This window comes from Phyllobates terribilis, unplaced genomic scaffold (genome assembly GCF_046119375.1).
Source record: "Phyllobates terribilis strain yellow unplaced genomic scaffold, ASM4611937v1 Scaffold_2__4_contigs__length_985480577, whole genome shotgun sequence".
Classification (NCBI taxonomy): Eukaryota; Metazoa; Chordata; class Amphibia; order Anura; family Dendrobatidae; genus Phyllobates; species Phyllobates terribilis.
The window spans coordinates 454,184,663-454,256,751 of NW_027362762.1; the positions used below are offsets into that span (position 1 = coordinate 454,184,663).

Below are 72,089 nucleotides of genomic sequence, written 5' to 3' on the forward strand. Positions count from 1 at the left end.
TTTATCTACAGATGTAGTGACGATTTTGACTTTATGGGTGTCTTCCAGAAGCAACTGCCGTTGTAGTGACCGGTACGTTGTAGTGACCAGTATGTTGTGCCCAGCTCCTGCTTCTGGAGACATGCACCTATAAATTAGGCGGACTCTCATCACTACAGAAATGCCAAACATGTGGATGCTATATGTGTTTTCAGCACACTGTTAAGCTCCGAAGCGAGGGGGCAGTTGGAGTTGGGAGCGCAGAATATTTATATAGTTTATTTTTTTTTTTTGGCACTTTTACACAATAAAATCTATTTTATAGATAAAATAATTTTTGCATCGCTGTATTCTGAGATATATATATATATATATATATTTTTTTTTTGCGTTGATGGAGCTGTATGTTTTTGTTTTTTGTTTTTTTTGCGGGACAAGATACAAACAGAAGCGGATGGGCCCTGTTGATTAGTAGTATGTGCTTTTTCTTCCTGACAGAACCCATATCAGCTGATCTTTTTATTTTCTGTTCAAAAAATGTACACAAAACGGACAACAGACACACACTATAATAATACAAAGGGTCTCTACTCCGTTTGTGTCAGTTATGCAATGGGTCTGCTTTGGACAATTTTTATTGCTCCTAAAAATGGAAAAAACAATGTCAAAATGCTGGTTCTGCAGTGTCCCTCCCAATGGATGGGACTCCAATCTTGATTGGGGCAGAGGTGCATATGCTCAGTCTATATATAATAGATGAGTGGTTCTTGATTTCTCCAGCAGTTTCATAGTCGGTGAATGGACCAGAGACTGAGCATGTGTCCTCCACTCAATTCAAGTTGAAGACTGGTCCTCGGGTTCCAGAACCCCATTCTTGGGATCGCTGTAGGTCCCAACGGTAAGATCCCCCCAGTGATCAATAAGATATCACCGATGCTTTATTATTTTGTAAATAACTCTTTAACCATAAAGTATTAGTAAGGTCCGTTGGAGGGTGAAAGGGGTTTGTCTTGGCTGACCACACAGAATTATAGTAAAGAAATGGCTCTGGTGGAACCAGCAGCATGAGAAGAGCGCCGCCTATGTACATTTCATGAGCAAGAACTGCGTGCCCGGCTTCTATGCCGACTTTGACCCTCAATTCACTGCTGAGTTTTGACCTGAATGTATGGGCTGAGCTGTTAGAGGCAGGCGAGACCAGAACTGGATGGTGGATTCGGGCTCTCCTCATTGTACTGTATATGTACTGCCAGCATCCACTACAACGTCCAGCAAGTCCTGACACCTGTAATCAATGGGAGGGTGAATGTACTCCTATCTACTGTGCATATATTGTCCTTCACCGTAATGCTGATGACAGGTGTTTTCCAGCATCATATGACTGCAGGCAGGTTGCTCCAACCTGTTTATTTCCATTGTTCAGAATAGGAAGTCATGTGAGACCAGGCTTGTCAAGAAATGCATTTTAACTCCTTCATTGCCTGGTTTTAGGGCTGGAGCACCTTTTTATAAAAGTGGAGAGTGAGAACAACTACTCCTGCTGCATTCCAGGTATCCCATAAACTACACTCCTCAACATTGAAATTACAACACCAAGAAGGAAAAGTTGTGAAATTATGGAAATCACCGGATCAATAAGTTATTAATGTTTGATGAGAAATGATTTGCCACACTGAATGCACTTGGGCACACAAATTAACATGATTCGCTGCTGGCAGTTCTCTTTGCAATTACCGACCAATAATGTCCCTGATGTGCTCAAATGGGAAGACAAGTCCAGAGACGCTGCAGGCCATGGTGGCACGCTTGGGTCACACAGGCTGCTCACAGCATGAGAAACATGTGGTCTGGTTTTGTCATATTGAAAAATGGCTCCAGGGGCACATTAAAGAAATGGTAGTATAAATGGTTCCATGAACAGTGGAGTAACTAGAGTTTGATGGGTCCCCACTGCATATGTGCCCTTCATCCTGGTGTATATGTCCTTCATCCTGGTATATGGCTTAGTATATGTCCCTCGTTCTGCTGCTGTTCTTTAATGTATAGAAGAAAATAAACCATTATACTCACCAGGGGCATACATAGACATCATGGGGCTCCAAAGAAGAAGTATAATGCACCCCCCTAGTCATCCCCTATAGTATAACGCATCCCATAGTCCTCCATATAATATACTGCACAGCCCATAGTCATCTATATATAGTATAATGCATTCTCCACAGTTCTCCATATAGTACATGGATGTCAAACTTAAACACACAGAGGGCAAAATGAAAAACTTGGACAAAGTCGCGGGCCAACCAGTATACAGAATAATGGGCCCCACATAATCCTCCATATAGAATAATGGCCCCACATATGGGTGGCGGTTCTGGTGTCGGAGGCCAAATATAGCCATGCTGCGGGCTAGATTTGGCCCACGGGCTGGAGTTTGACATGTCTGATATAATATAATACACAGCCCATATCTTTCATATACTATAATGCACAGCCCATAGTTCACCATACAATATAATGCACAGCCCATAGTTATCCATAAAGTATAATGCACCCCCATAATCATCCATAAAGTATAATGCACTCCCATAATCATCCATAAAGTATAATGCACTCCCATAATCATCCATACAGTAGTATAGCCACTGATTTACAAAATAATAAATAAATACTCACCTTCCCATCTCTCCCTCACCATTCGCGTCCTTTTGTGAAGCTGGCAACTGACTTCGGCATGCGACGAGAGCGTGTGACGTCACTGCCATGCACCCCATCATCTGCATGCCGACATCAGCTGCTGGCCTCTGATTGGCCAGCAGCGTGTATTGTCGCACACGTACCCGATGGGTCTGTGCGCTGCAATATACCTCAACTGGATTTATGTCCATGGACGCACATCCAATTGAAGTTTCTGCTGGCGTCGTCAGGGCCCGTTGCAGCAGCGACCGCTGTGACCATGGTCGTTACGCCCCTGTCCACGGCCAAATCAATCTAACGCTGAGCTATTAGTGTACCTGGAATGTAGACTATAGGAATTTGGCTACTGTATCTTATGTCAACCCACACCATAAACCCAGGAGTAGGACCGATGTGACTTTCCCTCATGAAGTCATCTTCATGGCTTTGCCCAAGTGGTCTGCAGACCAATCTCTGGCTACCATTTCATGCAAAATAAAAGCAAGACTCAGTGCTAAAGAGGATAGCCCTCCATTCTAGCCATTAAGAGCGGTGGTGTGAGGTCAGTGGTACACCTTTACATGGACGTCTGGTTCGTAGCTCAATGTCGTGCAAATGTCTTCTGATGTTTTGTGTAGACATTGTTTGCCGCCATAAGCAGAGCCATACTGTCCATATAGGCAGAACATGTGGCTGCTATGGTGCCCGTGAGCTGGGAGGGGCCTATGCTCTCTGCCTTTTGTCACAATTTCAATTGCATCTGAATCCTCAAGATACAGGTTCCATTGAATAGAATGGTGCTGCAAGGAGCCGTCAGCTCCCTACACTGTACCATGCAGTTTGTGCATCTGAGATTCAGCACAGACTCACTGTAGCGCCATTGCTGGCACCCCTGCATGGTGTCCCATTCTCCCTCCATGGAGGGACGCCAGCTTACTCACCGCCCTGGTCCTCGGCGCGGTCCCCCGACGTGCTCCTGCCTCCTGTCACTTCCTGGTGTGCATGCCGCACTGTGTCTTGGCGAAGTGTGTAGTGCGTGCGCCCCCTGTACTTAAAGGGGCACCGTGCGCACATGATAAATACCCCCAGTAAACAACTGGGAGTCATTTAGTTAATGTGTGCTCATCTGCAAGGTGTCTCCCAGCCAATAGCTGGGAGACATCTTGTATAAAAGGCACCCTCCCCAATAGGCATTTGCATGAGCAACCTCTATAGTTTTGTTAGGTGGTTTGGTGTGCAACGCGGCTAGGCGATTCATATTTAACGGTTAGTCGAGTAAAATAGATTTATTTTTTATCAGTATTTGACATCACAAACGATGATCAATAAGAGTTTTTGTTGATCTTCTTTACTATTCTTTGGTCTGCTTTTATAAACAAGCTGAATTATTGTCCAGACTAGATCCAGCACCAATCATAAAGGACTCTTTACAGATTGCTAGTTCAAGACATGGATGTCACTAGAACCAGAGACTTCATCTATTGCCTATGAAATCGTACAATGTTACAACCCTGTGGCAAAAGCTGAGAAATCATCTTCCCTGCAACTTAAAGGAAACCTTGATGTCTACTGCACCCTAGTTCTACATGCCAACAGGATCATTAAAGGTCATCGGGTTTTCCCCCAACTGGACTGCACTGTATGCGGATGTAACAAAAGGTCTTGTGTTATGTAGAGCGCATTGGACATATATACAGCCTACTAGAATAATGTACTGTTATGCTCAAAAGTTTACATACCCCGGCAGAATTTTTGCTTTCTTGGCCTTGTTTCAGAGAATATGAATGATAACAAAAAAACCCTTTCTCCACTCATGGTTACTGGTTGGGTGAAGCCATTTTATTGTCAAACTACTGTGTTTTCTCTTTTTAAATCTTAATGACAACCAAAAACATCCAAATGACCCTCATCAAAAGTTCACATACCCCAGTTCTTAATACCGTGTATTGCCCCCTCTAACATCAATGTCACCTTGAAGTCTTTTGTGGTAGATGTGGATGAGGTTCTTTATTTTCTCAGATGGTAAAGCTGCCCATTCTTCTTGGCAAAAAGCCTCCAGTTCCTGTAAATTCCTGGGCTGTCTAGCATGAACTGCACACTTGAGATATCCCCAGAGTGACTCAATAATATTGAGGTCAGGAGACTGAGATGGCAACTCCAGAACCTTCAGTTTGTTCGGCTGTAGCCTATTACAGGTCGACTTGGCCTTATGTTTTCGATCCTTGTCATGTTGGAACGTCCAAGTACGTCCCATGCACAGTAGTTGTTGATAACGTGCTGCATTCATCTTTCCTTCAACTTCTACCAAGTTTCCTGTGCCTTTGTAGCTCACACATCCCCAAAACATCAGCCATCCACCTCCGTGCTTTACTGTAGGAATGGTGTTCCTTTCATCATAGGCCTTGTTGACCTTTCTCCAAATGTAACATTTATGGTTGTCGCCAAAAAGTTTAATTTTGGTCTCCTCACTCCAAATTACCTTGTTCCAGAAGTTTTGAGACTTGTCTCTGTGCTGTTTGGCGTATTGTAGGCAAGATACTTTGTGGCATTTGCACAGTAATGGCTTTTTTCTGGCAACTCGACCATGTAGCCCATTTTTCTTCAAGTGCCTCCTTATTGTGCATCTTGAAACAGCCACACCGCTAGTTTTCAGAGAGTCCTGAATTTCAGCTGATGTTATTTGTGGGTTTTTCTTTGCATCCCAAACAATTTTCCTGGCAGTTGTGGCTGAACTGTTTGTAGGTCTACCTGACCGTGGTTTGGTTTTTAAAGCGCCTCTGATTTTCCATTTGTTAATCACAGTTTGAACACTGCTGACTGTCATTATCAATTCCTCGGATATTTTTTTTTATCCCTTTCCTGTCTTATACAGTTCAACTACCTTTTCCTGTAGATCCGTTGACAATTCTTTTGCTTTCCCCATGACTCACAATCCAGAAACGTCAGTGGTTGGATGAAAGATGCAAGAGTCTGTCGGGATCCCAGAAAGTCACTCAGCTTTTATGCACACACACTGATTACAAGCAAACAGATCACAGGTGAGGATGTTACCTTTAGTAGCCATTCAAACCCATTTGTGTCAAATTCTGTGCATGTTATCAGGCCCAAATCACCAAGGTATGTGAACTTTTGATCAGGGTCATTTGGATGTTTTTGGTTGTCAACAAGATTTAAAAAGAGAAAACTCAGTAGTTTGACAATAAATGGCTTCACCCAACTAATAACCATGAGTGGAGAAAAAGCTTTTTTGTTATCATTCATATTCTCTGAAACAAGGCCAAGAAAGCAAAAATTCTGCCGGGGTATGTAAACTTTTAAGCACAACTGTATAAGAGGGTGTACCGGTGCTGGCGGTACTGTATATGGGGAAACCATGTTGACAGGTTGGCTTTAAGCTCCAATTGCTATATAATTTTAACGTAAAGCATGAATCTGAGCCTGCGCTATCAAAATCTACGAGGACTAGTCTGGAGGGCGACTATTCCCCAAGACTAATAATTCTTCTATCTTTGAAGCCACTCCGGACATTCTGCCTTCCTGGGAATGTGCAATGAAGCTTGGTGCATGCTTTCGGCCACAACCCCACTATCAGTATTTGGTCAGTATTTTTTCTCAGGAGTGGGAGCCAAAACCAGGAGTGGGTGATAAATGCAGAATTGGTGACTTGTTTCTATTATACCTTTTCTCTGATTGTTCCACTCTTGGTTTTGGCTCCCACTCCCGAGAAAAAATACTGACCGAGCACTGACCGAATACTGATAGTGGGGCCATGTCCTTCATCAGGTTGTTGCAATCCCTATGGTTTTCCTCTGGGTCCGCCTTTATAACTTCATATTTCTGTATATAATGGTCTTACATGCATTTCCTCTTGAAACCCAATAAAGACAGAATAAAAAAAATGTCACTTCAAGTGTGAACACTGCCCTATTCTCCTCCTCACACTGAGCGCAGTCTTGACAGTGGTGTAGATAGAGAAATGAAAGCAGTGTGGTGATGGGAATGGGCGGAGCATCAAACCTTCTCAGAGGCGTGCCTACAGCTGCCAGCCCCGCCCCTACACGAGCACGAGATTTTTATTGGGTGGCAAAACAGCACAGGGCGGGGCTGACAAGAGCTTTGTGCAATGTACTGAGTGTCTCTTCCGCTCTCATGACAGAAGGACCAGTGCCGTCGTCATGGCGGCTGCCTGCAGTTTGGCAACTGTTCTCCTGTGCATAGTAGCCGTCCACACAAGGTCTCCCACCCGATATGAGCCCACCTGGGACTCGCTGGATAAGCGCCCCCTGCCGTGCTGGTTTGACGAGGCTAAGTTCGGCATCTTCCTGCACTGGGGAGTGTTCTCGGTGCCCTCTTTTGGTAGTGAGTGGTTCTGGTGGAACTGGCAGCACGAGAAGAGCGCCCCCTATGTGGAGTTCATGAACAAGAACTACCCGCCCGGCTTCTCCTACGCCGACTTCGCCCCGCAATTCACCGCAGAGTTCTTTGATCCGGACGCTTGGGCTGAGCTGTTCGAGGCGGCCGGGGCTCGGTAAGTGTATGTGCACTGTGCAGCCACTACAACTCCCAGCATGTCCTGTCAGCGGTGATCAAGGCAAGTGTGTTACCTACCTAGGTCATATGAGTGCGGCCAAAGAAAGTCATGTGATCAGGCTCGCCTTCAAGCCTCTTAACTCCTTCACTGCCTGGTGTCAGGTCTGGAGCACCTTTTATGACATGGCAGCTGCTCCCTTTCCTGGACTCCCATAGAATAGACTGTGTGTGCCCCTCCTATTATTGGGATCCTGTGATCTGATTGGGCCCCCGCTTGTATATACAATAACATTGATATGATTGTAGCGCTCACCGCTTATATAACAAAGTGATCAAACTTTATTTTTAGTTTTTCTTTTCCCCTTTTTCTTGTATATTAATCAGTCTGAGATCAGCATGACCTGTAGGTGGGGATCCAGAGAAAAGCTGCATGGCCGTAATCAGATCACCAGCGACATAGCACGCGTGTGTTATGCTCCAGGGTTACACAATAAAATGAGAACTATTTTATTGGAAGGAGCGGGAAGAAAGGTTATCTTTATTGAATAAAGTGCGGGGATGACTCATGGAGCTTCACAATAGTATAACGCTCCTTATGGGGTAAAAACTCCTGCCCCTATAATAAATTCTACCTTGCTGCGTCAGATCCAACTTATGGTTGATGTAGGGTGGATTACAATAGACGTCCCAGAACCTGGAATTGTTGTTACCCTTCTCCCTAGTGCCGACATCAGCAGGAAGTTATTGACAAAAATCTAACCCTGTATTCTTTATGAAAGGGCAGATAATAAATTCACAAAAACTAGTTCTAGAAACAAGTGTCAACTGTATCTTAGGTTATTTAAAGTAAAAAAAAAAATGTAATTGTTTCCTGCAATGACGTACATCCATGTGACCACAATAGCCAATCACTGACCTCAGTGGTCATGTGCTGGGTATTCAAATGCTGTTGATTGGCTACAGCAGTCATGTGAGTGGATGTGACATCACTGCACGGGAGCAGTGGGATTGAATAGGTAAGTAATAGTTAACATGTTTTCTTACGATTAGCTGTTTTAATTTTTGTAATGTGAACTGGCATCTACATGTCGTCTCTCGCTAGGTACGTTGTGCTCACCACAAAGCACCATGAAGGCTTCACTAACTGGGGGTCTCCTGTATCCTGGAACTGGAATGCTGTGGACACTGGACCCCATCGAGATCTTGTAGGGGATCTTGGAAATGCACTGAAAAAAAGGTTTGTACGTCCAAAGTGCTGTCGTATCACAGTTGTCCTGCCACCTATGAGCCGTACCCGTAACACTAGAACCCCCAGTAATGTTGGTGTCTTTGTTTTCCAGAAAGTTGCGCTATGGACTATATCATTCATTACTGGAGTGGTTTCATCCTCTTTATTTAGCGGACAAGAAAAGTGGCTTCAAAACACAGTATTTTGTGCTAGCAAAGACTATGCCAGAACTGTATGATCTGGTAACAAGGTAAATCTAAGCAGTTGTCTTACTGTGTGCAGCATGGTAATGTATCACTCATTGAGTGCCCACATAAGTGAGAACTTACCACTCCCTCAGTGTAGGGTAAAGTACAGTAAGCAATGTAAACCCTTCATGCCCATATTACAGCACATTAAATAAAATTAAGTATTAGTTCCTTTGTGTTTTAAAAAAAAAATAAAAATAAAATTGTTGCACAAAATTGTAGTAAAACCCAATGTAAATTGGGTATTACCGCAATCGTACAGACTCCCAGAATAAAGTTCACCTGTCAATTATACTGCATGATGAATGGCATAAAAATGTAAAACAACCCAAGATTTGTTTTCTGATCATGCTCTCTACCAAAGAAATCGTATATACCCCCAAAAAATGTTTTCTAAAAGTGATTTTATTCTGATAAAAAAGTAGTAGTATTTATTGTTTTAAAGGCGTAAATTTTATCAAATAATTAAACCCTGTTCATGGCAAGAAAATTGCTGGTTTCTTTTGTATTTTCCTACTTCCAAAAACTGTAATAAAAAGTGATGAAAAGATTTGTATGTACTACACACTGGTACCAATGAAAACTACAGCTTGTCCTGCAAAAAATAAGCCCCCACGCAGTTCCTTCAATGAAAATATGTTCAACTTATGGCTCTTGGAACATGACGACACACAGACAAATCTATCTCCTAGATATTAAATTATATCTATCGCTTTAATCGTAATGACCCGTAGAATGGATTTAACACTTTATTTATGCAGGACATTGAATTGTGCAAAATGTAGAACCTGTCCGGTCAGTATTCCCCATCTAAGTAAAGGCAGAGCAGGCGAAGGGTAATAATTGTCATCCATATAATGTCTGTGTCATAGGTAACACTTGGGTGAAAGGAGAAATCCAGATTGTAATGGCACTGAGCAGTCAGTTCTCCAATCATGGCAATACTTGACGTCCTGCTGAGCCTGTGAATGTGCTGCGCGGGATATCAATCAACTGAACATGAGCGCTCCGTGCTGGACCTCATGCTGATGACTTGAACGGTGCGTGGTACAGTGCTATTATATTGTTGTTTTTTCCATTCTTTGCATAGTGCTACCTATGACATGGACATGATCTGGATAAGTGTGCAGTCAGACGGCCGTATTACACACACGACTATCGCATCGCAATGCTCGGACTGGCCGTTGGTTCTCCTGACCAGAGCATGACAGCCTGTATTTCTATGCAGCTGTCACGCTGTAGTCAGCAGAGCTGATGGCCAGTCCGAGCATTGCGATGCGATAGTCGTGTGTGTAATACGGCCGTCTGACTGCACACTTACAGCTTAAACCCTTAGCCTGAAAAATAGAAAATCCAAATCTGACAAGTTCCTTTTAACACAATGGCAGTATTTCTGGTCTGTTTTTTTTTTTTCTATTTTCTTTCCCAATAAAAGTTAATAGAAGTTAGGTAATACGTTATATGTACCCTAAAATGGTGCCACTGACAATTACAACTCCTACTTCAAAAAACAAGCTCTCAAGTGGCCATGTCAACAAAAAAAAAGTATGTCCTGGAGTGCAACAGTAAGGCCACGTTCACACGTTCAGTACTTGGTCGTATTTTACATGAGTATTTGTAAGCCAAAACCAGGAGTGGAACAATTAGAGGAAAAGTATAATAGAAACTCGTCACCACTTCTGTATGTATCACCCACTCCTGGTTTTGGCTTACAAATACTGAGGTAAAAAACTGACCAAATACTGAACGTGTGAACGTGGCTGAAAAAAAAGCATCTTCCTAACATCCAGTCTTGAAAGGGTAAAAGAACATTTTTAAGAAATATAGCAAAACTTAACCTCCCAATGTTCGGTGTGTTTGGACTTTGTTCCCCTGTACATCTCAGCAGTTTTTGCCTGCTGGATCTATTTGCCATTAACCTAATTATTTTGTATTCTGTCTTATTTTTCAGGTATGAGCCTGATTTGCTTTGGTCTGATGGGGACTGGGAGTCACCAGCTACTTACTGGAACTCCACGGATTTCTTAGCCTGGTTGTACAATGACAGCCCTATTAAGGTATACTTGTAATGTTGATTAATGTTTTAGGGGCATCTCTGGCATATTCTGTGAAACTCATTCCGGCTACAGTGATAGTCATGTACTTGACCTCTTCATGACATGGCAATTTTCCATTTTTCATTTTCCTTTTTTCCCTCCCCTTCTTCCAAGAGCCATTCCATTTTTATTTTTTTCGGTCCATATAGCTGTATGAGGGCATGTTGGAAAATGGGGAAAAAAATTCCAAGTGCGATGAAATTGCAAAAGAAAAAGTGCAATTCCACAATTTTTTTTATTTTTTTTTATTTGCCATGATCACTATATGGTAAAACTGACCGGGCAATCTGATTTCTCCAGGTCAGTATGAGTATGCAGATACCAAACTTGTATAGGTTTTTTATTATTATTATTATTATTATTATTTAAATTGAGAAAAAACAAATTCAAAAACTTATAAAAAAAAAAAAATTAATTGAATAATTTTGCTTTTGTTGCCATTTTATGAGACCAGTAACATTTTCATTTTTCAGAATATGGGTCTCTGAGCCCTTTTTTTTCCTCCCTGAGATGACATTTTTACTTATATCATTTTGGGGTAAATACATTGTTTTGATCTCCTCTTATTGCAATATTGTGGCAGCCAAAAAACGTAATTTTGGCATTTTGATTATTTTTTTTTTCATTATTGTTACGCCGTTTACCGATCAGATTAATTTATTTTAGATTTTGATATATTGGATTTTTACGAGCGCAGCGATACCCAATATGTGTGTGTTTTATTTTTAATGAGGCAAAAGGGGGGTTGATTTGAACTTTTGTGTGTTTTTATATTTTTCCTATTTTTTACAAATTTTTTTTTTTCCACTTCTTACTGTATTTAATAGTCCGCTTAGGGGACTTGAAGCTGTGATTGTCTGATCGCTTTTTCTATACATATCAGTGAATCAGCACTGCTATGTATAGAGAAAATCATGATCTCATATGAACACCAGCCACGGGCTGGCTTTCACAGGAGGATCTTAAAGGGAACGTGTCACCAGTTTGGTCATATATGAACTAAAACTATGACTTTATTCAGCATCTGTGCTGCATTCCATAAATGTTAATACAACCCAATGACTCCCCCTGTTAACCTCCCAAAAACCTTTTTAAGTTGTCCGGTGCGCTGTGTGGTAATCGAGCCGGTCCGATGAGCGTAGTTTCAGGCCTCTCCATCCGTCTTCCCCGGCTGCTGCTCCTCGCCGTCCTCTGTTAATTGACGTGGAGGATGCCTCGCGTCATCCACATTGCCAGGCGAAATCTTGCGCCTGCTCACAAAAATCGCAGCCTATGCCCTATGCTATGACTACTGCATAGGGCATAGGTTGCGCAGTTATGTTTTCGATTTCTGTGCGCAGGCACAAGATTTCACTCAGCAATGTGGATGACGCCTCGGCGCGAGGCTTCATCCACGTCGATTAAAGGACTGTGAGCAGCAGCCGGGGAGCGGGATGGAGAGGCCTGAAACCATGCCCATCGGACCGGATCGACCCGATTATCATACAGCGCAGGGCAACTTTAAAAAGGTTTTTGGGCGGTAGGCACGGGGAGTGAGGGTGTTGTATGAGTATTTATGGAATGCAGCGCAGGCTCTGAATAAAGTCATAGTTATAGTCCATATATGACAAAACTGGTGACAGGTTCCCTTTAACGATGGGCAAAGGGGCCATGAGCAGACCCCCGACTGTCATGTCAACCATATGCCGTGAAGGGGTTAATGTGCACTTTCACATATTGGTAAAATTTACACATAGTATTCAAGTACATTTCTGATTGAAACTGACAATTGTGTCCCAAGTACTAGATCATTCTGTGCTATTGAGGCAGTCTGGGGGCCTCTAAGGCTGCGTGCCCACGATCAGGAAGAGCAGTGTTTTGGACTCAGCTCACCTGCGCTGAGTCCAAAACGCTGCATGCTACAGTGTAAGCACAGTGGATTGGATTTATAGAAATCCCATGCCCACTGTGCTTGTTTTTGACGCTGTGTAAACTCACTCGCGGTACGGGTTTACGAGCCGCAGCATGTCAATTTCTGTAGCGAAGACGCTACAGATTTTGACCTATTGAATGTCATTACATGCAGTGGATCCACATGTACTGACAAAACAAGTGTGGCATTAGAGCACAGCGCTTTTAGATGCAGCAAAAGTACCTTGTGTCCAATGCGCTGCTACTCCTGATTGTGGGAACGTACCCTAACAGATCATTTGCTCACAAAGATGGCCACAAACTGGACCTCATCTTCACCCGCCTCTGTTCCCTATCTAACCTCTCTAGCTCACCTTTCCTTCTTTCTGACCACAACCTACTCACATTCTCTTCCCTCTCCTCTCCAGGTGCACAAGCCCCACTCCACAAACTTGCACACCCTTGCAGAAATCTCAAACACCTTGACCTACACTCACTCTCTGAATCCCTTCTTCCTCTCGCAGGCACAAGTTCATTACACAATGCAAATGCTGCTGCCACTTTATATAACACCACAACAGCTGCAGCTCTCACTTCGGTCGCCCCCCCCACACATACCACAGCTCACCCACTCAGCCGGCAACCCTGGCACACCAACCTGACTAAAGAGCTGCGAAAGGCCTCCAGGGTTGTTGAGCGGAAATGGAAAAGGTCCCACTCCAACGAGCACTTCTTTGCATTCAAACAGTCCCTCACTACCTTCAAGTCCACGCTCACTACAGCAAAACAAACATACTTCTCATCTCTCCTATCCTCCCTGTCTCACAACCCTAAACAGCTATTCAGTACTTTCAATTCTCTCCTCCGTCCCTCAGCACCTCCTCCCTCTCCTCTCATCTCAGCCGAAGACTTTGCCTCATTCTTCAAGCAGGAGATTGACACCATCAGACAAAGCTTTTGCCTGAAGTCCCCACAGCCCCTCCTCATAACTACTCAACCATCCCCCTCCAAACCCCACTTCTCCACCATTACAGAAGATCAAGCCTCCTCTTTACTCTCCAAATCACACCGCCCCACCTGTGAACTTGACCCAATCCCGTCCCACCTCATCCCTAACCTCACCACAGTCTTCCTCCCAACCCTAACCCACCTTTTCAACCTGTCACTAACAACTGGTGTCTTCCCCTCATGCTTCAAACATACCTCGATCACACCCATCCTCAAAAAAACCTCCCTTGATCCATCCTCTGTCTGGCTATCGCCCCATATCACTTCTTCTCCCTTGCACCTCAAAACTACTGGAACAACAAGTCCATTCTGAGCTGTCCTCCCACCTCTCCTCCTGCTCCCTCTTTGACTGCCTCCAATCTGGCTTCCGACCACATCACACCACTGAAACTGCCCTGACTAAAGTCACCAGCGACCTACTAACTGCCAAATCCAAGCGACACTACTCTGTCCTTCTCCTCCTGGACCTGTCCTCTGCCTTTGACACAGTGGACCATACCCTCTTCCTACAGACTCTTTCTTCTCTTGGCATCAAAGACTTGGCCCTATCTTGGATCTTCTCATACTTAACAGACAGGACATTCAGTGTCTCCCGCTCACACACCACCTCCTCATCCCTCCCCCCCTATCTGTCGGTGTCAAACCCCCCCAACTGACCTATCCATCAAAGTTAATGGCTGCCCACTCCTCTTGCCAGTCCTGCAAGCCCGCTGCCTCGGGGTAACCCTGGACTCTAACCTCTCCTTTAAACCACATATCCAAACCCTTTCCACTTCCTGCCGACTCCAGCTCAAAAATATTTTACCGTATCCGCACATTCCTCAACCACGAATCTGCAAAAACACTAGTGCATGCCCTCATCATCTCCTGCCTCGACTACTGCAACCTCCTGCTCTGTGGCCTCCCTTCTACCACTCTCGCACCCCTCCAATCTATCCTGAACTCTGCTGCCCAACTAATCCACATGTCCCCCCGCTATTTCCCGGCCTCTCCTCTCTGTCAATCCCTTCACTGGTTCCCCATTGCCCAGAGACTCCAGTTCAAAACCCTAACCCTGGCATACAAAGCCATCCACAACTTGTCTTTCCCATGTAAAGCGCCATGGAATGAATGGCGCTATAATAATAATTTACTGTAATAAATTCATGCTGTTGCATATAAGGAGCCTCCAGAAACTAAGAGCACTAGATGGTGTTTATAGTGCCTTGAAAAAGTATTCATACCCTGTGAACTTTTCCACTTTTTTTTACATTACATGAACAAACTTAAATGTATTTTATTTAGATTTTATATGACTTACCAACACAAAGTTGCAAGTATTTGTGAAATGTAAAGGAAATTATACATGGCTTTCTGATTTTAAATCTGAAAATTGTGACATGCATTTGTATTGAGCCCCCTGAAGGTTGGTATCCCTAAATAAAATCCCGAGGGACCAATTTCCCCCAGAAGTCACATAATTAGTAAATTGAGTCCATCTGTGTGTAATTTCTCAGTATAGCTACAGCTGTTCTGTGAAAGCCTCAGAGGTTTGTTTGAGAACATCAGGGTTCAAACGGCATCATAAAAACCAAGGAACACACCAGACAGATGAGGGATAAAGTTGTGGAGAAGAGTAAAGCAGGGTTAGGTTATTAAAAAAAAGAAAATGGCCAGAGCTCTGAACATCTCAGGGAGCACAGTTCAATCCATCCTTCAAAAATGGAAGGAGTATTGCACAGCTGCAAAACTACAAAGACCTAGCCGTCCACCTAAGCTGAGTTGCTGTTCAGATGCTCTCCATCCAATCTCAGTGAGCCAGAGCTAGTTTGCAAAGAAGAATGGACAAAAATGTCAGCCTCTAGATGTGCAAAGCTGGAAGAGACATACCCAACAAGACTTGCAGCACCAATTGCATTGAAAGGTGGCCTTACATGGGGGCTGAACCCAAATGCATGTCCTAATTTTCAGGTTTATATTTTTATAATAATTTGCACTTCACAAATACTTGCTACTTTGTGCTGGTATGTCACATAAAATCCCGATAAAATACATTTGCATTTGTGGGTGTAACGTGAAGAAATGTGGAAAAGTTCACGGGGTATGAATACTTTTTAAAACTGCTGAACGTAATGGCCACCTGTGTTCTCAGGGACGATGGAGGTTACAGAAGCTGAAACTAAAGCAATCAGTCATTTTATTGTATATAGTGGCAATATGCAATACATTTCTCGAGTGGAAAAACCCATATAAAAGTGTTGTCCCATCATCAGCAATGAAAACACAGCTACCCAGCTTCCTGCTTGTTGCGGGACGATACACTCCTGTTTGACAGGTCGGACCACAAGCATTGTTGCGCTCCTGGCTCAAACTGTGCACTCTAGTGCTGCTAGATGTGGCCCTGAAGCTGGCTGGGATTGGGAGTGCTCCAGTGATCCGGCCAGCTTCAGAGCGCTACTGGAAAGGCCCTGTAGGCATTGCATATGTATTAGACAAGGCAACTTGATGTAACAAAAAATAATTACTTTTTTTTTTTATCAGGGGAGGGGAGATGACTTTTAATAGACAGTAAATTGAAAACTTGCTTGTTTTCGTAAAAACAATCCAATTATACCCATCAATGAAGCTGGGAATAACCTTTTTAAGGTTCACTAATAAAAAATCACTGGTTTCTGCCTTGTTTGTCTTAAAAACCCCAAATAACATCTGCTTGATTTTTGATTTTGTCATCTGCTAGGAGAGATTAGAGCAAATATAATTTTTTTTTTTTATACATGTATTTTAAATTTTCTTTTAGGACAAAGTTCTGGTCAATGATCGTTGGGGAAGTGACTGTTCTTGTCGTCATGGCGGTTACTATAACTGTGCTGATAAATACACTCCATCTACGCTACCAGACCATAAGTGGGAGAAATGTACTTCTATAGACCACAACTCTTGGGGCTACAGACGCAATATGCAAGTGAATCAACTGATGGATGAAGGAAATATAATTTCGGTGAGTAAAAACAAGTGTCCGGGAGCAAAGCTTGCCGCATAGGCCCCAATGTTTCTTACTGTTCTGACTCTGGGGCTGTGGAGGTGCTCTGATGATGATCGTGAGTTATTGCACAAGGCAGATTTATAAAATGTGATGGAAATGATATTTACTTTTCCTTACAGAAGAGAGAAGGAGCCGTACCCAGCAGCATATCTGGGGCAATGGTTCACAACAGTTATTGCTTAAAGGGGGTTGTCCAGTACTTTGGCATATTTTTAAATGTATTTTTAATGATAAATAGAAGCTTCTTTCTAATTAATTACCTCCTGGTGCTGTTTCTGCCTGTGAGCGGCGCTATCGATGGCCGCTCTCAGGCATCACGTGACCCCCGGCTGCAGCCGGCTCTGACTTCTGCTGACGTCACGACCAGTCCAGGCTGCAGCCGAGGGTCCATCTTCCGCGTTCCACCGGTGGCAGCTGGGTTGTGGGCGGGGACTCGAGCATGTCACTCGAGCACCCGCGATACTTGGTGCATACCGGAGTACCCGATGCAAACTCAAGTAGCGAACACTTTCGCTCAAGACTAATGACAACTTATTCAATATGACGACCTAATTTTATCAATTTCTGTGTCGTTCCTCTGCGTTGAAAATGTTGATAAAATTCTTGAGGGGTCTAGTTTCCAAAAGGGTGTGGGGAGTTTCCACTGTTTAGGTACATCAGGGGCTCTCCAAACGCAACATGGCGTCCACTAATTATTCAAGCTAATTTTTACATTCAAAAAGTCAAATGGTGCTCCTTCCCTTCCAAGCCCTGCTGTGCGCCCAAACAGTGGTTTTCCCCCACATATTGGGTATCGGCGTGCTCAGGAGAAATTGCACAACAAATTTTGTGGTCCATTTTTTCCTGTTAACCTTGCAAAAATAAAAAAATTGGGGTCTAAATTAACATTTTTGTGAAGAGAAAAAAAAATTTCTTTTTTTTTTCTACCACATTCTAAAATTTCCTGTGAAGCACCTGAAGGCTTAATAAACTTATTGAATGTGGTTTTGAGCACCTTGAGGGGTGAAGTTTTTAGAATGGTGTAAATTTTGGGTATTTTCGGTCATAAAAGCCCCTCAGTCACTTCAAATGTGATGTGGTCCCTAAAAAAATGGTTTTGTAAATTTTGAGTGGGAGGTCAACTTGTCCTATCAGCGAACCACCTATCCATCAGCTACAACAATCCCAGACGGAGCCTAACTAACTCTCTGGAAGCCATGCCGGATGCCTCAATCCATAACGCCCACAATTTGTAGAATTTTGTAATGACACATGGGTTAGCACACACTCCCTTCTCCAGAGTTAATCTCCAGTTTCTTATCAATAAATTCTTGTGCGATCGGACCCTTCTCATCTATCCAGTGTTGTGCTAACAGCTTCCTTGCCATATAAAGTATCCTTGTCACTGCCGTCTTTCTCGGCCATTCATTCTGTAAGTCCTCCACATAGCCCAGAATACACACCAATAGCATGAGGGAAATATTTAGACAATGTCTGTTCTGTGTTACTACCTCTCAAAATCTCTTTAGACCTGGACAGGTCCACAACATGTTGATCAAATTTGCATATTGTGATTTGATTCTAAGATATAGGAAGACACCCCTCAGCCTTATATCATAGCGTAAATGAGGCGTTCTATATACTCGATGAAGTAAGAACAGACCTGACAATCTGTGCCTCACTCAGTGAAAAGCAAGGAACAGTCTCAAAAAATATCTCCATTATCCCTCTTCAATGGGCCCTATGTCCTCTTCCCATTTTTCTTTACTTTGTACTAGATATTTTGATGGCATTAAATCTAGCTGACCATGCTGGAAATGTAGTGTATTATACTATCTGGGGACAGTCTGTCCGTCATCTCTAGCGACACTGACTGATCAGAGTGATGCAGCTGTAAAAACTTATAGAAGTCATTGTAAGGTATTTCAATTTCTTCCTGCAGCTGAGAGAGGGACTAAACTATGTCACCGGTAAAGATTTGTGACAATCTCTTTATTTCTATCTGTTTCCACCAATCCGAGCCCTCCTAGGCTATGTTCACATGTCTAGCAGACAACTTTTTAGTCCATTTTTAGATAACTGATCTCTGCCGGATCTGTTTTTTTTTTTTTTTCAACATTGAAGTTTATCAAAAAAACGATTCGTTAATTGCCCATCCATTTTTCTTTGATTTGTAATTGATCCGTTTTTTTCATACTGGATCCATTGCTGCTGGATCCGTTCTAATTGATCACTACTGGACATGTGAACATAGCCTAAGTGGTATAGGTTAGGAAACCATGGAGTTTCCCAAAGAGAATTATATACCTTGTGGAATTTTAGCAGCCATTAGATCTAACTGTACTAAATTGTTTTCCAAAAGCAATCCAAGTACCACTGTAAAAGGGAACACTCTGGTCCGTTCTGGATTTGCTTGTGTTCGGCATTTTAGGAAACGTGACTTTGAAGTGACGTGACTGTAAATTAAATCTGACTTTCATGTAAAAACTTGACAGCATTGATATCTAATATGAGTGATGGCTTTTTATCTGTCTTCTGTACTTCCATTCATGCTTTTTTTGATATCTTTCAGGAATTAGTGGAGACTGTGAGCTTTGGAGGAAATTATCTTTTAAATGTGGGACCCAGCAAAGAAGGCTTGATCATGCCAATTTTCCAAGAGAGACTTCGAAATGTTGGGAAATGGTTGAGCATTAATGGAGAGGCAATTTATGCTACTAAACCCTGGAGAGTGCAGAAAGAAAACACTACGGTCAATGTCTGGCAAGTACTGGCATTTTTAAAATAGAAGTGGAGGATTGCGAGAGTGTGATCCAAATGTGACATATGTGTAACACTTATTGTCCTTCTTTTTCAGGTTCACTGCTAAAGATTCAGTTGTTTATGCCACTTTCTTAAAATGGCCTGAGGGTAATATTCTAAAACTACAGTCTCCTAAGTCCACCCCGAGCGCTAATGTGAGTATCTTAAATGGAAGTTGGAAATATTGATAAGCCTAGAGCACCAATCTTTCCAACAAATGTGTAGACAAAGGCAATAGAGTCCTAACACACGTGTTTCTGCCATTAATATGATGTAAACAGGGCCTAAATATTAATTTACACAGATCAACTGGCGGTACTAAACTACGCCAATCAGTAAACCTTTACTGATCGGCGGTCATTTAATGGTCTTTACATAGGAAGACTGAAGTAAACTATTTGCACTGAGCAATCTGTAATAGATCGCTTAGCGCACATTGGCTGCCATGGTTCTCAGCAGTGCGAGTCCTGTTTTATACAGGAAGATATGCAACTGAGAACAATGATTTTTTTTTTGCGCTGCAGAAAAGATAATTTTACCCAATGAATGAGCATCATTGTACTGTCCCTCGAGAGCGCTTCAGGGGTTTTTACTTGAACCTTTTTGTTGTACCCAAGAAAGACAGCGGGACCGGCCCATCCTGTACCTATAAGTGCAGAGCAAAATGTCCTCTGTGGACATCATCCAGAACACCTATGTTTCCATAATCTGTCTCCCCCGTACATCTCCGAATTAATCTCCCAATACTTACCCCCATGTATTCTCTGGTTCTCACAAGACCTTCTTCTCCCCTCCTCTCTCATATGTTCCTCACAGAACCGCCACCAAGCTTTTTTTCCTCTGCAATTCAGTGTCTCAACTCCTTTTGTCTCTTTATCACCGATCACTAATGTCCTACTTCTCCATGTGCCATGCCGACCTCATCTGAATTAGGGAAGTGAAAGGAAATCGGGTAGCTCGTTTTTAAAATCTAGCTTAAGAACAATGGGTGGTTAAGGTTGCTAAGCCCTGGAGGGGGCCACACCCTCCAATACACACCTGGTCTATGTTGGATGGCTTTTGCTCTTTTTGATTAAAAAAAGGTAACGGAGTACCTTATGTTTTTAACCTGTATTGGAGTTCATGTATTCATTAATCGCAGTGTGCTGATGCATCATGTATGTACCATATATGTTTGTATATTGATCACATAGATTATTTGTGCACCTGTACATTAGTCTAATACTTAAGGGGTGCAGGCCCTATTTTTTGTCTTTTAAATGTATTATATTGATAGATTTCTCTGCCTGTAGGTGACCATGTTAGGTCTTACTGGGACGTTGCCCTGGAAAAATGACCCAAAATTTGGTCTACTTGTGCAGCTACCAACCATCCCTCCTGGAGTCTTCCCTGTGGAATACGGCTGGAGTCTGAAATTAGAAGGTGTAAACTAAAGTCAATAAGAAGACGGAGAAAGGGTCAAGAAAATAAATCTGTTTGAAGTTTCATTCAATTCACATTAAAGTTACAAATATAAATTTGATAATCTTCCTGTTGGTGAAGATCCTACTGTGTGTGCTGATCTGAGAATATGTTGAATAGGTCAGGGTTGGCACTTCACAGTTCTGTGTGTTTTTATAATGTTGGGGGTCTTCAGATCTAGGGGTTCTCTTTTTTTCATCTGTCAGGTGATTAAGTCTAAAATACTTCAGGGCCCTGTCTTCTAAGCAGGATCTGGTTTTTGACCGGTGCCACCTACTGTAGGTGTCATATATGCATTCTGCCTTGCATTGCTGTGTAATCTGGTTTAGGCTTTGTTTAGAATTTCAGACCGAATGTGAATTGCACTATACAACCAGTTTAGATTTCCTAGCTTTTATTGCTAATTGCAATTATTTTGCACATCTGTCAACATAACATTATAGTGCCTTATAATGTAACAGAATGTTGCCGTGAGAATTTTGAGCACATCTGAATAGTGACTGTGATTAGGCTGCCCCCCATGGTTATGAATCAGTAATCCAGTACATAGCTTTCATACCTGAATACTTTTAGACCGTATTGTAATTATCTACAGTGTGTTAGGTAATTGGCTTGGAAACTCTAGAGCAGGGATGTCAAACTTCAATACACAGAGGGCCAAAATTAAAAACTTGGACAAAATTGCGGGCCTACTTTGATATTTATTTAAAAAAATGTGTACAATTTTAAGTTTTTCCTTATCCTCTAATATGGAAACAAACTTAAAGGGGTTGTCCCACAAACAAAGTACATTTTAATTAATAAATCTTTAGAGACAGACCACATGACCGGAACATTGGGTATTTCCTTGAGGGCAGGGGCGTACATAGAAATCATAGTGCCCCATAGCAGAAGTTCTAGTTGGGCCCTTAAACCCTCCAAAAAAAACAAAACTGCAACAATCTTAATATTTGGTGGGGTCACAGAAGAGCATATCTCACAACTTTACAGCCCATGCAAAGTAATTTTCCTCCTATTAAAGCCCCTAGAATGCCCTTTACCCCCATAAAGTATGATGCCAACAAAAGTGCCTACCAAACACAGATACCCCCAGAGTGAATTCATCCACAATACACTCCACATGCACGGTATGATGACCCTACCGTATCCTCTACCACCCACTTGACTCCCCTAGCAAAGTATGGTGACCCCATACAGCAAAATGGGCCCCACATAGTGTTCCATTCAGAATAATGGCCCCACATAATCCTCCATATGGCGTCGTGGGCCAAATATAATTGGTTCGCGGGCCAAATCTGGCACTCAGGGTCGAGTTTGAACACTTATGCTCTAGAGATTGCATGTTCTCAGCAAGCAGTCTGTTGTAAAACCGGACTAGATCTAATTAGCGGAAAAGGAAACAATTTTTCTGATGCAAACTGGTTTGTGGGGATGCAGCCTTGTGTAATAGATGGACACACTTTTACCTTTTGGACAGTAACTGTAGGAAAGAATGTGGTAATTGCTTTTCTTTAATTCATTTGATTTTGTTTACAGAGTTTTTTTTTTATTTTTTGTAATCAAATTCCTAGACCTTTTTATAATGTGTTTTCTTCAATTATGCTTTATTTATTTGCAATTCTTATTAAATGATTTACTCTCTTTTGTACTTGATCTTCCTTGCATAATTTGTCATACTGAATAAGTAGTTGGCATCGCCATATTCGTACTGACCCAAAGAATAAAGTTAATATTTTCCCCTTCTCCCATGACAACACCACCTGAGAGAGGGTATCCGCCCACCAAGGACAGGAACCTACTGAATAAAAAGGCGGTACCTCTCTACCGCATCAGTTTTTGGTTCCTGTCCTTGATGGGAGCCTCTCTAGGTAGTGCCTCGCCTACCTGATAGTGGGGCCTGGAGCGTGGATCCCGGGATCGATGCGGCCTGGAGGCCGTGAAGACGCAGCAGATGGGACCTCTGTTCTCAGCCCCATCTTGCTGGTGCCTGGGTCTGCGTGCGGGGGGGTTGCCTTCCGGGGTCCTATCCCGCGTGCGCCTGGCCCTGCGGCCGGGGCTGCGCATGCACGGAGGTCCATGGCTGGGCGCGCCGGCAGGCAGGCCTTCCGGGTCTGCGCACGTGCAGGTCGCGTCACGCCCTGTGACGTAGCGCGCTGGAAGTCTGGGCTGCGCGGGGTCGCTTCGCGCCCTGGCACGAGTGCGCCAGAAGCCCGGGTCTGCGCATGCGCGGGGTGCGATCACCAGAACGCATCCCCGTTTGCAAGCGCGCCAGGAGCCGCTGGGTCTGCGCACCGCAGGAGGGATCCTGCGGCGTAGCACGCCAGCTGGCTAAGATAATATATATATAAAAAAAAATAATAACAGTAAAAAGGAAAAAAAAAATAGAGGGCGAGAGCTCGCTGCCGCCGGAAGGGGAGGGGCCCAAAGGAGGTGGAGCCCCCATATGCTTTAAAAAGATGGGGAGCAGTCAAGATGGCGGTGTCTGCATCCCCGTCATCGTGAGTGAGGAGCCGCAGTCACCTGGGCAGCAGCTGTCACAGCCGCAGAAGGAGGAACAGCAGCAGCCACAGGCGTCTAAACAGCGTAAAACAGCTCAAGCAAAATGTGAGACAACCGGAGCAACGGGAGTCTTCCCATCATCAGAGCCATAGCAGTGGGGTTCGTACGAGTGCCGGCAGAACTGGTCAGAAGAAATCTCGAGAGTCCACCTCTGCCAGATGGGAGCGTTCACGTGAACGGCAACCACCACCTCCGGTACCCTAGTCTGAACGGCAGTGTGGTGAGTGATCTTCGTGGAAGTTCACCTTAGTAATGTGCTCTTATCTGTTTTTTCTCTTTTTTTTTTCTCTTTTAGTTTCTTTCTGGTTGGTAGGAACCTAAAAAGAGTAGTTCTAAGAATAAAGAGTGTGCGTTATGTTAAGTTAGCCTTCCCAAGTCCTACGCTAAGAACTTGTGCTCTGGATGTATCCAGAAAACTATAGCAGAGGAGTCCCCTAGCTTTTCTATGGATTTAAAAACCTTAATCCAGACGGAGGTCAGGGATTCCTTAAAGAACTTGACCTCACGTAAGAGGAGAAAGCAGAAACAGGTTACCTCGGACTCAGAAGAATCAGTAGAGTCCCATATCGCAAGGGAATCTCCTTCCCCCTCTGACCTCTCGTCATCGTCTTCATCAGAGTCTTCGGATGATGATTGTCAGTTGACAATACTGAAAGGTTAGTCAAGGCTATTAGTGTAACCATGGGTATTGCCGATGCCAAGGCTCCCAGAACAGTTCAGGATGTCATGTTCGGGGGCTTAGATCAGAAGAAGAGATGCACATTCCCAGTTAACGAGAGGATCAAGTCTCTTATATACAGGTAGTGGAAAAAAACAGAGGGAGGGCCAGCTGCCTTCTTCTTCTAAGCGGAGGTACCCTTTTGAAGAGGAGGACGCAGCTAAGTGGGACAAAACCCATCTCGAAGTCCTTGAAAGATCCACACTGCCTTTTGAGGATTTGAGGGCCCTCAAAGATTCGCTCGATAAAAATGCGGAGTCTTTTCTAAAACAGGCCTGGGAGTCCTCAGCAGGGCCTCCGAAACCGGCAGTTGCGGCCACCTGCACCGCCAGGTCTATGATGATCTGGCTACATCAGTTAGAGGACCAGAGCTCCTTTCGGAAGAAGAAATAAAATCGGAGCAAATTTTCCAGAGACCAAAGTAGTTTGAGAGACAGGAAGCCGAATAACAGAGGCTTCATGTTCGGGGGTCCATCCTCCGAGAATAAAAAAGCACCTAAGTGACGGGCCTCCCCAGGTAGGAGGAAGGCTGTCCCACTTCCTTCCCGCCTGGGAAAAGATCTCGTCCAGCGCCTGGATTTTAGGGATAATCAGGAAGGGGCTGAAGCTGGAGTTCAAAACCATTCCCAGGGACACCGTCAGGATTTCAGCCTCCAGAGGCCTAAGAGAACAGATGGCCCTGCAGCAGGAAGTACTCACTCTGGTTGTGAAGGGGGTTCTAGTAGAAACACCAGTACCCGAGCAAGGGAGAGGGTTTTACTCAACTCTCTTCCTAATAAAGAAACCAGATGGCTCCTTCAGAACCATTGTCAACTTGAAGAAGCTGAACGACCATTTAATTTACAGGCCATTCAAGATGGAGTCAATAAAATCTGCCATAAAGATGGTGTTTCCAGAGTGTTACATGTGCGTCCTCGATTTGAAGGACGCTTACTACCACGTCCCAATCTTTCCTGCATACCAACAGTTTCTGAGGGTAGCTGTACAGTTCGACAAGCACATAAATCATTTTCAGTTGGCAGCTCTTCCCTTTGGCATCTCCATGGCTCCAAGGGTTTTCACAAAGATTATCCTGGAAGTCACGGCACATCTAAGGGAGAAGGATATCCTAGTCATCCCTTAGCTGGACGATTTTTTAGTGATGGGTTGATCAAAACAACTCTGTACACTGGCTCTGGCGGAAGTCATGGCCAGTCTAAATGGCCTGAGATGGATTTTAAATTTTAGAAAAATCTAGACTAGAACCAAAAAAGGTTCAGTCCTTTTTGGGTCTCATTTTAAACTCTGAAAACCAGACTTGTCTTCTGCCAGAGGACAAGAAATTGAAGATCAGTTCCCTCATCTCACACGTAATCAGCAATCCATCCATGACCCTGAGAAATGCAATGTCTCTATTGGGTACGATGACATCTTGTATCCCAGCAGTACAGTGGGCCCAGTTTCATTCCAGACATCTACAGCAGGAGATCCTGACAGCAGACAGACGGCTCAGAGGTCACCTGGATGGAAGAATATCCCTTTCAAGTTTGGTAATCAACTCGCTGGATTGGTGGATGAATCCAGTAAATCTATCTCTGGGGGTTCCTTGGGCTTTCCAGGTGTCAGATACGATTACGACAGACGCAAGCGCAGAAGGCTGGGGAGCTCACCTGAGAGATCATTCAATACAGAGCCTCTGGTCAGACAGCGAGACGGGTCTCTCCTCCAACATGAGGGAGCTGTTGGCTGTCAGAAACGCGTTAGTAGAGTTCAGTTCTCTACTTCGGGGTCAACACATCCGGATAATGTCCGACAACCGAACAACAGTCGCCTATATCAATTGTCAGGGGGGAACAAGATCCCTTCCTCTGATGTTTAGTGACAGATCAGATCCTTCATTTTGCGGAGAGTCATCTATTCACGCTCTCGGCGCTGCATATAAGAGGCGAAGAGAACGTAAGAGCCGATTTTTTTCTAAGTCGGCACATCTTGAAACAAGGAGAATGGGAATTGAATCCAGCGATATTCCAGCTGATTGTCGGCCGATGGGGACAACCTCAGATAGATCTGTTTGCAAACAAACGCAATCGGAAAACCAAAATCTTTTGCTCCCTGAATCCAAAGGAGAAGCCTTTTGCGGTGGACGCCCTGCAAATTCCCTGGAACTTTACCCTGGCCTATGTCTTTCCCTCTCTAATGCTGATTCCTACTATCCTGAGGAAGATCCGAGAAGAACAGGCGAGGGTTATATTGATCGCCCCGTTTTGGCCCAAGAGACCATGGTTCACTTGGATGAAGAGAATGTCCCAAGCGGAACCATGGGTCCTTCCGGACACCCCAGATCTCCTCAGGCAGGGCCCAGTCTTCCATCCCCAGAGATTGGGCATGCATTTGACGGCCTGGATTTTGAAAGGTCACTACTAACACAGGAGGGGTTTTTCTCCAGGTCTAGTTGCTACTCTACTGGCGAGTAGGAAGCTGGTGACTATTAAGATCTATGGCAGAACCTGGGCTAAATTTCTGTCTACCTCGGGTCAGTCCGCCAAAGGGAGGATTCCTATTGGGGCCATCTTGGAGTTCCTTCAGAAGGGCTTAAGCATGGGGTTAGCCACCAGTACCCTTGAGGTACAAGTATCAGCTCTGGGGGCACTATATAATTGAGACTTGGCAGCAAATAGGTGGATCATCAGATTCATTAAAGCTTGCAGTAGATCTAGACCCATTTCTACTCATAGGATGCCTCCTTGAGCCCTTAGAGAAGGTTTTGGAGAAAGTTCTCACCTTGAAAACAGTCATGCTGGTAGCTCTAACGTCAACTCGTAGGGTTAGTGATCTGCACGCGCTGTCAGTAAACCATCCGTTCACTCAAGTGTGTATGGATAGAGTAACCTTAGGCTGGATCTGGTCTTATCTTCCAAAAGTAGCCTCCAAATTCCATAGGACACAAGTAATTACTCTCCCTTCCTTCTATCCTGATCCTAGAGATTGAGGAATAAAGGTTTCACACTTTAGTTGTAAAGAGGGTATTAGTCCAGTATTTGGAGGTGACAAAGGCCTGGAGCAAAAGTGATGCCTTATTCATCTCATTTCATTGGGCTAGGAAAGGGCTTAAGGTTACAAGGGGGACCATAGCTAGGTGGGTCAGGGACACCATTGGTTTAGCGTACTCTTCTAGCAATCTGCCACTTCCAGAGAACCCCACCTACAACAGGGGCATCCCGGCCGAGACCTCTATTCCGGTGACTGTGTCACCTTCACCCGTGACAAGGGAGAGCGTGGGTGGTATGCCCTCCAAGTCTACAAGGTGGCGAAGGAGAGAAAGGACATGCCCCCGCAGAACAAAGCTGAAGACCCGGCTGGGTCAGTCGGTAAGAATCAGGAGTTCCCCCCGGGGGAACCCCACTATTGAACTACGTGTTGTGGAGACTGTATATAGTTACCTGGAAAGGTATGGCAGAGACACTGCAAGTTAATAGAGTTTGTGTGTGTTACCCAGTTACCCGGTAAGGGTATAGAGACAGTGAGGTAGAGGACGGTGATCTCCCTAAAAAACTTTTACTTGTATATAATTGCACTTCTTAAAGCGCCCCTTATTGGTTTTATGTAACAACGAATGACCTCAGAACAAAAACCCATTTGGCGTGGCCGAAGACGTGGTCCAACACCTGGATCACCTATGCCCTGCAGCCACGCCCAGGGCCTACGTTGAGGGTTTTCGGACGGGTCCCTCATGCACATGTTTGCAAGATTGCACCTTGATAAAGAAAATGGACACCCGGTTACAGATCGCTCTGTAACCTGTTGACAAATGTTTTATATGAAAAATGTTTTATGAGAAAAATGTTTAATATGTGAAGAAAAATGTTATTTAAAAATTCTTATAATGTTTTGATAAAAACGTAACCAGTAACGTTCAAGAAAAAAGTGCCTCCCATAAAGGGAAGAAAAGTTGTTTATTATCTTATATGTGAATGCATTCTAAAAATTTGCATGTCTGTTTTTACTCTGTTCCAGCCCACGGATGTGCTGTGTTTTACCAAGGGGGTATGTGGCGCCCCTGCAGGTTCAGTCACCACTGAGGTACTGCATCTCACCCAGAGGTGTGGTATCTCACTCTCAGGTAAGGATGGAGTACTGCCCGGGACCCTAACACCTGCATTCAACACACCACTCCAGGCCAGCAGGGGGGGGGGCAAGATGTCTCTGGTTCTTGCTGAGCCCCTTCCCTTGGCTGGAGTGGAGGGGAACCAAGATAGGGGGAACTATGTAGTGGGTGTGGGTGAGGAAGTAGATCAGGGGCGCACATGAAAGAAGCTGTATAAAAAGGGGAGCCATCTTGTAAGGACAAGCCAGTCAGAGGAGGAAAGTGAGGGGAGCAGAGGCTCTGTAGGAGCTCTGCTCCAGAGTGGGCCTAGGGAGAGGCCCAGGACTGAGAGAGAGGGAAGAGGAGAGGGAGCAGGAGAAAGGCTCCAGGAACAGAAGAAGGGATCCTAGGGGTACGGGAAGTGCTGGAGGCCACCCGTACGCCCGAATCTGCCAGGCGGTGGAGGGATCAAGCCGCAGAGGGGACCGGCCCCTTAACTAGTGGAGAACTACAAGGCTCAGCTAGGAACCGGAGGCTGCTGTACTTGCAAGGTGCAGTGGCCACATCCGCAATTATATCGCCAAGAAGGTGGCCACAGAGGGTCCAGGGGACTGCAGGCCGCCCGACAAGACCCGAGGCTACCGGATTGGGACACTGATTGTGAGGCGCAGGGCAGGAGGGTGAGAACCAGCGCTGGAAGACGACTGAGAAAGGCACACAGAAGGGGTCCCGTTAAGTGCTCCTGAATTATCTGAGGGATTGCTGAACCCCTGCTTGGTGAACGCAGCGCGACGTGGGAGGCTGTACCTGTACAGTGCAGCCTGAAGAACTTAAGAACTGTGAGTAAACATGGAAGACTGCACCCCATTGTCTCTGTGATTATTGCCTGCGCCATCACCCGCTGCACTACAACGCCCAGGATAACCCATAACATCTACACTGCCCTGGAGCTGAGTTCTACCTGTGGAGAGCCACACTATCCCTGCTGCAGTAACATCAGCTCCAGAGGACCTGCTCCGCAGCGGCGGCTCCCTTTAGCCGGATACCACAGGGGGCGTCACAAACTCTATATAAAAACTTTATCAATCCCCTGTAAATATTCCCCTATTGAATGACTGCCCTGGGTCACGGACCGGGTCACCGCCACTGTGACATTTCCCCAAATGACGACCGGCCCGGCACCGAGTACCCCACAGCCCAGGAGGCGCGTCATATACATCAGGGAAAGCTCTAGACTAGAAATGAGCAGATTATTTGTAATTAAAATTTGCCGGCTTTGCAGAACTTTTCCTAAGGAGTATAGCAATATTGAAGAACTCTAATTGCCCAGAAAATACAAATATAACACTCTGATGACTCCTAGGTGTATATTGAACCCATTTTGAGCTCTGTAATGGAAACAGTCCAAGTGACGTCAACCCATCTGGCTAAGTGAAAATGGAAGGTAACTGGTGATAACAGCAGCCTAATTAATCACACACTGCAGTTTCAGACTTTTGGGGGCATATGCCGGTTTTCCTGGTTTTTATGCACAGATGGTGCAAACGGAAGAGGCCATGGCTTTTCCACACACAGAGTGCAAATGTTACTCTATTTGGGAAATATCAACAGCTTTTGTTTTTTTGTAAATGAAGAAGTGACAATCAATCAAAAAATGATCTCTTAATTATTGAGGTGTTCTCTTTTAAATGTGAGGAAGTAATGGCTACTCAACTACCAGTGAAAATATTGTCCCTTTTTAGAACCTGCAACAGGTTTGCTATGCACAAAATGATTAAGGAATTAAAAAAGGCTTTCTATCAAGCTGTGCAAAAATTATGCCTTTTATTAGAGAGCAGTAGTAGGCTAGAGGAAAAGCAATAACTTGTCGCCACCCGTTGCAAAAATTAGACCTACTTTGGTGGCCCGGAGATGTTTCCTGTACTGTGGCAGCAGAAGAACCTCATGGCAGGGAATTAGAACTAAGCAGTCAAGGAGATGTGTGGCAGTGTAGGGCCAACAACCGCAGCCACAACCGCAAACTTATGAGCTAGCACTATAAAACACAATGGGCAGCCAGGAGATGAGTGTCTATGCAGGGGCAGCAGCAGAAGCTAATAGAGAATTAGGATGGGGCAGGCAAGATGTGTGGCTATTTATGACCAGCAGCAGTAGCCACTGGAGCAGTAGTACTACAGTATAGATGACGTGATGGACAAGAAGTAGATGCTCTGCTGAGTGCGGAACATCGATGCTGGCAGCAACATTATGATGTAGAAGACAGACAATGGACAGGCAGGCAGATGGAATGGCTGATTTAATCATTGGCATCAGCCGTAGGTGATGAAAAATGATTTTGATGATCCATGCCCAATTTTGACAAATGTCAGGTTTTCCTCTCTTGCTTGGTATAAACTGGTCCTCTTGGGTGTGACAAAGCCACTGGCTGCATTGAACAACTTGTCTGACATTACACTAGAAGATAGACATTGCAATACGTCCATAGCAAACTGGACCGGTTCTTGCCACTGATCCAATTTGTTCACCAAGAATTTCATGGCATCAAGGCTCAAGTGATCTGACTGAGAAAGAACACATTCTCAGAACAACAGAACCTGACTGTTCAGCTGGTGCGACTCTGAAGTGCGACCTGTTGTTGTAATGACAGAAAGAACATCTGGTCCATCATGTCAAATATGTAGCTGTTGATGCTGTAATCTCGGCTACTTGTTGTTACCTTAATGCTTGCACTGGTGGGAGACCATTGTGTCTGCAGAAATTACCGCGTGCAACAGGCTTCTGCTCAGCCAAAGCTTTGCAGAATAGGTAGCACAACATATCGTGGTAATAAGCCAATTTGGACTCCCTTTCGGAAGCTGGAAAAAAATCCCCCATTTTGCTTTTATAGCATGGGTAACATGAACTGTGAGTGTCCCTAACAAACACCAGATGGCAATAAATAGGTGCAAGTTGCTGTTATTTTTCCATTCCCTCTTGCATTCTAATTAGTGATTTTCCCTAGATAAATATGAAGGGGATGATATCATTGATTCCATATGTGTCTCTACTGAAAAATGTCACCTCTTTGAAGGGCTGTCAATGTCATATCGCAAAGTAACCCAAGCTCCAGTTTGTTTGCTGCATTATGTAGACAATTTTTTTTCCCCAAAGCCGGGAAGATGTGCTTTGCCATATAAGATTGTTTGAAATGAGCTAACACTTTCCTGGCGATAACCACCGCTATCCCCTAAGCAGGTACCGTGTCCTTTAACCTTTTTTTCTACTTTTTTTAGCCGTCATTGACCGAATTGAAATTCCGCTGTGTATAACATTAAGTGTTATGGTGGGGGAGTAGGTGGACTGAGCAGAACATTGACCCATCTTGTGTAGTTGTTAGAGGCTACATCATGCAGCTGTGATTAAGATGAGTGGTGTAATCAATATTCCATTATACCCTTCGCTTCTACCCCACCAATATGCTTACCAGAGGCAAAGGAGGCCAAGTGTGACCTGTGATTGGTACTAGCACTGCCAAGACGATTGCTGCCAGCACTACAGGTGGAGGAACTGCTGCTAGCGGCTCACACATTTTCTTCATAAGTACCATAAGTACAGGGCCATATTTGGAGTTCATGCTGCCGTAGGCACTTTAAGTGATCATGCCCCACTGATAAGTCAGACTAAGGCCTCATTCACACATCAGCATTTTTTGATCAGTATTTGAATGTGAAAACCAGGAGTATCTCCAAAGCACAGAACTGGTGTCAGTCTTTTATTTATATATTTCCTCGGTAAGTTCTACTCCTGGCTTTGGCATAGAAACACTGATGAAAAATACTGACGTGTGAATGAGGCCCATGGTCACACAACCGTTTCTTTCTCATCCAAGAAAATGGGTCCGATTATGTTGATCAAACTTTGATCAGAGTTTGATCCGAGTGCGATCAGATTTTCTCAGATGTGGAGAATAAAAAAAAATTCTCCATCTTCTCCATTCTGCCATCACTTTTTCCATGAACCTATAGACATGAAAGGCTCAGTGCGATATGAGAATCGGAGGCATATTGTGCATGCTGCAATTTATTTCCTTGGACTGACTTGGTCCAAAGAAAAAAATCCGTCGTGTAAACAGCCCCATAGAATAACATGGGGAGTCGTGCTATCCGTCAAAACGATTGACAGCACTAGTACGATTTTTACGGTCGTGTGCACGAGCCCTAAGGGTACTGTCTATTTTACGCAGATCCGCTCTGGAACCAGCCTGAAAAAGCACTAAATAAATGTAAAACAGAATGAAAATATGCATATACAATGCTATTCTATGTGGACTGGACGATCATGTTAATGATCGTTCTGTGCACATGAAAGTAAGGTCACATCCAATCTTAACAGGCTATTAATCGACTGACGATCGGCTTCATATAGCAAATCACCTTAGATCTAGGTACCTTATGGATCCTGACTCCATGATGCCTTTTCAGAGCCACAACTTGTCTCTGCAAACTTCCCTCTTCTCTGAAGTTCTGCAGTACATCCCAACACTGTTCCCTTAAAAATAACAGGGTAATTATAATGTCGCCTAAATAAAATTAACCACCTACTCTGTGCCCTAAACAAGCCTTACGTCATGTCCCTGAAAATAACAACTGCTCCTCACTGTGCTCCTTGCACAAAAAATGACCCCCACATTGTTTCTCTCATGGTACATGGCTTCCACACTATCCTTTCCTATAAAATATTCCCCCCACCACACTGCCAGCCCTATGACTGTCACACAGTTCCTTTATACACGAAAACACCACACTGTCCTCACTTATGAATTTTACACACCATACCTTCCTCAATTATGAAATAGAATTCTCACACTGTCCCATCTCAAGCTGCCTCCTCTTCCTGCCCGCACTCCATACTGAACCCAGTCTTCACACTATCACCCCTCATGCTGCCCCTCTCCACACCGATTCTCCGAAACTGACCCTTCTCCATACTGAGCCCACCATGCTGCCCCTTTTGTAGAATGAGCCCTTCATGCTGGCCTTCTCTATACTGAGCCCCCTACAAGGCCCTCTTTCTATACTAAGAAGCCACGCTGCCCTCTTTCCATACTGTGCTCCCCATGCTACGCCTCTCTCTGTGCAGAGTCCTCCGTGCTATTCTTTTCTCCATATTGAGCCTCCCACGTTGCATTTTTTTTTTATAATGAGCCCCTAATGCTGCCCCTCTCCATTCTGCCCCCCCCACTATGCTTACTAGGCCTCCCACTCTGCCCCTCTTAATACTGGGCCCCCCACATACCCTCTCTTCATATTAGGCCCACTATGCTGCCACACTCTCCATACAGAGCCCCCCATGCTGACCCTTCTCCAAACTGTGCATGCCATGCTGCCCTTTTTTTTTTTTTTACATTTGGACCTCATCATGCTGCCCTTCTCTCTAAATTGGGCTCCTCTCCATACTGAATCACCTACGCTGCCATTGTTCAATAATGAAACCCCAAGTCTGCCCTTCTCTCCATACTAAACCCCCCACGCTGCCCCACTCTGCCCCACTTTCAATACTGAGCCCCCAGTCTACGGTATTAACCCCGCTAACTACCAGTAGCCCCCAACCCCCAGTATATAGTAATAGCACCCTAATCCCAAGTCTATAGTAATAGCACCCTTAGCCCCCAGTCTAGAGCTAAAAAAAAAAACCTAATCCCCAGGCTATAGAAATAGCCCCCCTAACTCCCAGTTTACAGTAATAGCCTCCCTAACCTCCAGTCTATAGAAATAGCCCTCCTAATCTTTAGTCTATAGAAATAATCCCCTAAACCCCAGTCTATAGAAATAGCCGCCTAATCCCAAATCTTTAACACCGAGTTTATAGAAATAGCACCCCTAATCCCCAGTCTATAGAAACAACATAGAAAAAAATCTTTAGCTCCATGAGCACTTACCTGCTCCCGGCGCTTCCATTCCAGTGCAGCCCTCCGCTGTGATGTCTGCAGCGTGGTGAGTTCGTGGTGAGGTCAGCTTTGTCAGCAGCTTTTGAATGCCGCTGCAAGGAGCTGATTGGCTCCCCTCTGACCCAGGTGAATCAGTTCCCTGTGTCGGTGGTTTATTTGTATTCTACACAGGGAGTCTATTTTTGCATCTCATCTTGGTGCCATCCCCTCAGCTCGCCACCCTAGGCACCGGACCTTCCTATAGTGTTCATTCATCAAGTCTCCATGGCTCGAGACCAGGCCGAAGGCCGATAAATAATATAATAATAATATTATTGTCCTCCTCTCCATTCTTCGTCTAGATGCTGTGACTAAGTAAAATGTGCGCGTGCTCTTCCAATAGTTCAGAAATAGAAATGATCAACCAGCGCTCCATTCATTTTCTATGGGGCTGAATGAACTGATGGTCGAGCATGTGCACTGGTGCTCCATTCTAAGAAGCATAAAAAAAATCCTCATTCAGAGCAGGTCCCAGTGGTCTGACCTCCTTTAGATAGGTAACTTATTTTCGTTATATTTCGCCGCACGGCGCTATCTATACACAGCGGGAGGCCGCACGGCGCCATCTATACACAGCGGGAGGCCGCACGTAGCCATCTATGCACAGCGGGAGTCCGCACGTAGCCATCTATACACAGCGGGAGGCCGCACGTAGCCATCTATACACAGCGGGAGGCCACACGGCGCCATCTATACACAGCGGGAGGCCGCACGGCGCCATCTATACAGAGCAGGGGGCCGCACGGCTCCATCTATACAGAGCAGGGGGCCGCACGGTGCCATCTATACACAGCAGGGGGCCGCACGATGCCATCTGTACACAGCGGGAGGCCGCACGGCGCCATCTATACACCGCAGGGGGCCGCACGGCGCCATCTATACACAGCGGGAGGCCGCACGGTGCCATCTATACACAGCCGGAGCCCGCACGGCGCCATCTATACACAGCGGGAGGCCGCACACAGTCACGCACGCAGTCACGCACACACACAAACATATACAGATATATACATACACGCATAAACACATTTGAAACACAAAAATACATATAAACAGGCATCACACAATGATATCTGCCTGCGCACACACACACATACACACACACACACACACACACTCATCATCCCCCGGCTCGGCTCCTGTCCTCCTGCTCTTTTCCGGTGCAGCACTGCAGGCCGGGTGCACACTGCGTGACGTCACAGCTAGGAGACACGGCCGCGCACAGGGCAGTGTCTCCTAGCAGTGACGCGGCCGGGCCAGCACAGAGAAGTTAACTGCTGCAGTGCTGGCCCGGCCGAAGAAGAAGCAGCGGCCGTTCGCCGCTGCTGGGGGAGCGGTCCGGCCCTCTCCCTGCCACTGTCTGCCGGTATGTGCCGCGGCGCCGCACATATAATGAGGGCAATCTGGCCATAGACACCCCGGAGCCCCGGGCCTCCTGGAGGTTCGGGGCCCCGGGCGGTAGCCCAGATTGCCCTCATTATAATCCGCCTATGCTCCCAATGCATCATGTGCTCTCCCCTCTCCCAATTCTCGACTTGCTCCCCCCCCCACCCCCAATGCATCATGTGCTCTCCTCACCCCATTGCATCATGTGCTCTCCCCACCCCCCCCACTCCCAATTCTCCATGTGCTCTCCCTACCCCCCATTCTCCATGTTCTCTCCCCACCCCACTCCCAATTCACCATGTGCACTCCCCATCCTCCTCACTCCCAATTCTCCATGTGCTGTCCCCCCACTCCCAACTCACCATGTGCTCTTCCCACCCCCCACTCTCAATTCACCATGTGCTTTTCCCACGCCCACTTCCAATTCTCCCTGTGCTCACCCCCCCACTCCCAGTTCTCTTCCCACCCTCCACTTCCAAATTTTCCATGTGCTCTCACCCCCCCCCCCACTCCCAATACGTCATGTGCTCTCCCCCAAGAAAATGTGATTAATTCTATTAAAAAAATAAAGTTTTCTTACTTAACTTTCATACGATCCCCTCCAGCTGTACTGGCATTCTGGCACTCTATGCAGGCGCGTACGCGATGAGTCATCGCATATGCGCTGTCACGCACAGTGTAGGACAGACAAAGTGCGACATGAAGGGATGAGGGGAAGGGAGCCCAGACACTAGGGAAAGGGGAAAGTGGAGACCTCCTAGGCTGATCTGCAATCACCCTGTCTACTCCTACTGCCCTTATATTGGTTCTTCACCAATCGCCGCACAGGAACCTATCCCTGTATTTCCTTAGCACTTGGCCCTAGAAAGGGAAAGGGGGATGAGCGCTACTCGATCCCCACTGACAACTAAAGACAACAAGGAGAGATAGATACAGCGGAAGTAGCTTAGCTTGAGTCGACTTCAGAGAGATGACACACACGTCCTCTTAGCACAAGAGAGGTAATATGATCTGCACTTGCTCCAAGCCTTCACAGGGGGTCATGTGAATATCAACAGCACCTCCCTATTGCAAAGTGAAAGTATTTATACACCCAGGCCAGGGTGTTAATTAGCAAGAGGAAAGTAGCCGCTGGGTCCTAGAGTGAGACAGATCTAAGGTGTCTGTAATACCAAACAAAGAGATCTTCTGAAACCAACTGCAGGGTGACTGTCTGTCACATCTGACACACCCTTGACACGCGCCTTCACCAGCACATCACTGAAGGTGAGGAGGGACTCCTTTGGAGTTGCACGGCCGTTCAGTCTTGAAGGCTGTGAGCGCTCCTAGGGTCCCTCCGCCGAGAAGATGTACGCTGCCGCCGCTGGCGAGGCCGGCACACGAACACGAGCACAAGAGGGAGGGCCCCGGACCAGCCCGGGCCCCTGCTCTTTGCTTCTGGTCACCAGGCCCCATACAGCAGTAAGGGCAGTAATGCCCTGAGGGCGGCCCTGATTCCATCACCTGTGTAATTGTGACGGGTAGATACTGCACATAATGTTGTTAGGCATCCAGCAACTAGAGGGGTTAACTGGGTGCAGCTAAGGGGAGTAGTCAGGCCTGCCCCAGTTAGACTGGGTAGTGTCAGTGCTGAGCTGGAGAGCAAGCTTGAAGGATGCAGACCTCATCACCAGGATAATGAGGGTTCTGGAATTCTCATAGGGTATGTGAACACGATCAGTGTTCACTGCGGATTGGACACAGCGCACGTGCACAGCGTGCAACCTGCAGCGACCATATGTTACAGCATAGTGGATTGGATTTATACAAATTCCATGTCCACTATGCGTCTGCGGCACATCAGCGGAAATTGACATGCGGCGCGTCTTTCCAGACCACAGCATGTCAATTTCTCCAGTGAGTCCGCATGCGGGCTTTCCCCATAGATCTAATCTCTATGGGGAAAGTCTGAATATGAGAAGAAAAAAAGAGGCCGGTGCTCATTTGCACAATGAGCAGAAGCCGGAGGCGGCTTCTCCGCAGCCTCAGGGCCACAGCCGGCTCCGGATAGTCTGCACATACCCTTACTGCGACTGCCTGCTAATTGCTAGGAATATCTACAGAGGAAAGAAGTTGAAGCAGGAGATAACTGTTCTTAAGCAGAAGAAGGGATTGAACACCACATCTAAGGACTGGACTCATCCTTCTGTTCTACCCGCCCCCCCCCGTACCTCGTTGCATTCCAAGGAAAAGCGTGTGGCACTGTGGACAGGGACTGCTGGTGGGTGCACTGAGTAGTGGGACCAAAGAGACTGTGATCGTGTGTGCGCTGAGCTGTGCTGCAAAAAGAGACTGTTACTACTGTGCCTTTTTGAGCCTGTTGCTTAAAAGACTTGAATTGTACTGGCTGTGCTCCATATTAAATTCCACTGTTAACTTGTTCATAAGGACTCTTTCAAATGTGTCTGTGTCTGGGAGTCAATACCCCCGTGTGCCTGAGAGAGCTACAGAATATGGTCACCCTGAGTAACGGTTCCCACAGGATTCCAAAAAATTCATGAAACCTATCTAAACCTAGCGGTGTGCATGTAAGATTGGTGGCCCGTACAGGGAATTAGCGTGTAGAGGGAGAAGAGGAAAAGTATTGGAAAACACAGCAGCACAGCACCTCATTTCAACTCTGCTACACCAGTGAAAAGGGCAAAGGAAGAACTAGGCAGTCAAACCCAGAGAACAAGGCACCTGCAAGATGCAAAACTTGGCACATGTTGCACAGTTAAAATGGCCACTATCTTTGTTAAAATGGTGCCCGACAGCATAGTGGGGAAGAAGAAGGACATCCCAGCTTGTAGGAGTGTATGATAAAAGCACGCCAAACAGAGTCAAACCCTCTGCAGAGGAACAAGCCCGAAAAGGTTGCCCTCAGAGAAAAGACACCCCACCCACCAAAATGCTGGACCAATGGCCGGTGAGGTACTGTCCCAGAGGGGGGAGGAGTAAAGGGGAGCCTAGCTCCTCTGGACAGGAGAATGCCATTTTTGTCAGGAGCAGCAAGGAAAGAGGACGGTGTGCCTCACTGTCTCCCAGCATGGCGGATCAAGCAGCATGAGCAGTGCCTGAGAGACCTGTGGCAGGAGAGAGAGAAGGACGCAGTTCTGCGCCCTCTCACCCACAGCAGTAATGTTCCGGGAGGTCTTCAGCAGGACGCGGACTCGCAGCCCCACCAGATCCTGCGGTCTTTCCAGCCCCTATCTAAACCTAGCGGTCTGCACGTAACAGGAAATCCTGAAAACATGACGTGTTGGTGGGCCTTGAGGACTGGAGTTGGGAACCCTTTGACATAAAAACTGACCACTATCTGAGTGGCCCTGGCTAGTAGCGTAGCTACCGGGGGGACAAAGGGGGCTCTCAGGAGCCCACCTGGAGCTACGCTAGTGTAACTGTATGGACGTGCACAGCACGCCGATACAGTTACACTCTGGGGTAGAGCCGGGAGACTCGATGTCCCTGCACTGCCACGCATCTGCTATGACGCCATTGCGCAGGAGGGCGGGGCATCAGGCCCCCCAACCATCACCGCAAGTTCAATGATGAGAGAGGAAACATTACACAGTCTCACCTTTCCGCTCCGCCCACCTGGGATAGAACAGATGTAACTTTGGTACTTCAACTACCTCAACCAGTGGCTCCCCACTTCTGGTGGCCCCCCCCAGAGAGAAGCTAGTGGTAAGCTTAGGAAGCTAGCAGTCCATCGAGGTACAAGGCCAGGAGACCCGAGAGTCCCACCCTGGCCTCTCCGAGAGTTTCCATGGGGCCAGATGACCGGCGAGTCCCAATCTGGCTTCAACGAATGTCTCCATGAGTTCCAGGCGACTGGTGGGTCCCTCCTGGCAACCCCAAACAACATATTCATGGGGTCAGGTGACTTCCTCGTCCCACCCTGGTCTCCCTAAAATGTATCTATGGTCTCTCTGATGGTCAATGGAGCAGATCCGAATCTTTCCAGTCATGGCCGATACCCTTAGGCTAGAATCATGTAAAATCCAAATCTGTGTCGCTTTGGGTAATGCCATGCAATCCATCTACTGTCCTGAAGGATGTCTCTCATTCTCCTTGTAAAGTTGATGTTCCTTGATTCTCCTCCCAGCACTATAGACATCCTTGTTTATATTTACATCTGTGTAAGGTCATTAGGAAGAAGTAAGGGTCAAGGGCTCACACAAGTCTCATTGGTTGAGCTAATTAATTTACATGGTTGGTATCACAGGGGGTTCTTGTAAATGCACATCTAGCTGGCTTTTAGTACAATATGTAATTATCATAGTAAACATCATTGTTTCCAAAGGAATAGAAGTCAGCATTCAGGGTTATTCAAATACTATGACCTTTTGATCAGCAAGAGAAATACAAATACATTTATAAGTCAACACAACACAATAGTGTATTTCTCTTGACTTAACTAATCTAATTGTCTGGCTTATTAAGATTTTAAGCTGTATTGTCACATTCATACTATATAGACTCTATCTATGGGGGTATATTATACTATAGAGGCCTGTGGGGGTGCATTATACTACATAAACTCTACCTATGGGGGTGCATTATACTTTAGAGGCCTATGGGGTTGAATTATACTATATAGACTCTGCCTATGCGGTGCATTATACTATAGAGGCCTATGGAGGTGCATTATACTATATAGACTCTGCCTATGGGGGTACATTATACTATATAGACTCTGCCTATGGGATATATTATACTATAGAGGCCTATGGGGGTGCATTATACTATGTAGACTCTGCCTATGGGGGTTCATTAAACCATAGAAGTCTATGGGGTGCATTATACTATATAGACTCTGCCTATGGGGTGCATTATACTGCAGAGGCCTATGGGGGTGCAATGTACTATATATAGTCTGCCTATGGGGGTGAATTATGCTATATAGATTCTGCCTATGGGGGTGCATCATACTTTATAGAGTCTGCCTATGGGGAGTGTATTAAACTGTATGGAGGCCTATGGGGGTGCATTATACTATATAGACTGTCCATGGGGGGTGCATTATACTACAGAGGCCTATGGGGGTGCATTATACTATATAGAGTCTGCCTATGGGGGTGCATTATACTATATAGAGTCTGCCTATGGGCCTGCATTATACTATATAGAGTCTGCCTATAGGGGTGTATTATACTATATAGACTCTGAGTATGAGATGCATTATACTATATAAACCCTGCCAAAGGGATGCATTATACTATAGAGGCCTATGGGGGTGCATTATACTATATAGAGTCTGCCTATGGAGGTGCATTATACCATAGAGCTGTCTATGGGGGTGCATTATACTATATAGACTCTGTCGATGGGGAGCATTATACTATAGAAACAGGAAAAACTGGCCAGCACTTCCAAAACAAGAAATAGATGTGAACAGGTGCTTACTAGGAGCAGCTACCTCCATATAAAACTAACAAACAAAGCAGCACACTGTAAGTATGCGAAGATGAAATATATAAAATTTGAATAGCATTACTGCTGTAGAAAATAGAAATAAATGTGAAATCTTAGCACATAAATTGGCCAATTCATGTGTACCTGGTAGCCACGTTAAGGTGTTTCTCAAAATACCTGGACCCTATCAATGTGAACTCCTCTCTAAGAGACATACAGTACAGACCAAAAGTTTGGACACACATTCTCATTTAAAGATTTTTCTGTATTTTCATGACTTTGAAAATTGTACATTCACACTGAAGGCATCAAAACTATGAATTAACACATGTGGAATTATATACTTAACAAAAAAAGTGTGAAACATCTGAAAATATGTCTTATATTCTAGGTTCTTCAAAGTAGCCGCATTTTGCTTTGATGACTGCTTTGCACACACTTGGCATTCTCTTGATGAGCTTCAAGAGGTAGTCACCAGAAATAGTTTTCACTTCACAGGTGTGCCCTGTCAGGTTTAATAAGTGGGATTTCGTGCCTTATAAATGGGGTTGGGACCATCAGTTGTGTTGTGCAGAAGTCTGGTGGATACACAGCTGATAGTCCTACTGAACAGACTGTTAGATTTTGTATTATGGCAAGAAAAAAGCAGCTAAGTAAAGAAAAACGAGTGGCCATCATTACTTTAAGAAATGAAGGTCAGTCAGTGCGAAAAATTGGGAAAACTTTGAAAGTGTCCCCAAGTGCAACTGCAAAAACCATCAAGCGCTACAAAGAAACTGGCTCACACGAGGAGGTGTGTGGGGGTGCTTTGCTGGTGACACTGTTGGGGATTTATTCAAAATTGAAGGCATACTGAACCAGCATGGCTACCACAGCATCTTGCAGGGGCATGCTATTCCATCCGGTTTGCGTTTAGTTGCACCATCATTTATTTTTCAACAGGACAATGACCCCAAACACACCTCCAGGCTGTGTAAGGGCTATTTGACCAAGAAGGAGAGTGATGGGGTGCTACGCCAGATGACCTGGCCTCTACAGTCACCAGACCTGAACCCAATCGAGATGGTTTGGGGTGAGCTGGACCGCAGAGTGAAGGCAAAAGGGCCAACAAGGGCTAAGCATCTCTGGGAACTCCTTCAAGATTGTTGGAAGACCATTTCCAGTGACTACCTCTTGAAGCTCATCAAGAGAATGCCAAGAGTGTGCAAAGCAGTCATCAAAGCAAAAGGTGGTTACTTTGAAGAACCTAGAATATAAGACATATTTTCAGTTGTTTCACACTTTTTTGTTAAGTATATAATTCCACATGTGTTAATTCATAGTTTTGATGCCTTCAGTGTGAATGTACAATTTTCATAGTCATGAAAATACAGAAAAATCTTTACATGAGAAGGTGTGTCCAAACTTTTGGTCTGTACTGTATGTCTGCTTGTGTGTGGGATAATAAGATCCTGCTGCAATTAAAACTGCCTGTGGCATAGAGGCGGAGTGCTCAGTCAAAGCTTATACAGTGGGTACGGAAAGTATTCAGACCTATTCTGCCACCGATGTACGTGGGGCGAGATGTGTCTGAGGGATGTGACACGGATCTCTGTATAAGCAATGGCATATATCGTCAACTCACTGACCTGCGCTCCTGTTCCTCATGAACTGTACGTGGTAATCCGGAATGATGATGCAGTGATGAATTCAACAAATTTATTTACAGTTCTTGATGAGATGAGATGAGGGAAGGTGAAGGATGAGGAAAGGGTAGGAATTGTAGGTATTAGAAGCGCCAGGTAAAGTGGTAACAAGAGAATCCTTTCTCAGTCCTGCAGCATGTGTAGTCAAGATGGATGTGATGAAGAAGGAAGTGAGGAGCAGGAGATAGGAGAAGTTACAGACCGAAGGGGTTTGTGGGTAAAACACAGGAATAATACATGTTATAACATACAGTATTATAACAACGGCCAGTAGATGGCAGCAAAGTACAACAATGCAATAATCATATAACATTAGGTAATGCCCAAAATGGCTAAAAGTCTTTTCAAACAAAGAGCTGGACAGCACACTCCCCATCTGAAATCTCTGGATTTCACTATATTAACAGTTTTGAGGTGGAGGTGTTTTCCTGAAGTACTGAGGGATACCTCAACCTGAAAGACAAACAATGCATGCAATGCAACAATAATGAATAACAAACGAGGTAGACGAATGTCTATAACAGTTCCTGAAGCAATCCAAAGGATGCCCATCTTCGGATTGGAGAAGGCGCACTAGGCCAAACTGCCTCCAACCCAATTGTAATCCAGTGGTTACAGTTCCTGGTTGTAATCAGATGAGTGTCTTTAGTAGTCCAAAAGTTTCTTGAAAGTTCCAAGTTCAAGTTCCAGATGTGTTGGCGCAAACAAGCCTTGTCCATCTGGAGAAGTGTTCAAATTGCTGTCAGCCCAAGCCAACCTTCTCTTTGGCAATGGGGGTGCTGACATCAGGACGGATCTCTGGGTCAACGTCTGGATCCTGAAGACTGAAGCTGTCTTCAACGGCAGTCTATTCACACTGGCCGCAAAGGAACTCCGGTCCTGTTAACCAAGAAGAGTTTGCAAAGGCACCAACAGACACTGGCCTAGTAGCAAGGTCAGCAGGGTTAAGATGTGATGGAACATACTGCCATTGCTCAGGTTTAGAGGATTTCCTGATCCTTTCAACGCGGTTACTGACAGACATAGAAGCGTTTTGTCTGGTTGTATATGTATCCCAGAACAACCTTGCTTTCTGTGTAGAATCTTGTGTCATCCACGTGAATAGCTAGTTCATTCTGTATGAAGTCTGCAATCTCGATGGCTAGTACAGCCCCACAGAGCTTAAGTCTGGGTATGGTGTGCTCGGGTTTAGGAGCCAATTTAGCCTTTCCAAATAGAAATCCAACATGGGCTTCATTGTTAGAGTCTATAACCTTCAAATAGGCAACAGCTGCAATGGCTTTAATAGAGGCATCAGAGAATATATGGATCTCTTTCCTTTGACTCGTAGCAAGAGATGCTGGAGTGTAACAATGTGGTATGTGGATTTTATCTAAGGCACAAGGAGATTCCCTCCATGACTTCCACTTTAGTTGTTTGTCAGCAGGGAGTGGTGCGTCCCAGTCCTTAATAGACTCTGAGAGTTGCCTTAACAGAAGCTTGCCTTTTATAGTCAGGGGTGCAACAAACCTGAATGGATCGTATAGACTGTTCACCACTAACAGAACCCCACGCTTAGTAAATGTTTTTTCTGTACCACTAACCTGAAAGCTGAAGGAGTCCTTTAGCAAGTTACATCTCAAGCCCAGACTTCTCTGTACTGGTGGGTTGTCTGAACCTAGATTCAAGTCTCTGAATTCTGAAGCATGATCATTAGAGTGAAAAGCCTTCATGACAACAGCACTATTGGAGGCAATTTTATGCAATCTTAAATGAGCTTTAGAAAGCATACCTTGTGTCCGTTTGAGCAGATCTATGGCTTCTTCCGCTGTGGGCAGGGATTTGAGACCGTCATCCACGTAGAAGTCCTTTTCAACGAACTGTTGGGCGTCCTTCCCGAATTCTGCTTTTACCATCAGAGGCGGTCCTACGTAGGCCATATGTAGCAACTGCAGGAGAAGGGCTGTTTCCGAACACGTGTACCTTCATGCGGTATTCAACCATTTTCTTGCTGGTGTCGTTGTCTCGGTGCCATAGAAAACGGAGATAATTTCTGTGATCTTGTCACACGATGAAACAATGGAACATTTGTTCAATGTCAGCAGTAATGGCGACTGGTTCTTTTCTGAATCTCATGAGCACTCCCACCTGGTTATTAGTCAGGTTGGGACCAGTAAGGAGAACATCGTTCAGAGATACACCATCATGTTTGGCGCTTGAATCGAACACCACTCTGATTTGTTTAGGCTTTCTTGGATGATATACTCCAAAGGAAGGTAGATACCAGCATTCTTCATTGGCTTGCAAGGGTGGAGCTGGCTCTGCATGGTCATTGTGAAATATCTTCTCCATAAAGGCTACAAAATGGTCCTTCATTTCAGGCTTATTTCTCAATGTTCTCTACAGTGAGGTTAACCTTGATAAGGCCTGTTCTCGGTTGTTAGGAAGCATGGCCCTTGTACCCTTGAATGGTAAGGCAGCGACCCAACAGTCAGATTCGTTCTTGAAGAATCCACTGTCCATTATTTTAATAAATTCCTTGTCTTCTATGGATAAGGTGTCCTTGTCATCTTGTGTTGTGCGAAACACTGTTCTCCCTAAGTCGTCACCATAGGGAGTGGGAATGATCTCAGGCTCTTGGATGAAGTCAGAGAACCTTTCTTTCACTTCGTAGTGATGAGAGCATGGTTTTAAGTGAGTTGTGCGACCATTTTGAAGTACATACGTTTTAAAGGAGTTGACTTCGGATGCCTTGTGACTCTTATCCAGACATACATTGCCCACGATTACCCAGCCTAGATCAAGTCTTTGGGCGTATGGAGCATCATCTGGGCCATTGCATTGTCGGTGCACCTTGTGGACCCTTAGAATGTCTCTCCCCAGTAGGATTAGAATATCAGCATTCGTGTCCAGAGGAGGAATTTCGTTAGTTAGGTGCCTCAAGTGGGGATGATGAAGCGTGGCTTCCGGAGTGGGGATTTCTTCCTTTTTATCAGGTATCTGGTCACATTCAATTAAAGTTGGCAAGGGTATGTGCACGTTCCCCTTGATTGAAGAGATAATGTACCCAGAGGCTCTCCTACCAGAAGTCTCAATACGACCAGAACAGGTGTTGAGGGTGTACGGAGCCGTTTGTCCTTTTATATTGAAGATCTCAAAGAGTTTTGGCTTTGCTAGAGACCTGTTACTTTGCTCACTATTATGGCATACATTTTGGAGGCCTTGCCGGGTTGTGCTTCTGGATAGACCTTGACCAGACATACTTTAGCGCAGCATTTAGGACCAGTCCCTTCTCCACATACTACCATACATAAGGAGGAAACTTCAGTTGCAGCTGGATCAGGAACTTGTGGCTCCCTGCCATGCAGGATTGGATGCTGCAGAAGGTTGTGAATTGTGTGGAGCTGGTGTGGGATGCATAGATGTAAAGTGTTTGTCACTACTGCACTCGGTGCACTTAATGACAGCCTTACAGTCCTTAGCAAGGTGGTCTGAGAAGGCGCAACACTTGTAACATATCCCTAGCTCCTTGAGAGTATCTCTGCATTCCTGCAAAGTCTTTGCCCTGAATCCACGGCATTCCTTAAGTGGGTGAGGTCTTTTGTGAATAGGGCACATACGGTTACTGTCCATAGCTTTAGGAGCAACAGCGTTTGTTTTGTTAAAAGAGGGTGCAGTAAGTGGAACGTCAGTCTTTCTCACGGATACTGTGCTCCTTAACTCTCTACGTTTGGTGATATTGTTATCATACCTTGTAGATGATGATGATGATGATAAAGCTGATGGAGTAGGTTCAGTGAAGTCAAAGCTGGGATCATTCTTCTTCCGAGCTTGATCACTGACGAACCTGGAAAAATAGGAAAAGGGAGGAAAAGACAAATTATGCTGTCCTTTATACTGTGAGCCGTGGTCTGCCCATTTATTCTGCATGCCTTTTGGCAACTTGAGAACTACTGGAGTCACGCCATGAGCAGTATCAAGGTAGTTCAGTCCTGAAAGACATGGGTCTAATTTTGCCAATTCTATTTCCTTTAGCAGGTCACTCATGTCTTGCAGTTTTCGATTGTTCTTGTTAGTTATTTTTGTGAAGGCTTGCAGTTTCTTAAATAAGGCAGACTCTATGGCTTCTGAGCTGCCGTAGGTTCGCTCCAGTCTCTCCCATGCTGCAATAAGACCTGCATCTGAATAGTCCACATGAACTGCCCTTATTGTCTTGATGCGCTCCGCTGATTCAGGACCTAACCAGTTGACAAGCAAATCTAGTTTTTCCTTGCCGGTGAGATTAAGGTCTTGGATTACTGCTTGAAAGGTCGATTTTCAGGCTCTAGAATTTTCGGCACAATCATCAATCTTTGAGAGACTGATGTTTATTAACTCCCTGCGAATCATATATCTGGCGAATTCAGACATGTCCGACCTCCCGGTCATAGTTGCAGGATTAACTTGTGGTACCCTGGGGAATGTAAGTTCTCTGGTTTATATGACTGAGACGGATCAGGACAGAATGATGTGGCATGAGGGTTAAGTTGTGGTTTAGTCTCTATAGTGTCTTCTGGCTGCGGCCTAAATTGTGGGTTAGTGCTGGAAATTACCTTGTCAGCAGTAGGTGGCGACATTTCTTGGCTTACAGGTGCGTCCGTGTGGTGGATTGGAGGTGGCGCTGGTACAGATTGTAAATGTTTTAGCACATAGTCTGTGGTGTGATCAGCTGGGTCCTCCATTTCTCCTGGAATAAAGCAGTCCATATCAGCATCTTGACCTAGTGCTTGTTCAAGGACCTTCAGTTTAGCGAGGGCTGCTGCTTCTTCCCTTTCTGCTTGGAGTATTTTTAATTGAGTTTCCATCTCAGCTTCCTGCTTTTTTAATTGGGCTTCCATCTTGTTTCTTTGAGCTTCTACTTCCTAGCAAAGGAGCTTCTTACTCTAGCTTCCTCTGCAGATGCACGGATTTCCAGTATCTTGTCAGACAATGTTGACTTCCTGGACTGAGATGATCTGGAAGACCGAGATGTGATTTTGGTCGAGGTTGTACGATGTGACCTAACCTCTTGGAGGCGCACGATGTGGAGTTCTGCCTTATCCTGGGCATCTCGCACTGATACGGTCTTTTCTTGGAGAAGAGTCTCCCGTTCAGCCAGCTCTGCTGGGGCATCATCCATATCACAGTTACTCAGGAATGCAATGTACTTAACAGACAGTCTCTGGTAGCGATCATAGGCGGCAGATAAACTCTTAAATTTGGCGGTTAAATCTGCTGCGTCATTGTTAGCACGAGGAAGAGTAGCTAAATAGTGCTCAACTCTGCCCCATAAATGATCTATGTTATCATTGAGCTCATCTTTGGTTGTCTGCAGGTTCTCTCTGACCTTTTGTGTTGGCTTGGTTACACGTTTGGGTCGTACATCCTGCTCTGCAGTAAGTGTGGACTCTGCTCCTGGAGCATCTGTGGTGTCAGGAACATGATGTGCTACTCCCACAGAGGGATCCACTGTGCCCTTTGTAGACATGCTTTAGCTAAGATGGTGGACAGTCATAGACTTGCTAGCAGACATGCATATGCACACAGATACTGAAGACTTAGGTCTCTTGTTACTATTCTGCCACCGATGTACGTGGGGCGAGATGTGTCTGAGGGATGTGACACGGATCTCTGTATAAGCAATGGCATATAGCGTCAACTCACTGACCTGCGCTCCTGTTCCTCATGAACTGCACGTAGTAATCCGGAATGATGATGCAGTGATGAATTCAACAGATTTATTTACAGTTCTTGATGAGGTGAGATGAGGGAAAGTGAAGGATGAGGAAAGGGTAGGAATTGTAGGTATTAGAAGCGCCAGGTAAAGTGGTAACAAGAGAATCCTTTCTCCAGTCCTGCAGCATGAGTAGTCAAGATGGATGTGATGAAGAAGAAGGAAGTGAGGAGCAGGAGATAGGAAGAGTTACAGACCGAAGGGGTTTGTGGGTAAAACACAGGAATAATACATGTTATAACATACAGTATTATAACAACGGCCAGTAGATGGCAGCAAAGTACAACAATACAATAATCATATAACATTAGGTAATGCCCAAAATGGCTGAAAGTCTTTTCAAAGAGCTGAACAGTACAAGACCCCTTTAAATTTTTCACTCTTTGTTCATTGTAGCCATTTGATAAATTCTAAAAACTTCATTTTTTTCTCATTAATGTACACTCTGCACCCCATCTTGACTGAAAAAAAACAAATGTAGAATTGTTTGCAAATTTATTAAAAAAGAAAAACTGAAATATCACATGTTCATAAGTATTCAAACCCTTTGCTCAGTATTCAGTAGAAGCACCCTTTTGAGCTAGTACAGCAATGAGTTTTCTTGCGAATGATGCAACAAGTTTTTCACACCTGGATTTGGGGATCCTCTGCCATTCTTCCTTGCAGATCCTCTCCAGTTCCATCAGGTTGGATGGTGAATGTTGGTGGACAGCCATTTTCAGGTCTCTCCAGAGATGCTCAATTGGGTTTAGGTCAGGGCTCTGGCTGGGCCAGTCAAGAATGGTCATAGAGTTGTTCTGAAGCCACTCCTTTATTATTTTAGCTGCCTTGTCATTGCCTTGTTGGAAGGTGGACCTTCGGCCAAGTCTAAGGTTCAGAGCACTCTGGAAGAGGTTTTCATCCAGGATGTCTCTGTACTTGGGCACAATCATGTTTCCTTCAATTGCAACCAGTCGTCCTGTCCCTCCAGCTGAAAAACACCCCCATAGCATGATGCTGCCACCACCATGTTTCACTGTTGGGATTGTATTGTGCAGGTGATGAGCAGTGCCTGGTTTTCTCCACACATACCGCTTAGAATTATCACCAAAAAGTTCTATCTTCGTCTCATCAGACCAGAGAATCTTATTTTTCATTGTCTGGGAGTCCTTCATGTGTTTTTGAGCAAACTCTATGCAGGCTTTCATATGTCTTGCACTAAGGAGAGGCTTCTGTCGGGCCACTCTGCCATAAAGGCCCGACTGGTGGAGGGTTGCAGTGATATTTGACTTTGTGGAACTTTCTCCCATCTCCCTACTGCATCTCTGAAGCTCAGCCACAGTGATCTTGGGGTTCTTCTTTACTTCTCTCACCAAGGCTCTTCTCCCACGATTGCTCAGTTTGGCTGGACGGCTAGGTCTAGGAACATTTCTGGTGGTTCCAAACTTATTCCATTTAAGGATTATGGAGGCCACTGTGCTCTTAGGAGCCTTGAGTATTGCAGAAATTCTTTTGTAACCTTGGCCAGATCTGTGCCTTGCCACAATTCTGTCTCTGAGCTCCTTGGGCAGTTCATTTGAGCTCATGATTCTCATTTGGTCTGACATGCACTATGAGCTGTGAGGTCTTATCAGGGGTGGATTAAGAGTAGCAAGGGCCCCGGGCAGTTTAGAAGGCACGAACCCCCCCCCCCCCACACACACACACACACACCCACACCTGATGTATCACATGCCACATGATCCCCTGTGATAGATCATGTGATAGTTCACGTGAAATTAATTTGGCACAATATTAATTATAATATTTTTTTTTAGGCTGTGTGCCCACTATGCATTTTTTAAGTGTTTCCGCAGCGGCAATTCCGCTGCAGAAACACTTAAAAAACGCTTGGTAGAAGGTCTGCCATGTTCCCCAATGATAATCCGCATGTGCTGTTATTTTACATTACCAATTATTTTGCGGAAGCGCGGCGTTTTGGCCGCCATTGACGGCCATTGTGTGGATGGTACCCAGGTGTGGAGGACAGGAGATTCTCCTCTGGACCTGGGTACCATAGAACCTTTAAAAAAAGAATAAAATAAAAAATAAATATTATGCTTACCTTCTGATGGCCCCCGGTGTCTTTATCCGATGCGTCCTGGCTTGCCGGCAGCGCGCGATGGTCTGAAAAGGACCTGCCATGACGTCATTTAGTCATGTGACGGGTCACGCAACAGCTGACGTCGGCAGGCCATCAGAAGGTAAGTATATATTTTTTATTTTTTACCATTCTTTACCGGTCACACTATATAAATTCATGCTGGTTGCATGGGTTTATATAGTGTGACCAAGTTGTCAAGCACTTTCCAAATGATGCTAAAATCGCTTGGAAAGCGCTTGTCAACCCGCATGCGGAAATGCATGTGAAGAACGCTTCACATCCGCATGTCCCTGGCAGGAAAAACGCATGTACAATCCGTATGCGTTTTTTCTGCCAGGGAGATGCAGAAACGCTCAACAAAAATCCGGAGCATTTCTGCATCGTGGGCACATAGCCTTACATTAATTGTATGACTCAATATGGAGCACATGTAGCCATCTACACACAGCAGAAGGCCGCACGTAGCCATCTATGCACAGTGGGAGGCCGCACGGCTCCATCTATACACAGTGGGAGGCCGCACATAGCCATTTATACACAACGGAAGGCCGCGCATAGCCATCTATACACAGCAGGAGGTCGCACGTCGCCATCTATACACAGCAGGAGGTCACATGGTGCCATCTATACACAGTGGAGGCCGCACGTAGCCATCTATATACAGCGGGAGGCCGCACGTAGCCATCTATACACAGCGGGAGGTCGCACGGCGCCATCTACACACAGCAGGAGGCTACATGTAGCCATCTTTACACAGAGGGAGGCTGCACGGCGCCATCTATACACAGCGGGAGGCCACACGGCGCCATCTATACACAGCGGGAGGCCGAACGGCGCCATCTATACACAGCGGGAGGCCGCACGCAGTCATGCACACACAAACATATACAGCCATATACATACACGCATAAACACATTTGAAACACAAAAATACATATAAACAGACATCACACAATGATATCTGCCTGCACACACACACACACACACACACTCAATCACACATACACACATTCGCTCTCACACATACACACTCTGTCACATACACACTCTCTCACACAGACACAGACACACACAGACACAGACACACACAGACTCACCATCCCCCGGCTCGGCTCCAGTCCTCCTGCTCCTTTCCAGTGCAGCACTGCAGGCCGGGCGCGCACTGCGTGACGTGACAGCTAGGAGACACGGCTGCGCACATGGCCATGTCTCCTAGCAGTGACGCGGCCGGGCCAGCACAGGGAAGTTAACAGCTGCAGTGCTGGCCCGGCCGGAGAAGAAGCAGCATCCGTGCGCCGCTGCTGGGGGAGCGGTCTGGGGCCCCCCCGCCCCTGTCTGCCAGTATGTGCCGCGGCACCGCACATATAATGAGGGCAATCTGGCCATAGACACCCCGGAGCCCCGGGCCCCCAGGAGGCTCGAGGCCCCGGGCGGTAGCCCAGATTGCCCTCATTATAATCTGCCTATGGGGGTGCAATATACTATATAGAGTCTGCCTATGAGGGTGAATTATACTATATAGAGTCTGCCTATGGGGGTGCATTATACTATATAGAGTCTGCCTTTGGGGAGTGCATTATACTATATGGAGTCTGCCTAGGGGGGTGTATTAATAATAATAATAATAATAATAATAATCTTTATTTATATAGTGCCAACATATTCCGCAGCGCTTTACAATTCAGAGGTTCATATACAATAGTCATAAGTAACATAGCTAAAGATAGTACAATAATTAAAGCAAAAATAATGACGACCCTGCTCGTAAGAGCTTGCAATCTACAATGAGGTGGGGGTGACGCAAAGTACAATGGCTTATTTACAATAATGGTCCAGCCATCTTGAGGGGATGAGGGATAGATAAAGGCTACATGAGCTCATCACCAGCCAGTATCTGTAGTGCTTTTGGGTTCGGTGGAGACTTATGTTTGAAGAAATAAGGGATGGGCTATAAGAATATAAGAGGACTTCAATTAGGGAACGTGATAGGCCGCCCTAAACAAGTGTGTTTTTAATGAGCACCTAAAACTGTGTACGTTGTGGTTCGACCTATTTTCTTGGGGTAGAGCATTCCAAAGAATAGGTGCAATACTTATACTATATAGAGTCTGCCTATGGGGGTGCATTATACTATATGGAGTGTCTGCCTATGGGGGTTTATTATACTATACAGAGTCTGCCGATGGGGGTGAATTATACTATTTAGGGTCTGCCTATGGGGCTCATTATGCTATATAGAGTCTGCCTATGGGGAGTGCATTATACTGTATGTAGACCTATGGTGGTGCATTATACTATATAGAGTTTGCCTATGGTGGTGCATTACACTATATAGAGTCTGCCTATGGAGGTTAATTATACTATATAGAATCTGCCTATGGGGGTGCATTATACTATATAGAGTCTGCCTATGGGGAGTGCATTATACTATATGGAGTCTGCCTATGGGGGTGTATTAATAATAATAATCTTTATTTATATAGCGCCAACATATTCCGCAGCACTTTACAATTCAGAGGTTCATATACAACAGTCATAAGTAACATAGCTAAAGATAGTACAATAATTAAAGCAAAAATAATGACGACCCTGCTCGTAAGAGCTTACAATCTACAATGAGATGGGGGTGACACAAAGTACAATGGCTTATTTACAATGATGGTCCAGCCATCTTGAGGGGATGAGGGATAGATAAAGGCTGTATGAGCTGATCACCAGCCAGTATCTGTAGTGCTTTTGGGTTCAGTGGAGACTTATGTTTGGAGAAATAAGGGATGGTCTATAAGAATATAAGAGGACTTCGATTAGGGAACGTGATAGGCCGCCCTAAACAGGTGTGCTTTTAGGGAGCACCTAAAACTGTGTAAGTTGTGGTTTGACCTAATTTCTTGGGGTAGAGCATTCCAAAGAATAGGTACAATGCTTATACTTATACTATATAGAATCTGCCTATGGGGGTGCATTGTACTATATAGAGTCTGCCTATAGGGGTGCATTATACTATATAGAATCTGCCTATGGGGAGTGCATTATACTATATGGAGTCTGCCTATGGGGGTGTATTAATAATAATAATAATAATAATCTTTATTTATATAGCGCCAACATATTCCGCAGCGCTTTACAATTCAGAGGTTCATATACAACAGTCATAAGTAACATAGCTAAAAATAGTACAATAATTAAAGCAAAAATAATGATGACCCTGCTCGTAAGAGCTTACAATCTACAATGAGATGGGGGTGACACAAAGTACAATGGCTTATTTACAATGATGGTCCAGCCATCTTGAGGGGATGAGGGATAGATAAAGGCTGCATGAGCTGATCACAAGCCAGTATCTGTAGTGCTTTTGGGTTTGGTGGAGACTTATGTTTGGAGAAATAAGGGATGGGCTATAAGAATATAAGAGGACTTCGATTAGGGAACGTGATAGGCCGCCCTAAACAGGTGTGTTTTTAGGGAGTGCCTAAAACTGTTTAAGTTGTGGTTTGACCTAATTTCTTGGGGTAGAGCATTCCAAATTCCAGGTGCAATACTTATACTATATAGAGTCTGCCTATGGGGGTGCATTATACTATATGGAGTCTGCCTATGGGGGTGCATTATACTATATGGAGTCTGCCTACGGGGGTGCATTATTCTATATGTAGTCTGCCTATGGGGGTGTATTATACTATTTAGGGTCTGCCTAAGGGGCTCATTATACTATATAGAGTCTGCCTATGGGGGTGTATTATACTATATAGAGTCTGCCTATGGGGAGTGCAGTATACTGTATGGAGGCCTATGGGTGTGTATTATACTATATAGAGTCTACTTATGGGAAGTGTATTATACTATATAGAGGCCTATGGGGAGTGCATTATACTATAGAGGCCTATGGGGAGTGCATTATACTTTATAGAGGCCGTGTCTCTCCCTTCAGCGCGGGCTTCGGCGATGAGCCCGCACCTTTCCGGGGACATGACAGCTGATCAGATCAGACAGCTGTGGGTAGAATCGCGATACACCCGCGGCTGTTAACTAGTTAAATGTCGCTGTCAATCTCTCACAGCAGCATTTAACATGGCCCGTTCGGAAGGACGTCATAAGTCCTGCCCATCGACGCCAGTGTCACATGGCCGCGGGTTGTTGATAGGTTGGCATAGCAGCCTGGGGTCTGCAGGAGACCCCTGCGGTTGGCATTGTCAGGAAGGTAAGAGCGCTGCCCAGTGGTCGGTGCTCATAGCTAGTGAGCATTTCTGCTACATACAGGCGATCTGATGATCGCCTGTGTGTAGCAGAGGCAATCAGAGAATCGCAGTTTCTAGTCTCCCATGGAAACTATTGAAGCAAGTGAAAAGTGAAAAAAAAATGGTTTTAAAAAAAATAAAAAAATATAAGTGTTTAAATCACCCCCCTTTCGCCCCATTCAGAATAAAACAATAAAAAAAAAAATATATACACATATTTGGTATCGCCGCATTCAGAATCGCCCGATCTATCAATATAAAAAAATAATTAATCTGATCGGTAAACTGCGTAACGAGAAAAAAAAAAAAAATCCAGAATTAAGCTTTTTTTGGTCGCCACCACATTGCAATAAAATACAATAACGGACGATCAAAACTTCGTATCTACCCCAAAATGGTATCAATAAAAGCGTCAGCTCGGCACACGAAAAATAAGCTTTCCCTCGTTCCCAGATCTCGAAAAATGGAGATGCTATGGGTCTTTGAAAATTGAGACTTTTTTTTTTTTAAACAAAATTTGGATTTTTTTCTCCACTTAAATAAAAAGGACCTATACAAGTTTGGTATCTTCGAACTTATAATGACCTGGAGAATCATAATGGCCATTCAGTTTTAGCAATTAGTGAACATGGTAAAAAAATAAAATAAAATAAAATAAAAACTGTGAAATTGCACTTTTTTTGAAATTTCACCACAATTGGAATTTTTTCCCTGTTTTCCAGTACAGAATATGATAAAAATAATGTTGCTGTTCAAAAGTACAAGTCGCCCCGTAAAAAAACAAGTCCTCACATGGACATATTGACAGAAAAATAAAAAAGTTATGGCTTTGGGAATGAGAGGAGTAAAAAACGAAGTGCAAAAACAGACAGGGGCCGCGGCATGAAAGGGTTAAATGTTAAGTGGGCACTTATCTTTATAGGGGAAATTAGGTTATTGTGACTGTCAAAGGGGCACCCAGAGGGCACTATTACTTTCTAGAGGGTAAAATGTGGGCACTGTTTTCTAGGGCACTTGCACATGGCAGTACTGTATTCTAGAGGTTTGTTTTACCATCTAGAGGGCACACAGCAGGTGCAATAATAGGGAAACATATGACAACAGTGGCTCAGTATTAGGGTATCAGCAGGATGAGGAGTTTGTGCAGGTTGGGAATAGATGGGGATGGTGCCTGAAATGTAAGGCGTCAAATGTGTCTATGTTGTAATCTCTGCAGATGAATCCTGGATGGAGAAGTTGTCATGTCGTTCTGGACCAGATGGAAAAGACGGGAAAAGTGAAGGAATTCATCAGAAAGAACATCAGCTGTAAGTCACTATCTGTTCTGTGATCTTCTATATGTTCTGCAGAACTGATATCTATCAAATTTATGGTCACCATATGGTGGTAATATCAGTGTTGGTTTTTGTATAGAGATTATTTTCAGTAACAGAGCAGTCATCTGCTGAGGTTGTCCTACATCCACTATTAGGGTGTGCCACCATAGTTGTAATCAGGGTTATCTGGTTAGGGGCCCACTCAGATTTTTCGCCCCCCCTAAACCAAAAGCTATTTTTTTCCCTGTCCATTCCCCCCCACTGAGCCGCTGATCAGACACATATCATTGATCAGAGTCTGTGCTCGCTTTTGGCCAGGACTTTTTTCTTTGTCCCCTTTTTTCATAATCATAGAATGTAGAGTTGGAAGGGACCTCCTGGGTCATCTGGTCCAACCCCCTTTTTTTCCCCCATTATGCACCACATCCGTGCGTGCGTCCTACAGCCACTAAGCCCCTGATCAGATGCACATCACTGATCAGCGTCTATGCTCGCTTTTGGCCAGGACTTTTTTTTTCCTGTCCATTTCTCCCCCTCCCCTTTTGCACCACTCCCATGCCTGAGTTTTACAGCCATCGAGTGCTGATCAGTGGCACATCACTGATTGGCATCCGGTGGTTTTGGGGTTTTTTTCTGTGTGAAAACAGAATCAAATAAAAGTAATTTAGATTAGTTGATAGGACTAGATTAGGGACAGTAAATATTTACCATAGTAATCAGCGTCTTTTGGAAGTGCATTGAGCTGTAGGTTGGATTGCTGCTAAAGGGAAAAAAAAAAAAAAAACTCTTTAAATCTTCTTTCTTAGCAAGTGTGAACGAGCTGAGTGTGACTGGAGCGTAAGTGCAAACGGAAGTAAGTGTGTGACTTGTGATTCAGTGACTTCTGATTCAGGGAGTTTGGAAAGGAGGAATTTGGACTGAATTGCTGTCTGTATTTTATTAATTCTTTACATTTCTTTTTACTTAACATTTCTGTCTAGTGCAATCCCCATTAGGAAATGAGCTCCATTATTGACAATGCTATCCAGTGTACATCTTACCACATGTATGCAATCCTTGAACAGCCGGTCTTGGGTGCATACTGCTGTGCGAGATGTGTGCACTTTGTGTGTTTGGAAGCCCAGGTACTGGATCTAAATGAGCAGTTGGCAACACTGAGATCCATAGACAATATGGAAAGGAGTCTGCTGCTCACTGAGCAGCTGCTCACTGGGGTAGATGTGGGGGAGGGTGATAGTATGGAGCTGCAGGACAGTGAGGCAGCTAGCTGGGTGACAGTTAGAAGGGGGGAGTAGAGGGAAGAGTGCCAGGGAGGCTAGTCCTGATCTGGCATACCCCAATAAGTTTGCAAAGTTGGCAGATGAGGGAGGTGTCAGTACAGGGGTAGCACTGCTGCAGCAAGGCATGTCCTCTGAAAGCCAGAGGAGTGTCAGCTCCAGTAAGGGGGGTAATAGGAGAGCAGGGCAGGCCAGGCAGGTGCTGGTAGTGGGGGACTCAATTATTAGGGGAACAGATAGGGCAATCTGTCACAAAGACAGGGATCGTCCAACAGTGTGCTGCCTATCTTGCGCTCTAGTTCGGCACATCACTGATCGGGTTGACAGATTACTGGGAGGGGCTGGTGAGGACCCAGTGGTCATGGTGCACATTGGCAGAAATGACAAAGTTAGAGGTAGGTGGAAGGTCCTTAAAGATGATTTCAGGGAATTAGGCTGCAAACTTAAAGCAAGGACCTCCAAGGTGGTATTCTCTGAAATACTGCCTGTACCACGTGCCACGCCAGAGAGGCAACGAGAGATTAGGGAGATAACTAAGTGGCTCAGGAACTGGTGTAGGAAGGAGCAGTTTGGGTTCCTGGAGAACTGGGCCGACTTCTCAGTTGGCTACAGGTTCTACGCTAGGGGCGGGCTCCACCTCAATGGGGAGGGCACAGCTGTGCTGGGGGAGAAAATGGCTAGAAGGTTGGAGGAGTGTTTAAACTAGGGATTCAGGGGTTGGGTATTCATTTTATAGGTGGGGAAGATAGTGCAGATAGTGACCCGGGCACAAGTAAAGAAATTGGGGGTGGGGTTAGAACAGTCAATATAGTAAGAAGGAATAGAGGTACAGAGAGATACATAAAATGCATATACACTAATGCCAGAAGCCTCACCAACAAAATGGAGGAATTAGAATTAATTTTGTTGGAAAATAATTATGACATGGTGGGGATATCTGAGACATGGCTGGACGAGAGCCATGACTGGGCAGTTAATTTACAGGGCTATAGTCTGTTCAGAAATGACCGTACAAACAAGCGAGGGGGGGGGCGGTGTTTATATGTAAAATCATCTTTAAAACCCATCTTGCGTGAGGATATATGTGAATCTATTGAAAATGTAGAGTCCGTGTGGGTGGAAATAAGGGGAGGGGGAAAAAATATTAAATTAATGATAGGGGTTTGTTATAAGTCTCCAAAATTAATGGAAGCAGTGGAGAATATCCTCATAAAGCAAATAGATGAAGCAGCGACTCAAGGAGAAGTCATTATTATGGGGGACTTTAACTACCCTGAAATACATTGGGGGAACAGAAACCTATAGTTCCAGCAAAGGTAATATGTTTTTGACAACTATGAGAGACAATTACCTTTCACAACTGGTTCAGGACTAGAGTTGAGCCACCCCCGTAGTGTTCGAGTTCGGTTCGGTTCGTCGAACACCCGTATGTTCGCCAAACTGTTCGTCGAACTGTTCGTCGAACACCGTCGAACACCGTTAAAACCAATGGCAAGCAAACAAAAACACATAGAAACACATAGAAAACACATAGAAAACACTTCAATGGTGTCCAAAAGCTGACAAACAGAAGACACAACTAACACATGGAAAAGTGACAAGTACATATAGTCATGCAAAAAGAAAAGAGGTTGAGGAGTAAAAGGAGGGGGAGACACAGATATAGGCATGTCATGCCCTTCTAAAACCAAAAAAGTGCGAAGCTGACACGGCCAGTCCGTTCCTGCCCGTGCGACCTCTGTGTCGCCGGGTTTGTGCCAGAGCTGCGGTGGACCCTGACGGCCAGCCCCCCTCTCCCAATACTGGTGCCTGTCCGCTGGTGGGTCGAGCGAGCCCCCCTGCGGTGGAGGCAGGTCTAAGCTTTTTAATTTAAATTGTCTCTCTAATTTGAATGAGTACACTTTAAATCCATTTACAAGGATCTATTGGAGGACAAGTCTGATGCCAGCAGCCGTGGGAATTACAGCTCCAGTAGCGTCCACTAAAGCTGCTGCAGTTAAAAAGCTTTTAGAAGGATCGAGCTTGGCGGTCCACTTCAAGGCGTCCTACCGCCAGTCCCAGCCCCTGTGGCTTGGGGTGCCTCCCGATGCTCTTCACTGAGTGTCCCGGGGGCCCGAAGCATTTCCTTTGGAAAAATTAAGTGTCCAAACTACAGGTGGTGTAGCTTGCTTAACAGCTGGGATAATCCGCTGACTAGCAGACACTGCTACTAGGCACAAAGTATTTCCTGGGCTAGATGCAGTTAAAAATTTGTAATTAGATACTCTCGTTGGATGCTGAGAAAGCATTCCATAGAGTCTCCTGGCACGCCATATATTATTCTCTTAAAAAGCTTGGGGTAGGGGTCTAGGGGACCCTTTTATAGCCAAAATCATGGCCCTGTATCGCAATACTTCACCTAGGCTGAAGATAAATGGAACATTTTCATCACCTTTCATAATCACCAATGGGACAAGGCAGGGATGTCCTCTGTCCCCTCTCTTATACATCCTGGTGACGGAGCACCTGCTCTCATCTATTCGCCATAACCCCAATATTAGGTGGATTGAGGTGGGAGGCACCGAGTACAAGTGCTCTGCATTTGCTGATGATGTCCTAGTATATATCACTCAATCACATATATCCATCCCTGCTGTTATGGCTGAAATAGATCACTTTGTTACATGGTCAAATTTTAAAATCAATGCAGCGAAGTCTGAGGCCCTCGATGTTTCCCTCCCCAAATCCATACAGGATTCCATCCAGTCCAACTTTCCCTTTGCCTGGCCCTCACAGGGTATCAAATACTTAGGAATTCCTATTCATAGAGACCTCTCCCGTCTATGTTATCTTAATTTTGGGCTCTTTATTGAACAACTCCATACAGACCACGGTTGGCAAGTTAGAACTGTAAGATTCACTACGTGAACCACAGGTGTTTTGTGGAAAAGCACATGTACACTGTGTTCCTAATTATTATGCAAAAAGTGTTTAGGACTGATAAGGTAAGAATTTTTTTGTTTGTCAGTTAAACTCATTGATGATGATGTGTGTCAGGGCTCTTTATATCACTGTAAGCAATTGCAGACACCTGTGCTAATTAGTTTGGCAGGTGTGTACATTGAAAGGCAAGACTACTTAAGAAGGCTGTCCCACATTATTAAGCAGCCTACATTTTCTGCCAAAATGGGAAAGAAAAAGGAAGTGTCGGCTGCTGAGAAGCAACAAATTGTGGAGTGTTTAGGTCAAGTCATGACTACAATCAACATTGCCAAGACACTTCATCCTGATCATCGCACAATCAAGAAGTATGTAGCTGATTCACAGTACACACGTGTGCTTGCTGATAAGGGAAAATTGAGGACTCTTTCCTACAGGCAATTACGTCAGGTTAAAAGAGCAGCGGCAAAAAAGCCTTGTCATAGCAGCAGACAAGTTTTTGAAGCTGCTGGTGCCTCCAACGTCCCCCGAACAACAAGATGCAGGGTCCTTCAGAGGATTGCAGCTGTGCGTAAGCCATCCTGTCGACCTCCTCTATCCACTGTACACAAGCAGAAACGGCTCCAGTGGGCCAAACAATACATGAAGACTGACTTCAAAACTGTTTTGTTCACCGATGAGTGCCGTGCAACACTCGATGGTCCAGATGGATGGAGTGGAGGATGGCTGGTTGATGGACACCCCATGCAAACACGGCTACGGCGCAAACAAGGAGGAGGTGGAGTAATGTTTTGGGCTGGAATCATGGGGAGAGAGATTGTCGGCCCCTTTAGGATCTCTGAAGGGGTAAAGATGAACTCCATAATGTATGTGGAGTTTCTCAAACTGCACTTCCTGCCATGGTTCAAGAAGAAGAACCGTGCATTCCGCAGCAAGATCATTTTCATGCATGATAATGCACCGTCTCATGCTGCACATAACACATCTGCATCTCTGGCTGATATGGGCATAAAAGGGGACAAACTTATGGTGTGGCCCCCATGTTCCCCTGACCTCAACCCCATTGAGAACCTCTGGAGCATCATCAAAAGGAGTGTCTATGATGGCGGGAGGCAGTTCACATCTAAGCAACAGCTCTGGAAGGGTATTCTGTCCTCATGCAAAACAATTGAAGCAGAAACCATCCAAAACCTGACAAATTCAATGGACGAGAGAGTTCAGAAGCTCCTTTTGAACAAAGGGTCCTATGTGCAAATGTAACATCACCTAGAATAAAGTTTTGAGTTGAAAACTGTTTGATTTCAGTTTCTAATAACCTGCTAATGCTTATAATTTCAAAAATGACCATTTTTTTGTCCTTTATTAAAATGAAAAGGTTGATCGAAGAGTGTGGGGGATCTAAGAGTGTGGCAACCCAGTAGTCAGGATTATTTCGAATTCTGACAATCTGAGGGTCATGTTGCAGGTAATGCAGTAAGAAGGCATTTATTTGTCTTGCGCATCTAGGAGCCCCAAAATTATTTTCCGGGCTAGATGCAGCTAAAAATTATTATTCATTTGAAAGCTGGTGGAGCTTAGTATAGATGGACTAATAGAATCAGTACTGCAAACTGCTACAAGGCCAAAATTATTTTACAGGCAAGATAGAGATAAACATGATTAGTAATAATTTGAAATCTGGTGGAGCTTAGTATAGATGGCCTAATAGAATCAGTACTGCAAACTGCTACAAGGCCAAAATTATTTTACAGGCAAGATACAGATAAACATGATTAGTAATAATTAGAAATCTGGAGGAGCTTAGTATAAATGGCCTAATAGAATCAGTACTGCAAACTGCTACAAGGCCAAAATTATTTTACAGGCAAGATACAGATAAACATGATTAGTAATAATTTGAAATCTGGAGGAGCTTAGTATAGATGGCCTAATAAAATCAGGACTGCAAACTGCTACAAGGCCAAAATTATTTTACAGGCAAGATAGAGATAAACATGATTAGTAATAATTTGAAATCTGGTGGAGCTTAGTATAGATGGCCTAATAGAATCAGTACTGCACACTGCTACTATGCCCAAAATTATTTTCCAGGCAAGATACAGATAAAATTGATAATTAATTTGAAAGCTTAAAACGGTTGGTGAGGTGATTTTACCAAATCCTCAAGCTTTTACTCTCCCCAGGATGACACAGGAGTAGAAAAGTCCTTGCGGATGCATGATGTGTTCATCTTTATGAACGTGTCTGTCTACATTGTCAGTGGACAGCCGCATGCGCTTATCTGTCAGCACACCACCAGCAGCGCTGAACACACGTTCAGAGAGAACAAAAATTATTATTAATTTGAAATCTGGTGGAGCTTAGTATAGATGGCCTAACAGAATCAGTACTGCAAACTGCTACAAGGCCAAAATTATTTTACAGGCAAGATACAGATATACATGATTAGTAATAATTTGAAATCTGGTGGAGCTTAGTATAGATGGCCTAATAGAATCAGTACTGCAAACTGCTACAAGGCCAAAATTATTTTACAGGCAAGATACAGATAAACATGATTATTAACCACTTCGCACCAGAGCCTGTTTTTGCCTTCGTGACCGGGCCAATTTTTTCAATTCTGACCACTGCCACTTTATGAAGTAATTACTCTGGAACGCTTCAACGTTTTCCCCTGGTTCTGAGATTGTTTTTTTCGTGACATATTGTACTTCATGATACTGGTAAAATTTCTTCGATATGACTTACGTTTATTTGTGAAAAAATCGGAAATTTGGCGAAAATTTTGAAAATTTTGCAATTTTCTAACTTTGAATTTTCATGCCCTTAAATCAGAGAGATGTGTCACACAAAATAGTTAATAAATAACATTTCCCACATGTCTACTTTACATCAGCACAATTTTGGAACCAAAATTTTTTTTTTGTTAGGGAGCTATAAGGGTTAAAAGTTGACCAGCGATTTCTCATTTTTCCAACAAAATTTACAAAAACATTTTTTTAGGGACCACATCATATTTGAAGTCACTTTGAGGGGTCTTTATGACAGAAAATACCAAAAAGTGACACCATTCTAAAAACTGCACCCCTCAAGGTGCTCAAAACCACATTCAAGAACTTTATTAACCCTTCAGGTGCTTCACAGGAATTTTTGGAATGTGGAAGAAAAAAATTAACATTTAACTTTTTTCACAAAAATGTTACTTTAGACCCAATTTTTTCTATTTTCACAGGGGTAACAGGAAAAAATTGACCCCAAGTTTTTTTGTGCAATTTCTCTTGAGCGTGCTGATACCCCATATGTGAGGGAAAACCACTGTTTGGGCGCACTGCAGGGTTCGGAAGGGAAGGAGCGCCATTAGACTTTTTGAATATAAAATTTGTCTGAATAATTAGCAGACGCCATGTTGCGTTTGGAGAGCTCCTGATGTGCCTAAATAGTGGAAACCCCCCACAAGTGACACCATTTTGGAAACTAGACCCCTTAGGGAACTTATCTAGATGTGTGGTGAGCACCTTGAACCACAAGGTGCTTCACAGAAGTTTATAATATTGAGCTGTAAAAATAAAATTTTCACATTTTTCCCACAAAAACGTTTTTCATCCCTTAATCTTGCATTATCATAAGGGTAATAGGAAAAATTGCACCATGAAATTTGTTGTGCAATTTCTCCTGAACACGCTGATACCCCATATGTGGAGGCATACCACTGTTTGGGCGCACCGCAGGGTTTGAAGGGGAAGGAGCGCCATTTGACTTTTTGAATGTAAAATTTGTCTGAATAATTAGCGGACGTCATGTTGCGTTTGGAGAGCTCCTGAAGTGCCTAAACAGTGGAAACCCCCCACAAGTGACACCATTTTGGAAACTAGACCCCTTAGGGAACTTATCTAGATGTGTGGTGAGCACCTTGAACCCCAATGTGCTTCACAGAAGTTTATAATATTGAGCTGTAAAAATAAAATTTTCACATTTTTCCCACAAAAACGTTTTTCATCCCTTAATTTTGCATTATCATAAGGGTAATAGGAAAAATTGCACCATGAAATTTGTTGTGCAATTTCTCCTGAACACGCTGATACCCCATATGTGGAGGCAAACCACTGTTTGGGCGCACGGCAGGGTTTGAAAGGGAAGGAGCGCCATTTGACTTTTTGAATGTAAAATTTGTCTGAATAATTAGCGGATGCCATGTTGCGTTTGGAGAGCTTCTGAAGTGCCTAAACAGTGGAAACCCCCACAAGTGACACCATTTTGGAAACTAGACCCCTTAGGGAACTTATCTAGATGTGTGGTGAGCACCTTGAACCCCCAGGTGCTTCACAGAAGTTTATAATATTGAGCTGTAAAAATAAAATTTTCACATTTTTCCCACAAAAACGTTTTTCATCCCTTAATTTTGCATCATCATAAGGGTAATAGGAAAAATTGCACCATGAAATTTGTTGTGCAATTTCTCCTGAACACGCTGATACCCCATATGTGGAGGCAAACCACTGTTTGGGCGCACGGCAGGGTTTGAAAGGGAAGGAGCGCCATTTGACTTTTTGAATGTAAAATTTGTCTGAATAATTAGCGGACGCCATGTTGCGTTTGGAGAGCTTCTGAAGTGCCTAAACAGTGGAAACCCCCACAAGTGACACCATTTTGGAAACTAGACCCCTTAGGGAACTTATCTAGATGTGTGGTGAGCACCTTGAACCCCAAGGTGCTTCACAGAAGTTTATAATATTGAGCTGTAAAAATAAAATTTTCACATTTTTCCCACAAAAACGTTTTTCATCCCTTAATTTTGCATTATCATAAGGGTAACAGGAAAAATTGCACTATGAAATTTGTTGTACAATTTCTCCTGAACACGCTGATACCCCATATGTGGAGGCAAACCACTGTTTGGGCGCACGGCAGGGTTTGAAAGGGAAGGAGCGCCATTTGACATTTTGAATGTAAAATTTGTTTGAATAATTAGCGGACGCCATGTTGCATTTGGAGAGCCCCTGATGTGCCTAAACAGTGGAAACCCCCCACAAGTGACACCATTTTGGAAACTAGACCCCTTAGGGAACTTATCTAGATGTGTGGTGAGCACCTTGAACCCCAAGGTGCTTCACAGAAGATTATAATATTGAGCTGTAAAAATAAAATGTTCTAATTTTTCCCACAAAACCGTTTTTCATCCCTTAATTTTGCATTATCATAAGAGTAATAGGATAAATTGCACCATGAAATTTGTTGTGCAATTTCTCTTGAGTACGCTGATACCCCATATGTGGGGGAAAACCACTGCTTTGGTGTACGGCAGGGTTCGGAAGAGAAAGGAGCGCTATGTTGGCTGGGATAGGTGGCAGACACCATGTCACATTTGAAGAGTCGCTGACATGCCGAAACAGCAGAAACCCCCACAAGTGACCCCATTTTGTAAACTACACCTCTCAAGGAATTCATCTAGGGAAGTAGTGAGTATTTTTTAATTTTTAAATTTATACCATTGGGCAGTGAAAAAAGCATAATTATATTTTTACCACAAAAAAATGTTTTACCCTCAGATTTTACATTTTCACACAGGGCAATGGGTAAAAATGGTGCCGAAATGTGTCACACAATTTCTTCTAAAAGTGGCAATACCCCATATGTGACTGTATCGTACCGCTCAGCCATACGGCGAGATCTGGGGGGGACGGAGTGCTATTTGACAATTGGAGAACAAATTAATGTAGAATAGGCATTTGGATTTGGGAGCACAAAATTTTCTGAATTTCTTTTGGGGGGCAAGGGCCATTTTGCTTTTCCAGAGCCTTTCTGCTACCAGTAACTTGGAAGTGCCTTATATTTTTAACAGATGACAGACCTGAGTGGGGACTAGCTTTTTTTGAGGACTGAGTGGAAGCTTTTATTGGGAACATTTTATGTAACATTTATCCGGCGCTCTAGGCTGAGCACTTACATCGGGGTTTCCATCTAAATTTCCAAGTGATATAATTCAGATGAAACCCCTGCGGGATCCATTCACTGTAATGAGGCAGCAGAGTTACTCTGGACTCCGTCTGGCCTCTGTTTAGCGGTGTCCTTTTTTTCAGAAGTGCACAAAACTGGCCAACCGCACTTTTATGCACGCCTAAAACAAATGACACCGTGAGATCCCAGGCTAGACGGAGTCCACAGTGGTCTATATCTGCCTCATTACAGGGAATCTTCCGTCATGGGTTCTGGCTGAATCACGTATTTCAGAGATTTACACGGAAACTCTGGTGTAAGTGCTCAGCGCAGAGCGCAGGATAAATGTGAGCAGAGCCTTACTGCGATCTTTCGGAGACATAATAAACAAATCAGTAGCAGGTGAAGAATTGGTTTTATTTATTTTTTACGCCGCTCCTCGTGTGGTATAAGTGATTAGACCGCTTTATTCTTCGGGTCGGTGCGATTACAGCGATGCCAGATTCATATCGGGTTTTTATGACTGACAGCTGTCACACACTAAAAGCCGCTTTTTTTTTGCAAAATCTAGTTTTTGCATCGCCATATTTTGAGAGCTATAATTTTTCCATATTTCGGCCGACAGTCATGTGATGGCTTGTTTTTTGCGGGACGAGTTGACATTTTTATTGGTACCATTTTTGGGTACGTGACATTTTTTGATCGCTTTCTATTCCGTTTTTTGGGAGGTAAAATTAACAAAAAACAATTCAGGAATTGTTCTTTGAGGTTTTTTTTATGCCATTCTTCGTGTGGTAAAAGTGATAAGGCAGCATTATTCTTCGGGTCAGTACGTTTACAGTGATACTACACTTACTGTATACTTTTTTATATTTTGGCGCTTTTACACAATAAAACAAATTTATAGAAAAAAATATTTTTTTTGCATTGCTTTATTCTGAGCACTATAACTTTTTTATTTTTCGACTGATGGAGCTGTATGGCGGCTTGTTTTTTGTGGAACAAGATGACGTTTTCAGCAGTACCATTTTTATTTCTATTTTGCTTTTTGATCGCATTTTTTTCCACTTTTTGTTTGGCGATATGATGAAAAAGCATATTTTTTTGCTCCGTTTTTTATTTATTTTTATTACAGTGTGCACAGAAGGAGTTAATTAGTGTGACAGTTTTATAGCTCGGGTTGTTTTGGATGCGGCGATACCAAATATGTGTTCTTTTTTTGGTTTTGGAAAAATATACGGATTTATTGGTTTAATATTTTATTTATTTATTTTGTGATTTTTTTTTTAACAGTTTAAAAACTTTTTTTTTTACTTTTTTTTACATTTTTAATTAGTCCCTGTATGGGACATTAATTTTTATTTTTCTGATCACTGATCTCATGTAATGTAATAGACATATATTACATTACATTACATGAGATCTTCCCTGATTCAGTGAGAGTCTCCTGTCTGGCTCAGCTTGCAGGCTGAGCCAGTCAGTACACCATATATGGCAGAGCTGGAGGCGGTCATGTGACCTCCAGCTGCCATAGCAACCCCAGGTCCTGGAAGGAATCTGAGGTCTTCGGAGGTAAGTAAGACGACCACCTCTCCTCCTGCTGTCTCCTATATGCCGCGATCACTATAGATCGCAGCATATAGAAGACAGCAAAGGGTTAACATCACTGGGACCTGATCCAATCAGGTCCCGATGATGTTCCCTGTCAGAGCTAACGCTCTGCACCGGAATCGCAGCGCTTGCAGGACCCTGGGGGTCCTGAGCGCTGCGAGACCACCCACCCGTCTGGGCTCTGTGCAGCGTGGACGTTTATGTACAGTGGGCGGTCGGGAACCGGTTAATAACACTGGTATACAAAAAAAAAAAAAAAAATTCTGGCATGGACTTTAAGAACAGTTTTAGACTAATTTGAGGGTGCTGAATTCAAATCTGATCTTATAATTTCTCTATCACATCACGTTTTTGCGCTATAGGTATATAGCCCATTTTCAATAATTCCAAGAAAAATATAAGTAGTGTATGAAAAGTGCCGGTTTATACGGTTCACTAAGGTAAATTTAGTTCTCATTTAGTCTCCCAATAAATGTGAGAATATCTTTGTTTTCTTTGAACATGCATAATTTCCATTTGTTATGATAAGAAAGTAAAAAAAAAGTTGTTTTCTGTGCTACTGGGACAGTAGAGCTACAGCAGAGCATTGGGTGAAAACTGAATGGCCTCAGCGACAGAGTTTGGCATCTGGCTATAAGAATGTCATCCATGATCCTCTAGTGCAGGGGTCTCAAACACGCGGCCCGCGGGCCGCATGCGGCCCCTGAGGCTGCTTTATGCGGCCCGCAGGCACAGACCCCTTGACGATCCCGACCTGGTCCAGGAGGAGCCGCCGACAGCAGCGCTGAATTGCCACACAGAGACTGTTTCCCAGCACTGCATTTCCAATGCCAGCCGCTGGCCAATCAGAGGCCAGCAGCTGATATCTGCGTGTCGGCGCAGCGAGTATGACGTCATTGCCATATGCAGATGTCAGCTGCTGGCCTCTGATTGGCCGGCGGCTGACATTGGAAATGCAGTGCTGGGAAACAGTCTCTGTGCGGCAATTCAGCGCTGCTGTCGGCGGCTCCTCCTGGACCAGGTCGGGATCGTCAAGGGGTCGGACTCTGTGGTGCCTGCGGGCCACATCTGCAGGAAGGCCGCCGAGGGAACGGAGGACAGGTGAGAATCATCTTTTTTTTTTTCTATTTTATGTGTGTGAAGAACAACACAGGGGGCACATAGCCACAAGAGGGGACCTGGATGGGGCACATAGCCACAAGAGGGGACCTGGATGGGGCACATAGCCACAGGATGGGGACCTGGATGGGGCACATAGCCACAAGAGGGGACCTGGATGGGGCACATAGCCACAAGAGGGGACCTGGATGGGGCACATAGCCAAAAGATGGGGACCTGGATGGGGCACATAGCCAAAAGATGGGGACCTGGATGGGGCACAGAGCCAAAAGATGGGGACCTGGATGGGGCACAGAGCCAAAAGATGGGGACCTGGATGGGGCACATAGCCACAGGATGGGGACCTGGATGGGGCACATAGCCCCAAGATGGGGACCTGGATGAGGCACATTAGTACAAGATGGGCGCCAGGATGGGGAACGTTGCTACAGGATGGGGACCTGGATTGGGCACATAGCCACAGGATGGGGACCTGGATGGGGCACATTAGTACAAGATGGGGACTTGGATGGGGAACATTACTACAAGATGTTTTCCATTATTACTATATTATGCTAATTGTAAGACAATATTACTGTATGTGGCCAATTGGGGGAAATAAAATTGTATAAATAATAAAATAAAGCATGAAAAAATATTGGGCACTAAAAATGCTGTTTTATATGTAAACTAAAGTAAACACAAAAAAGTGCACGTTTATTATCGCCACATCCATAACGACCCAAGCCATAAAAAAATAAACACGGCAAAAATGTTCAAAAGGTGTATACAAAAAAAACGGTATCACTAAAAATGTCACATTGAACAAAGAATGCGGCCCCCCAAATTCAAATTTTTTCCATGTGCGGCCCATATACCCAGCCGAGTTTGAGACCCCTGCTCTAGTGGATAGGAAGAACATTGTCTTTCCTCTCTTGCACATAAAACTTGGATTGATGAAGCAGTTCGTCAAAGCTCTCAATCACAGTGGAGAATGCTTTAACTATATATGTTCAACTTTTCCTGGTCTCAGTGAAGAGAAGAAAAAGGCTGGAATATTTGATGTACCTCAAATAAGAACACTTATGAGAGACCCAAACTTTATCACATCAATGAATGAGACAGAAGAAAGAGCTTGGAATGCATTTCGTAATGTGGTGCAGAATTTTCTAGGGAATAAGAAAGCAGACAACTATGAAGAGATTGTGGAAGAGCTACTAATGAGTCTGCAAAATCTTGGATGTAGAATGAGTATCAAGATTCACTATTTACACAGCCATTTGGACTTTTTTCCAGAGAACCTTGGGGATGTGAGCGAGGAACAAGGGGAGCGTTTTCATCAGGACGTTAAAACAATGGAAGAACGGTATCAAGGCCGGTGGGACTCACATATGATGGCTGACTATTGCTGGAGCTTGATGAGAGACAACCCAGAAGCTGTATATCACAGATCAGCCAAGAAAAGAAAGTTCAAATAACTGCCATTTGCCATTCATCTGTGTGCCATATATATGTGTTTTTATATTTTGTAGTTTAATTTTGTAAGTATATTTGATTTGCTGTACACAGACTTTGTAATTTTTGTTATTCCTTGATTAAAAATATACAAAATGTAGTAACGAAAATCATGAGGTTTTTATCAAAAAACATTCGATAGGAGTAATTTCCATCAAAAATATCTCGAAATCCTGATGTGATAGCCAAAAACGGAGTTCGTATTAGTAATCAGCAGCCAAAATTGACTTAAAATATGTTTTAAAACCTTTTGACAGAAAAATTGGGTTGACCAGTGTAATTTTAAATCTGGTGGAGGTTAGTATAGATGGCCTAATAGAATCAGTACTGCAAACTGCTACAAGGCCCAAATTATTTTCCAGCCAAGATACAGATAAACATGATTAGTAATTTTAAATCTGGTGGAGTTTAGTATAGATGGCCTAATAGAATCAGTACTGCAAATTGCTACAAGGCCCAAATTATTTTCCAGCCAAGATACCGATTAACATGATTAGTAATTTGAAATCTGGTGGAGTTTAGAATAAATGGCCTAATAGAATCAGTACTGCACACTGCTACAAGGCCCAAATTATTTTCCAGCCAAGATACAGATTAGCATGATTAGTAATTTGAAATCTGGTGGAGTTTAGTATAGATGGCCTAATAGAATCAGTACTGCACACTGCTACAAGGCCCAAATTATTTTCCAGCCAAGATACAGATAAACATGATTCGTAATTTTAAATCTGGTGGAGTTTAGTATAGATGGCCTAATAGAATCAGTACTGCACACTGCTACAAGGCCCAAATTATTTTCCAGCCAAGATACATATAAACATGATTAGTAATTTGAAATCTGATGGAGTTTAGTATAGATGGCCTAATAGAATCAGTACTGCACAGTGCTACAAGGCCCAAATTATTTTACAGGCAAGATACAGATAAACATGATTAGTAATTTGAAAGCTTAAAACGGTTGGTGAGGTGATTTTAACAAATCATCAAGCTTTTACTCTCCCCAGGATGACACAGGGGTAGAAAAGTCCTTTCGGATCCATGATTTGTTCATCTTTATAAACGTGAGTCTGTCTACATTATCAGTGGAGAGCCGCGTGCGCTTTTCTGTCAGCACACCACCAGCAGCGCTGAACACACGTTCAGACAGAACGCTGGCTGCGGGGCATGACAAGATCTCCAAGGCGTAAGTGGCAAGTTCCGGCCATTTATCCAGATTGGAAACCCAAAAAGAGCAAGGGTCCAGTGACACAGTCATGGCTTCAATGTTTACTTGGAGATACTCCTGTACCATCGTCTCTAGGCGTTGACTATGTGTCAGACTTCTTGTCTCCTGTGGCCTTGCAAAGGATGGGCTAAAAAAGTGGTGAAAAGATTCCGCAAAATTGATGTTACCAGCAGATACTGTGTTTCTGTTACGTTTTGAGTGCTGAACACTCGACGGTCCCACGGTTGGCAAGTTGGAACTGTGAGATTCACTACGTGCACCACTGGAGTTTTGTGGAAAAGCACATGTAAGATTCTGCAACAGTCTCTGCTGATACTCCTGCATGCGTGCATCCCTTTCTATGGCAGGAATAATTTCTGCAAATTTACTTTTGTACCG

General features: G+C 44.4%; 1 protein-coding gene across 1 annotated transcript; it reads left to right on the plus strand.

Moving 5' to 3' along the window:
• The first annotated feature begins 6,769 nt into the window (after nt 1-6,769).
• On the plus strand, nt 6,770-22,564 carry FUCA1 (alpha-L-fucosidase 1). The gene is made up of 8 exons (XM_073665626.1): nt 6,770-7,180; nt 8,285-8,419; nt 8,523-8,660; nt 10,610-10,715; nt 16,429-16,629; nt 19,226-19,416; nt 19,511-19,610; nt 20,748-22,564. Exons 1-8 carry the CDS (start codon nt 6,828-6,830, stop codon nt 20,886-20,888), a joined length of 1,365 nt encoding a protein of 454 aa, XP_073521727.1. The 5' UTR covers nt 6,770-6,827; the 3' UTR covers nt 20,889-22,564.
• The last annotated feature ends 49,525 nt before the right edge of the window (nt 22,565-72,089 follow it).

What these genes read in the sequence shown, in the direction of transcription:
- FUCA1 (XM_073665626.1), top strand. Translation starts at nt 6,828, where the DNA reads ATGGCGGCTGCCTGCAGTTTGGCAACTGTTCTCCTGTGCATAGTAGCC. An exon ending in ACAATGACAGCCCTATTAAG is followed by an intron (nt 10,716 to 16,428) that starts GTATACTTGTAA and finishes ATTTTCTTTTAG; the next exon opens with GACAAAGTTCTGGTCAATGA. An exon ending in AGTCCACCCCGAGCGCTAAT is followed by an intron (nt 19,611 to 20,747) that starts GTGAGTATCTTA and finishes CTCTGCCTGTAG; the next exon opens with GTGACCATGTTAGGTCTTAC.